General features: G+C 27.5%; 1 protein-coding gene and 2 long non-coding RNA genes across 3 annotated transcripts; 1 reads left to right on the top strand and 2 right to left on the bottom strand.

The window, feature by feature from the left end:
• Window positions 1-39,393: 39,393 nt before the first annotated feature.
• Window positions 39,394-44,825, bottom strand: LOC136086632 (uncharacterized). The gene is made up of 4 exons (XR_010641482.1): window positions 44,690-44,825; window positions 44,552-44,615; window positions 43,944-44,010; window positions 39,394-39,645 (listed from the first exon to the last, which is right to left on the bottom strand). It is a non-coding gene; the product is annotated as an uncharacterized LOC136086632 (long non-coding RNA).
• Window positions 44,826-47,713: 2,888 nt separating this feature from the next.
• Window positions 47,714-48,334, bottom strand: LOC136086407 (uncharacterized). The gene has a single exon (XM_065808705.1). The coding sequence runs from the start codon at window positions 48,332-48,334 to the stop codon at window positions 47,714-47,716; it is 621 nt and encodes a 206-aa protein (XP_065664777.1).
• A 2,881-nt stretch (window positions 48,335-51,215) lies between these two features.
• LOC136086631 (uncharacterized) lies at window positions 51,216-56,647 on the top strand. The gene is made up of 4 exons (XR_010641481.1): window positions 51,216-51,351; window positions 51,426-51,489; window positions 52,031-52,097; window positions 56,396-56,647. It is a non-coding gene; the product is annotated as an uncharacterized LOC136086631 (long non-coding RNA).
• The last annotated feature ends 15,442 nt before the right edge of the window (window positions 56,648-72,089 follow it).

Genomic DNA, 72,089 nt, shown 5'->3' with positions numbered 1-72,089 from the left:
TCAAGGTTGCAATCAATGGTCTCATTCAAAACATGATTCACAATCTGGTCAAAGTTATATTTGTATTAACCTGCAAAATGGAAATTGAAGACTAACATTAAGTGTTTAGTTATTATTTTGTCATAAATTAACAAGTTTTGTTTAAAAATGTGTTACAAAAGTTGTGCTTAGTTTTAAGATTGAAATTTTTTTTGCTTTTATTTTAGTCTCAAGCTTATTAGTTTTCATATTCATATCTAATAATAATTTGTTAAAATTGAAAGTATATATTTACTTTATAAGGAAGCTATGTTTTGGTTTTATAACAGAGTTAATAGTTGTCACAGAAATGCATTCATTTATTTATTGCTCAACTTACCCGATGCAATTCCTCAACTTATCCCGCTGGGGTAGGTTGAGCAGCCTAATAAGCTTTAGACTATATTTTCTAGAACAAATCGAAAAATGTTTTTTTTGTCCCAACCATATTTTAGCAGATCAAATTATCTTTCTAATAGTGAAAAAATTATATTAAGCCGATGTACAGTTCAAGAGATTTGTTAGATTTAGTAAAAATTGCCCAGCTAGCTCCATATATATATATATATATATATATATATATATATATATATATATATATATATATATATATATATATATATATATATATATATATATATATATATATATATATATATATATATATATATATATATATATAAATATATATATTATATATATATACATATATATATTATATATATATATATATATATATATGTATATATATATATATATATATATATATATGTTTATATATATATATATATATATATATATATATATATATATATGTATATATGTATACATATATATATTTATATATATATATATATATATATATATATATATATATATATATATATATATATATATATATATATATATATATATATACATATATATTAGGGATATGACTTTTTAATTTTTTTTCAAATAAAATGTTTCCTGTATCATAAATCGATGAACTTTTACCTAAAATCATGAAAAAAGGCCCAAATAGCTTTCTGCAACAAAAAAAGGTCACCCCAAAATAAAAATTTGATTTACCATTTTTATACCTTTCATTTTTGACCGATGTTTTAATCTTAAGCTTAATTCTCAGCTTAATTCTATTTATTTCATTATTTTGTTATGAATTTATAAATATAACGCCACACGTTACCATGGCAACGAAACGGCCGTGTGCCGGCAAATACTTGGAATTGTTATGTGATGATGTCATTGTGTTACCACGGTGATATAGACGACTGTAACAGACTGTAGAAGATTATAGAACTTAGTAGAACATTCTGGAAGCTCTAAATAATTATATAAGCGAGCTGCTGTCAGAGCTCAGTGTTGATAATGTGAATAGTTCTATGAAGTACTCTGCGTGTAACTGAGCTAATAAGGAACTACTGTAGCGAACTAAAGACGCTGTAAGTGTACGAAGTATAAGTAGTTGTAGCATTATCGTTAGGATACGGACTGGATTATCGAACTGTTATCAACATTGACTGGATTATCGAACTATAATTGGATTACTATACAGTTAAAGTATTTTATTAATTAAACGACTTTATTAAACGGATATTTACGCTCAGCTATCCGTAAAGTCGTAACAATATTATATGATGTCTCACAAGAAAAGTCATACCACAGTAACAAAGAACAAGAAGACTTGGACTAAAAATTTGGTGAGATTTCAAGAGTCACACAGAAGAAGAGGAAGCGTGGCTGTAGAAGAACATTCACTCCATGAAAAATCCAGAATACCACTTCAATTGCAGATCGTAGGACGATACCAGTTTCTCGGAGCATATGTTAAAGGAAGAAAAGAACGAATAGACCAAATTTCTAAGGAAATTACAAAATTGTGGGACAATAAACTGAATTTTCCACGTGTGTCTGATCAAGTGATAAGAGCAAAGCTTATGAAGGTGCTGAAGGTCTATGATGAATGTGTCAAGCGTGGAAAATATGATGTTCTCAATGCATTATTTGACATCACGAAAGTGAATGGCCAGTGGTTATCCTCGGAAGATAAACGTCTATACCACCTACAAAAAGAAAGTAAAGGACAGGTGGGGTACTCAACAGGACAAGTGGCAAGTAAAGAAACCATTCACCCTTCCAAGAGAAGGAAAGTCCAGTCTGGAACAGCAATACCTTCCACATCACAAGTCCTGTCTACCACAGACAGTGGTACTGAATCTGAAAACTGCAAAAGTAAGAGTGAAGATGATGAAGACGACGACGGTGATAAAGACGATGATGAGGACACTCAGAAAAAAACTAGAAAGCACTACAAAAGTAAAGTTGCAACGTATGTTTAAATTAAAGGGTGTCACAATACCACAATTTATCGGTTGTCAGCATCACGTACTAGACAGGATTCTCCGTCTGGTGATGGACGAAGAACTTGGGGGTGATACCAAATCTCCAAACATTGAATACCCATTTGTGTCTGAACTGTTGAATAAGTATGATGAACTGAAGGATAAGTTTGTGAATGGAACTGTAGAAATTCTTGATAAATCAGGGTGTAGAGACGATATGAAGTTTTTGTACCATTTAACAAGAGTGTTTAGGTTCTATGAAGAACAAAGAAACTTCCCTCTGATTCACTTTCAGAACATTCCTAATATGAGCAATGCCAGATGGAACTCAAGAGCCATTCTCGCCATTCTGGCGTTCATTCTTATGCCTGAAGCGAGAAAGAATTTGGAGAAGGTTTGCAGGTTCATTTCATATGAGTGGGCAGAACATTGGTTTAGTAGTCAAAAGTACAATGACAATGACTTCAAGAATTTATCTGATGTATTGAAGCCTTACAAAAAGGCATTGCAGTCATTCAAAAATCACTGGAAGAAAGAGCCATCCGTCATCGACATACCACGAAGTAATTAGATAGCTGAACGTGCAATCAAGGTGATGCAAGACCTGTATGCTTCCTGCAGAAAGAAAGACAAACTGCAACTTCGATTCATTCTAAGTAATAAGCGCTAGACTCTTTATGAGACGTGAGCATCATGTGACCCATGTACTAAACACAGTAGGCCTATAGACACAGACAGTTATGTATATTGTTGTACTAGACGCTTTGATACTGTTAATTTTGTAATACTTGTATAATTATATATCACATAATGTTTTTTGTTATATCACAGTACATGTTGCATAAATAAATAAAATAACAACAGGAGTATGACTCTTACAACATCTTCAGCCTTTAATATTCATTTACTGTACAAAAGTGTACCTATTGAAAATTCGATTTTTTGGTTTTGGGGTGACCTTTTTTCAAAATATGTCAAAATGAAACATCTATTCGTTCTTTTTACATAAAAGTTCATTGAATTACGATACAGGCCTAGTAGGTTGCAAAAAAGTCATATCCCTAATATACATATATATATATATATATATATATATATATATATATATATATATATATATATATATATATATATATATATATATATATATATATATATATATATATATATATATATATATATATGTATATATATATATACGTTTGTATATATATATATACGATTAAGTGAATGATGTGAATTTTCCATATAATAAAGGATACGAAGGAAGTTCATTCTACAAAGACTAATTGTATATATATATATATATATATATATATGTATATATATATATATATATATATATATATATATATATATATATATATATATATATATATATATATATATATATATATATATATATATATATATATATATATGTATATATATATATATATATACGAATAAAAACGTATTTTTAATCAATCAAAAATCGAATCGTTTAAAAACCAACTTTCACTACTTCATTGGGAACATTTAAACATTAATAATAACGCTAATAATCTTTATGAAATTGCTTTAAAACATTTATTATGGTTTACGATGCTAACTTTGCTATTGTTTCTCATACATAAAAAACTAAAAACATAAATAATCCTTGGGTTACTATGGGTTACTATGGGTTTCAAAAAATCATCAAAAACTAAGAAAAAGTTGTGTAGAAAACATCTAAAAACAAAAACTTTAGCAAGCGAAAAAATATTTTTTGCCACACAGGCTTAAAATCGATAACAAAATTTTATACGAAACACAACTTATAGCTTATGAGTTCAATAAATATTTTGTTGAAATTAGTCCAACCCTATCAGTTAAAATTCCAATTACCGAAACTTCTTTTTATGATTTTTAATACCTCTTGATAAAGGCATTTGCTCTGATGAACTATTGCCCGAATTATCCTTTGAAGAATTTGAGAAGGCTTTTAAACCCTTAAAAAAATAATAAAGCAACTGGACCTGATAAAATAAACGCAAATGTAGTTATAGATTGCTGTGAACAAATTAAAAATATTCTTTTTAAAATCTATAAAGCAACCATTCATAAAATAAACGGAAATATAGTTATAGATTGCTGTGAACAAATTAAAACATTCTTTTTAAAATCTATAAAGCATCCATTCATCAAGAAAGTTTGCCTGAGCGTATAAAAATTGCTCAAAATATTCCAATTCATAAAGAAGGTGACCGATCCAATATCAATAATTATCGCCCTATATCTATCCTCTTTATATTTTGAAAAATAATAGAAAGAATTATGTTTAACAGAGTTAATAAATATCTTAATAACAATAACCTATACAACAATCAATTTGGTTTCAAAAACGGTGGTTCAACTGAGCATGCCATTATTCAATTTGTATGCAGCATTATAGTATGATACAGTAATAATATAGTTTTTATAGTATTTATTGTACTACTTTGTTTTTAAAATTGTAAAGGTTTTGATGATAAGATCATTTGATCTTCTTTCAGAAGCCTTGTTTGTTTGTTCTTGTAAAATAAAGTATTTATTTTACGATAAATGTAAACAGAAAATGTAAAAAAAAAATATATATATATTTATGTATATATATCGCTTTTCACGTGTTTAACTGAATAATAATTAAGCTTAATTAATAACTTCAAGTTACTTTATAATTTTAAATAAATAGATTTTTTGTTGTTGTTATTGTTGTTGTTGTATGCAAGTTAACATTACCTGAACTTTAAATAGAGAGATTATGTTGAATTAAATAGAGAGATAATGTTGTTATGAGATTATGTTGAATTAAAAAAAAAACTCATCATAAAATAATGCGTGACATTCGTCACGCATTATTTTATAATGCTTTATGACACATTTCTTCATGGTCTCTAAAAAGTAGTTACAATTCACCAACTTTACTAAAGAACAATCATAGAGTCACAGCATTCGCTAAAGGGATCGTCCAAGTTATGCAACGCTAAATCTATTTTTTATTAAATTATAAATTAATTTTTTTTATACAGCTATATTCATAAAACTTAACGACTATTTTTACTTTTCAACCATGGAAGTATAAACAGATGGAAGTTCATCAAGCCCCAAACATCAGAGTAATTTCAAGTCGTCTCGGGAGTATGTTTGTAACCGTCGTATATAAAAAAAGACAACTTTCATTTAATAAAAAATAACAAAATTCATTGAAATGATTTTTATTAAAACAGTAAAAAAAGAATTATTCTAAGAATACGCTACATAGTTTTAACCATTAGTAATTATAATTATTCAACGAAGAGTTTATTAAAACTCGGTAATTAAATAGAACCACTTAATTTTAAAGCATATGTTTGTTTAAACTTTTTTTCTTGCTTCAAATCATAACATGACATTTGACTAAAAAGACAACTAAAACAATTTTTAAAAAATCAAAAAAATTGTTTTCTAAATTACTGAAGCTTAAAGTTTTATTAGCTGGTATCAAAATTCCGTTCATTCTCATAATACTCCATTCATTTAATATGAAGTTTAGAAGTTGTTGTTTGCGGTTTCGTTGCGCCGATTGAAATTTTCAATCAAAAGAAAAACTGTAAAATTTGAAATAATTTTAAAGAATTTACATAACTTGAAGTTTATACGTTAGATATTTACATTGACTTTCGTTCACATAGATAAAATACGAATCATTACGGATTGTGGTTTCAAAAAAATCTCTAATAGCTTTGTAAAACAAAAGATATTTTTATTTACACATTAATCAACAAATTAACAAAAGATAACAATTTTGAATGGTTTTCAATTGTATGTCTCTATCGAACAAACACCTTATCTGATTAATCTAAAAAAAGTATTCCAATAAAAAAAAAATGAAAAAATACACCACATGTATTAACTGGACTATATTTATACATAACAACAAAACGAAATATATAAAGAAAAGTATTTTTACAAAAAAAAATTAACTGAATCTGCATTATCAATTGGTTGATTAACCAACTACAAAAAAACTAATTATAGATGCAGCATATTTTTTTTCCCCCACTTTTCTTCCTTTTACTTTCACCAGTACCCGCTATCTATATTTAAAAAAAAAAGGAGGGGGGGTAGAAAGCTTTTGCCCTAAAATTAGGCCCACACCTTTTGAGATGTGGGCCCTTATTTGTTCTGCAATATGCTAAAAAAGCATTTTAAGATATCTAAATTAAAAAAAAAAAAATTATCGCATGATAGAAAAAGTAAAAACATATTAACACTACAAATCAATATATTTGATATTTTTTCCAGAGCTGTTAAAAAAGTCAAAATCTGAAAGGAAAGGCATTTATTTTATTGCAAAATCAATTACACAAAATAACAAAAATATAAAAGCTATCAGTGCAAAAAATTTTGTAATTTGACCAGAAAATCAAATTATTTTTACCTTGATTGCAACAAACTAATTTCTTTTTAAACTATTAGCTAATGATCAACATAGTGAAGTTTAAATAATTAAAGTTTAATATGTTCCCAGTGGGCACGGTACCCAGTGGGCACAAGATATAAAAAAGACGTCTTTTGAACGTCTTTTGAACGTTTTGGGCGTCTTTTGAACGTTCAAAAGACGTCTTATTTAGGTCCTGTGCCCACTGCATACGTTCTTAAAACGTTCATTGAACGTTTTAATTAGGTTTAGACCTAATAAAAGCGTCTAAAGAACGTTTAAAAAACGTACCTTGCCTACTGGGTTAAAACCATATTTTAATAGTAGATAAAGTAAACTTATGATTGTTGGTAGAGCACCAAATAAAACCAAAGAAATAAAATAACAACTAAATTTAAAATATTTCCAGTTAAACATAAAAAATAACTCTACCATGATGAAAAAAAACATAACATAACATAAAAAATAACTCTAACCTCATGAAAAATACAAAACATAACATAAAAAATAACTCCACTATAATGATAAAATAAAGGTAAAAGTATAAAAACAAACAACAACAACAACAGAAAAGAATGTTTCTTTTTATTAAAAATAAGAGGCTTTTATTTAAAAGAATTAACGGATAAGGACACATCGATGAACAGATAAGAACATATCGATTAAGAACATGCACAGTGGAAAAGTGCTTTTTAAGTTCTTTCACAAATTAATTGAAAGTAATTATTAGATACTCCCTAATTCAGTGATTGTTGATTATTATAAAAATTATTAACCTCAATTTCAAGTATTCACAAAATCTAAACTGACAATAAAATATTATTCTGACATGGAGAATCATAAACACTGTCACAGCAGAAAGTTGTTTCATTATTTTGCATTTTCTGCTGACTAAAATTTTGACAGCGTTTAGTGAAAAACAGAATGAATATCCTTTCAACTAAATCTTTATAAACATAACTTAATATTGTAAAAAGTTTAACAAAATTGATATTTGTTTACAAACAAAATTTAACAAAAAAGGTTAATAAAAATATGCATATGTAACTAAAAACTATCAACTACATCTTCATTTTTTTGTAGTAGTTAAGTGTGCTCGTGAGGTCTTCGTGTAGTTAAGTGTGCTCGTGTAGTCTTCGTGTAGTTAAGTGTGCTCGTGTAGTCTTCGTGTAGTTAAGTGTGCTCGTGTAGTCTTCGTGTAGTTAAGTGTGCTCGTGTAGTCTTCCTGTAGTTAAGTGTGCACGTGTAGTCTTCGTGTAGTTAAGTGTGCTCGTGTAGTCTTCCTGTAGTTAAGTGTGCTCGTGTAGTCTTCGTGTAGTTAAGTGTGCTCGTGTAGTCTTCGTGTAGTTAAGTGTGCTCGTGTAGTCTTCGTGTAGTTAAGTGTGCTCGTGTAGTCTTCGTGTAGTTAAGTGTGTTCGTATAGTCTTAGTGCAGTTAAGTATTTTTTCCTGCTAACTTTAACTCCACCTACTTTTGGCAAGAGTAATCTCTTAAATAAATAGTATGTATTTTTTATTCTGCTTTTAAAGTTACTAAACTTTAATTTTTTTATGTTTTACTTAATAAAACATAAAAATAATTAAATCTTTCCTCTTGTTCTAGGCCCACACCCTATGTGTACTATAGGATGCGGGCCCTAATTAACATCCTAATAGCGTACCAACGCTTTGTAAGATTAACCTAAAAATAAAAAAAAGTAACAATTGAAAAGGCTTAATGATATTTTAGTTTCATACCTAATCTAAATCTTGCTGAGATTGTTACAAATTAAAATTAAAATAAATATCAAAAAAATACAGGTAATCAAATTAAAAATTAAATACAAATTAGAGCAATCAAACCATTTGTAAAATATCTCACAAAATTGAATAACACAATCATATTAGAAAAAGTTCTAAATCAGTTTTAAAGATGAAGATAAATTAGTAACTAAAATCTACAATATGTTATGAGCACTACAATAAAAAACAAAATATTGAAGTTTAATTTAAGCAAAAAATTATTTAAAACCAAGAAAAATTAAAAAAAATTTACTTATATTTAAAATATGGTTGTCTTTAGCTTGTCTAAAATTAACAGCCTGTCAAGAATCAACACAACACCTACAAAACTAAATGTTTTAGTAAGTAAAAAATAAAAAAGTTAAAGTTTACTAATTTTAAAAACAGATTAAAAAATACATACTACTTATTTAAGTATATTCATTAGTTATATTATTTATGAAAATTATAATAGAATGTAATTTCAAAAAAATACAAAAAACTTATCTTGTACATATCTTTTTTTTTTTTTTTTTTTTTTTTAATTTTGTTATTCACCTCCTCAAGGCCATGAAGGCCACTACAGATGAGGAGGCTACTCAATAGCGGTTATAACCCTCTCTCAACTCTATAACTCCGAAACACGAACCTCGACGAACAAGGCCGCTGCGCGGAGAAACAAGTTGCCTTGTGCAGTTGCGCACTCGGAAACTCGCACACTTTAGAATGTTTACCGGGGGCGTGATAAAAGAGGTATTTAAAGTGTAACACTTTAAATTTTTTCATTACTTCAATATTCGAAATTTTCGAATTTTTCATTACTTCAATATTCGAAAGGATTTGAAGCTGGGCAATCTACTTCAGGATGAAGACAAGCTAAAATATAATCTCCTAACTTATATTCAGAGGTAATGCATTTTCTCAATGAAGCACGCACGATTCTATGAACAAAACACTTACTGGTAGAAATGGGTAGTTGCCATGTTCTGATTAAAATGTTACGTTATCAAGAGCATTAACTAGGTGATGGCTATGGTCCGTATTGCAAATCGAAATTTATAACTTGATGTCATCGGCATAAAGCTTTAAAGTGCAGTCAAGATTGTTAACAATAACGGTTATATCGTTGATATATATTAGAAAAAATGTTGGGCCTAACACGCTACCCTGAGGAACTCCGCCAACAATGTGATTTGGGTTTGATAACAACATTACAACCTTAATTAGCTGACATCTATTGTTAGGAAATGCAGCAATCCAATTTTTAAAAATACCTCTTATGTTAAATAGAAGTTTAGCTAATAATTTATGATGAGATACAGAATCAAATGCCTTTTCAAAGTCAATATATACATTAGTAACCAGACTAGTCTATGGATAGACTTACAACACAGACATAGACAATTCTGTATGTTGTAATGGACACAACAAATGTTTAATTTCTTGTCCTTGTTGTGTCTATCAAATTTTTGATGGTGTCCTAAGATTGCTCAGTTAAAAAATAATTTTCACTTCATAAGTCTACAAAGCATAATTTTTTGTCTATTTAGTGTCTATGATTTTGTCTAAATTTACTTGATTTCATAAAACCAGAAATATTGATTTGACAAAAAATTAAAAAATGAACTTCTGTTAGAAAAATTGTATTTTTAATTTTGCGCTTGTTTTCAGTTTTTGAAACGATGCTGCAGTGAAAATTTAATTACTCGTTATAAGTCCAAATTATATATTAAATAGATCTTCTATACCTCATTAAAAAATCGAGATTGTTCATTTAGTGTCCGTTTTTAAAATGATTGCCTAGAAAGACAAACATTTTTTATAGACAATTCAATTTTGATAGTTGTAATTAAAATTGTTGCAATTAGTGCTTTGTCGAAGTCTATTTTTGTCCTTTTATAATAAGGCCATTAGAGATTGTCTGGTTGCTAATATACATCTGTTGTTAGATGTTTGTCTAGTGCAACACTCCAATCATTTATTGATTCTAAGAGATTAGTGCATGTGGAGCGTTTCTTGACGTTACCATGTTAATTATTGGCTATTAAGTTATGGAGAGTTAAGTAATTAATAATATCCGAGTTAATAATTCTTTCCATTGCACGAGTGAGTCTTTAAGAGTAAAATTAACTCAACCAATTTTGAAAAATTATGTCGGCGTTGACTGCATATCTTATTTGTTATTTGTATATAAATTATTTATTCAATGCTGGACGCTGTTACATAACTTATTTTGGGGCACGCTGTTAGTGACCATCAATATGGACCTGCGTGTCCTTTAGAACATGTATTATTTGTTCTAATAAATGCAATCTAATCTAGTATATAAAATAGTTTACTTAGTGTTTAAAATAGTCGACGAAAATATCGAAATAGTCGTCGATTCCTTAATAACTTAATTAATATCAAAATTTAATAATAATAATAATTTTATATATATATATATATATATATAAATATATATATATATATATATATATATATATATATATATATATATATATATATATATATATATATATATATATATATATATATATATATATATATATATATAGTTATTAAGAAATCGTCGACTATTTCAATACTTTCGTCGAGTATTTTTATTTTTGTAAAGACTAACCTTTATTTTCCGCGTATTTTGAATTCTAATTAAGTTTTATTACAGATTTGTCAATGCAACATTTCACGCAATAAAAGTTTTTATTTATATTTTCGGTGCAAAAAATTTAATGAGATACTTTAACAAAAACTTTCATAAAAAGTCTATGTATTGAAAATATTAAAACACGTATATCTTTGGAACTAAATAAGCCACAGAAGTGGTTGAAACCATTTTTAAAAAGAAATATCTTAATGCATTTTAAATTCAAATCTAATGCATTTTAAATTTAAAAAAATTACATTTGACATAAAAATTGACTAAACTCCCTAATTGTTCTTCTGAATTTTGATCGACCAACTTCCATTTATCTTTTCCAGTTCAATCTAAAAAAAAATGTATTTTTTCATTTGATAATATACTCAGATACTTCTAATATTTTGAAAACTCTTATTTAACTTGAATTTTGTTACTTTTTATTTTAATTTTTACTTTATTTTATTGTATGTTATACTTGTCTTTATTTTGATTACTTGTATTTAAGGTTTATTTACATAAGGTTCTGACAACAAGATCTTGTGATCTTCTTTCAGATCCTAGCTTATGTTTAATTGTTAGCAGTTTATATATGCGCGCATCTATACATTTGTAAGTGTATATATGCTTATATTTATATATGTGTGTGCTTTTCTTATTTTAATTATGCTGACATTGGAATTTTTTTAATTGCAACACCATATATACGGCATATAATTGTACTGTGGCATTTTAATGTAAAAAAAAAAAAAAAAAAAATACTCAGTTGCTTAATAGTAATGCTGAACTTAATAGTAGTAAGGCCCTTTCGATATATATATATATGTATATATATATATATATATATATATATATATATATATATATATATATATATATATATATATATATATATATATATATATATATATATAGTATATATATATATATATATATATATATATATATATATATATATATATACATATATATATATATATATATATATATATATATATATATATATATATATATATATATATATATATATATATATATATATATACATTCATTATGACTGATATGGGTTGTAATCTATTTTATTTGACAAAAAAGTGTTTAAAAATCTTATGTTATGGTTTACATGTTTTAATATTCTTTTAATTAAGTATACTTTATAGATGCCAAAAAAGCGTTGTTTATATAATAACAATAAAAGCTTTGAAAAAATACCACTTTATCGTTTTCCTAAAGATAAAAAACAAAGAGATATTTGGATAAGAAGTATTACAAATTCTTTTAGTTTCAGATGAAACTTTTGCCAATTACATTGGACAACAGTTTTCGAAAAAGTTACTGTTCAAGGAAAACAAAGACCGAAAATGCCACCATATGTATGGCCAGGAATACCTTCAAGTCAAATACCTATTCCATTACCACGTTATCGCACAACACAGAAATCTTTAAGCTGTGTTAGAAATGTTAGAACTGATGAACTTAGCACTTTTTTATTGGCTGATACAGCAACATATATTGATTTTAAAAATGTTTTATTAAATGATCTTAGGGTTTTTCAGTTTCAGCAATAACATATATGACTGAAAAAACAAATAACTTTCAATCTATTACGTTTTATGATGGTATTCCTTTATTTTTTGTTAAAATTTTTGAGAACTTACATTTTGAAACATTTCATTGTGGAATAAAATGTTTTATAAAAAGTTTGTGTACAAATCTTATAAATATTGTCGATTCATGGTCAAAGTTTGAGGAAATACTACATTTTTTAAATGTCATGGAAATAGGTCATAAGAAAAACATTATTCAGCAACAAATATCAGTTATGTCTGCAAAGCCTATTGGAAAAAACAAATATGAATCAGATACAATTGAACGTAGTATTGAATATTTTTCAACATCTCGTGCTTTATACAATGAACTAAGATACGATTTTCAATTGCCATCAGTTAGTACTTTGACACGAATAACATCAAAAGTTTTCAAAATTGATGATGCTAGTTTCTTAGACTCAGTTTTCAAAAACATTGAAGGAAAACAAAAATTTTGTATAAATATTCATGATGAAGTATATGTCAAAAAAATGATGCTTTATCATGGTGGAACATTGTTCGGTAAATCTTTAGATGATCCATTATTATTGGGTAAAACTGTGTTGGGAATTATGATAATATGTCTCAAAGGTGGTCCTAAATTTCTGTATAAAATGATTCCAATTTCAAAATTAAGTTCAAATTTTTTGTTTAAACAAATAAACTCCAGCATAAAACTTATAAAATCATCATCAGGCGATGTAAAAGTTGTTATCTGTGATGGTAAATCATGTAAACCAAGCATTTTTTAAATTATATCAAACTATTCCAGAGAAATCTTGGAAAATGTCAGATGGGATGTATTTACTGTTTGACTACTGTTCTGTACAAAAACAAATCTATTTTAATTTTTCAAATATTTGTTCAAACAAATTTAAATGATAAATAAATTTCATAGTTATATTCATCTTTTGAAAAAAATTAGGAATCTATGGCTTATAAAAAAAACTGGGGAGCTCGTGTACAGTGATAATGGTATTCAAAGAGAAGCTAAATGGGGGCACCTTACATGATTATATCAATTAGAATCAGAAAAGTTAGTCAAATTGTCAGACTTGAATGAAATTGAAATAGCTCCCAAGCCAATGGAAAGGCAAAATGTATCTACTTGCCTTAAAGTTTATTTAGATAAGACATATCATGCCTTGCTAATCTATTCTCAAATAATTTCAAATTCTAAGGATACTGCAATGTTTATAAATAAATTAATAACCTGGTGAAAAATTTTGAACGTGAAAGGTCGTGGAGCTGATGTAAGACACAATGATCCACTAGAAGCTTCTTTTTTTTAGTCCTGATGATTGCAGTCTTAATACTCTGCTTCAGTTTGGTGATATGGCTCTTGAAATGTGTTGTAAAAATGGCGAAAGAGTATAGCAGTTATCTAATGATACTGCAAAATCAATTCACCATACTTGCTATGGTATTGTTGAGCTATGTAAATATTCATTAGCAACAAGTCATGATTATGTTCTTCTTGGTATGTTTACAAGTGACCATTTAGAAAAAGAATTTGGGAAATTGAGACGAGGGGTGTCTACTTTATAAATGTTCAACAAATTATAAAAAAATTGCATAAAAACCACACATTACTGTTGTTATCTTTAAATATTGACATAGACTCTTTTGATTTTAGTTCAGGTCATGAGTGTGCTGCTTGTACATATGTTTAATGTGAAGCAGGTAGTGAAATAATTGACAATTTAGAAAAACTAGAGTCATCGATTTTTAATACTACTTGATTTATATTGCTGGTTATGTAAGTAGAAATGAATATAATGAAAACATTTTGTTCAATCAAACATTACTTTCTTATGAAAAGTTTGGTGAGTACCTCAAGTCTATAGATCGTGGTGGTCTTAAAAATCCACCAGACAATGTTTGCCAATGGGTTTTTTTTTGCTTTGTCTTATTCGATTTGATAAAAGATAAAGTTTGTCATAAGTCCTTAAGTGACATCTTTTTGCTGGTTTCTGAATTTTACTTTTTTGAAACTAATCAAAAACATTGCAACACACTTGCAAATATATTTTTTAACAATTTTTGTGCACAAATTACACCAAGATCTAATATAGAACCTGCATTAAAAGTATTAAAGTTATCGTAAATTTGTTTAGAATAGAATGATTTGTATCAGTTGTTGTTAAAGTATATGCAAATTTTTTCTTTGCTTTAATTTATTTTTTTTAACATAAAGTTTAACTTTTTATTACATTTTAATATAAATATTTCTAAATAAACTAATTAAACTCATTAAGAGTCATATTTTGACTTAAAAATATAATTTTATAGAAGAGTTGCTAATAATCCGTAAAAATAATAGGCCCCAATCATGGCTTACGGTTGCGCAAAAAATAGGCCTTTGGTTTAGATCGCCTTGGTGTGGGATCATGATGGTTCTCTTGCTATATTGATGTTTTAATCTTTTGTGGGTAAATGAATTTTGAATTACAACAAATGTAGTAATTTTTAATTGAAATCACGTGACCATTGAATTAAGTTACTATTCTCAAACCATTCTTTAAGCGAACATCAAATAATAAAATATTTTCACATTTTCTATTTTTTATCAAATCATGTTACATACTGATCGTTTAAATGCCTCATACCCTATGAGTCTGTACAAAAACAAATTTATTTTAATTTTTCAAATCATTATTCAAACAAATTTAAACGATAAATGAATAATATATATATAAGATATATATATAGAGAGATGTTGTTCCGTTGCGAAATTTGCTGGAACGTTACGGAATTAATAATTTTAATAGTTGTTTGTAACAACCCAAAATCAGCTAGCTAATTGTAATAAAAACGATTTTAAAAACTCTCTTCTTATTAGGAAAATATTTGTGAATACTCCTTAAATTGCTTAAATGTACATAAATAGGCTCCTAAAAAAAATTTTTTTTTTAAAAAAGATGGTAAAATTTAAGTTTGAATTTGTATTAAAATTGTAATTGAACAACATTTTGAAGAATGCCAAGGTTAAGGAACGAAATTCGGAATCACTTTGATGAAAAGGTCAGTTCTACACCTGATGAAAAGCAACTTGGTACTGCAAAATGCAAGTATCGTTTAGCACATCTGGCATGAGATCACATTTGATCAGGAAGCATCCTATTCAGTTTACAGCCCTGGAAAAAAGCGCCATGTTGCTTTTGATGACTTAGAACAGGTGCAATAAAGTTTAGAAATGTTTTTACTTTTTTAATTTAAATATTAACTTTTATTTTCATGTGTTAGTTATTATTACTATTACATACCATAATTTAACGACATTTAACGATAAATATCAATAACTTTCAACAAATGCTGATAAATGTTTCAATATTAGGTATTTTAATGGGTTTCATATTAATTTTTAGACCTACAATGAAGACGAGTCTTTTGAGCAGGTCCGAGATGATAAGATGCCATTAGTGTTGGGCAGTAAAGTTAAATAAGGAAGACTTTCCGGACGATCAGCAGAAATGGTCCGAAATCTAAAGCATTGGGTCAAATACAAGCCACAAGACCATGAAAAGCTTATAGGAGACAATGAAATTGTCAAGTTTTTGGCCCGTTTAAATTTGCCATTCTCTTTGATTGAAAATGAAGCTTTTAAAGATTTTGTTCACTTCTGGAATCTAAAAAAGAATGTGAAGGCTGCAACAACATATTCCCTGTTAAAGTATGCAAAATATTAATTGTTTTAAGTAAATTTTATTTTGGTATGGGAAGTCAATTCAATGTGAGTTCCAAGAGAACTAAATTTTTTAAAAAGCTACTTTTTTAAGACTAATCTACACCAATTCAAGTAAATAACAGAGTAAAAAAAATCTTTTTTGCTCTGTTATTTACTTGCTTATCCCTTGTACTAGGGAAGAGCTATGAAAAAACTCGGTGGATTTGATGAAGCCTATGAGGCACTGATTACTCAATCCAATGCTTATCAGGAATGGATTGCTGCAAAAAGGTTACTTAATGAACGGTTACATGCTGAAATCCAAGGTCATGTTTCAGAAGATGATCCTTTTTATAATGCTGGACTGGAAGAAGCTCCTGCAATCATGACTTCCTATTCTGGTCCACCTCCAAAGTCGGAAATTGTCACTGAATGGGAAATATTGCAAAAACTCCCAAGTGTTTTTGATGTGGACGTGCTGGAATTTTGGAGAGCAAATAAATACAAATTTCCTCTCTTCGCTCAAGCTACTAAAAAATGGCTATGTGTACCTGCTTCCTCAGCATCTTCAGAAAGAGCCTTCAGTGCCGGTGGTGCAATTATCTCATATAAATGATGAAAATTGCAGCCTGGACAAGTTGAATATTTATTGTACATTCAGCAAAACCACCCTTAGGTCTAGATAAAAAAATCGCTTCTAACTAGTCACGATGAAAAAGAAGAAGATTTGTTTGAAGAGGCTTCTGCCAATGACTCTCAGAATTAAGCTGCTTTAAGTCAGGGACCTCCTACTTTAATTCTTACATCAGCAGTTGAAATGAATGACTAATTTAAATTGGCTCATTACTTTAGTGGCTTCATTGACCAACTTCACTGCTTAGAGTTTATAAAATTTGCCGTATAGTGATTTAGTGATTTCAATAAACCTTGTCTTTGAGATGAAATTTTATTCTTTTTCTTAAAATAAGTCACAAGCACAAACCTTAACATGTTAAACATGTTAAGTAAAAAATTTATCAAGTAAAACATTTTTATTTTGTGTTTTTAGCTCTTTTTTGATTCAGCTTAAGTCTTGAATAAATCAAAAAAATCATAATTACAAATAAAGCTTTTTACTTCTTTTTTCAAAATAAATAGTGCATTTGTCAGTAATTGTATAACAGTTTTTTAGGTTTTTAAAAAAATTACTTTTTTAGTTGGAAAAAGTAAAAAATATCAATAAGTATCGTTATCGTTTTTACGATATGATTTACGATGTTTATCGTAAAAAATCGATAAATATCGAAACTTTATTGTGCAAATTTTTTTGGTACGATATTATCGTATTATAAAAAAACTTACGATACGCACATTCCGATATCTTATCATATCGTAAAAGATATCGTACGCAGATGCTTAATTATTATAAAGAGATAAACGACCTATTTGCGTCAACGAATGAATATTAAGCGTTTAAGTTCAGTCTTAATATCGATTTCTTTTTACGTATTCTATTTATTTATCGTTTAAATTTGTTTGAATAATGATTTGAAAAATTAAAATAGATTTGTTTTTGTACAGACTCATAGGGTATGAGGCATTTAAACGATCAGTATGTAACATGATTTGATAAAAAATAGAAAATGTGAAAATATTTTATTATTTGATGTTCGCTTAAAGAATGGTTTGAGAATAGTAACTTAATTCAATGGTCACGTGATTTCAATTAAAAATTACTACATTTGTTGTAATTCAAAATTCATTTACCCACAAAAGATTAAAACATCAATATAGCAAGAGAACCATCATGATCCCACACCAAGGCGATCTAAACCGAAGGCCTATTTTTTGCGCAACCGTAAGCCATGATTGGGGCCTATTATTTTTACGGATTATTAGCAACTCTTCTATAAAATTATATTTTTAAGTCAAAATATGACTCTTAATGAGTTTAATTAGTTTATTTAGAAATATTTATATTAAAATGTAATAAAAAGTTAAACTTTATGTTAAAAAAAATAAATTAAAGCAAAGAAAAAATTTGCATATACTTTAACAACAACTGATACAAATCATTCTATTCTAAACAAATTTACGATAACTTTAATACTTTTAATGCAGGTTCTATATTAGATCTTGGTGTAATTTGTGCACAAAAATTGTTAAAAAATATATTTGCAAGTGTGTTGCAATGTTTTTGATTAGTTTCAAAAAAGTAAAATTCAGAAACCAGCAAAAAGATGTCACTTAAGGACTTATGACAAACTTTATCTTTTATCAAATCGAATAAGACAAAGCAAAAAAAAACCCATTGGCAAACATTGTCTGGTGGATTTTTAAGACCACCACGATCTATAGACTTGAGGTACTCACCAAACTTTTCATAAGAAAGTAATGTTTGATTGAACAAAATGTTTTCATTATATTCATTTCTACTTACATAACCAGCAATATAAATCAAGTAGTATTAAAAATCGATGACTCTAGTTTTTCTAAATTGTCAATTATTTCACTACCTGCTTCACATTAAACATATGTACAAGCAGCACACTCATGACCTGAACTAAAATCAAAAGAGTCTATGTCAATATTTAAAGATAACAACAGTAATGTGTGGTTTTTATGCAATTTTTTTATAATTTGTTGAACATTTATAAAGTAGACACCCCTCGTCTCAATTTCCCAAATTCTTTTTCTAAATGGTCACTTGTAAACATACCAAGAAGAACATAATCATGACTTGTTGCTAATGAATATTTACATAGCTCAACAATACCATAGCAAGTATGGTGAATTGATTTTGCAGTATCATTAGATAACTGCTATACTCTTTCGCCATTTTTACAACACATTTCAAGAGCCATATCACCAAACTGAAGCAGAGTATTAAGACTGCAATCATCAGGACTAAAAAAAAGAAGCTTCTAGTGGATCATTGTGTCTTACATCAGCTCCACGACCTTTCACGTTCAAAATTTTTCACCAGGTTATTAATTTATTTATAAACATTGCAGTATCCTTAGAATTTGAAATTATTTGAGAATAGATTAGCAAGGCATGATATGTCTTATCTAAATAAACTTTAAGGCAAGTAGATACATTTTGCCTTTCCATTGGCTTGGGAGCTATTTCAATTTCATTCAAGTCTGACAATTTGACTAACTTTTCTGATTCTAATTGATATAATCATGTAAGGTGCCCCCATTTAGCTTCTCTTTGAATACCATTATCACTGTACACGAGCTCCCCAGTTTTTTTTATAAGCCATAGATTCCTAATTTTTTTCAAAAGATGAATATAACTATGAAATTTATTTATCATTTAAATTTGTTTGAACAAATATTTGAAAAATTAAAATAGATTTGTTTTTGTACAGAACAGTAGTCAAACAGTAAATACATCCCATCTGACATTTTCCAAGATTTCTCTGGAATAGTTTGATATAATTTAAAAAATGCTTGGTTTACATGATTTACCATCACAGATAACAACTTTTACATCGCCTGATGATGATTTTATAAGTTTTATGCTGGAGTTTATTTGTTTAAACAAAAAATTTGAACTTAATTTTGAAATTGGAATCATTTTATACAGAAATTTAGGACCACCTTTGAGACATATTATCATAATTCCCAACACAGTTTTACCCAATAATAATGGATCATCTAAAGATTTACCGAACAATGTTCCACCATGATAAAGCATCATTTTTTTGACATATACTTCATCATGAATATTTATACAAAATTTTTGTTTTCCTTCAATGTTTTTGAAAACTGAGTCTAAGAAACTAGCATCATCAATTTTGAAAACTTTTGATGTTATTCGTGTCAAAGTACTAACTGATGGCAATTGAAAATCGTATCTTAGTTCATTGTATAAAGCACGAGATGTTGAAAAATATTCAATACTACGTTCAATTGTATCTGATTCATATTTGTTTTTTCCAATAGGCTTTGCAGACATAACTGATATTTGTTGCTGAATAATGTTTTTCTTATGACCTATTTCCATGACATTTAAAAAATGTAGTATTTCCTCAAACTTTGACCATGAATCGACAATATTTATAAGATTTGTACACAAACTTTTTATAAAACATTTTATTCCACAATGAAATGTTTCAAAATGTAAGTTCTCAAAAATTTTAACAAAAAATAAAGGAATACCATCATAAAACGTAATAGATTGAAAGTTATTTGTTTTTTCAGTCATATATGTTATTGCTGAAACTGAAAAACCCTAAGATCATTTAATAAAACATTTTTAAAATCAATATATGTTGCTGTATCAGCCAATAAAAAAGTGCTAAGTTCATCAGTTCTAACATTTCTAACACAGCTTAAAGATTTCTGTGTTGTGCGATAACGTGGTAATGGAATAGGTATTTGACTTGAAGGTATTCCTGGCCATACATATGGTGGCATTTTCGGTCTTTGTTTTCCTTGAACAGTAACTTTTTCGAAAACTGTTGTCCAATGTAATTGGCAAAAGTTTCATCTGAAACTAAAAGAATTTGTAATACTTCTTATCCAAATATCTCTTTGTTTTTTATCTTTAGGAAAACGATAAAGTGGTATTTTTTCAAAGCTTTTATTGTTATTATATAAACAACGCTTTTTTGGCATCTATAAAGTATACTTAATTAAAAGAATATTAAAACATGTAAACCATAACATAAGATTTTTAAACACTTTTTTGTCAAATAAAATAGATTACAACCCATATCAGTCATAATGAATGTATATATATATATATATATATATATATATATATATATATATATATATATATATATATATATATATATATATATATATATATGTATATATATATATATATATATATATATATATATATATATATATATACATATATATATATATATATATATATATATATATATATATATATATATATATATATATATATATATATATATATATATATATATATACATATATATATATATCGAAAGGGCCTTACTACTATTAAGTTCAGCATTAATATTAAGCAACTGAGTATTTTTTTTTTTTTTTTTTTACATTAAAATGCCACAGTACAATTATATGCCGTATATATGGTGTTGCAATTAAAAAAATTCCAATGTCAGCATAATTAAAATAAGAAAAGCACACACATATATAAATATAAGCATATATACACTTACAAATGTATAGATGCGCGCATATATAAACTGCTAACAATTAAACATAAGCTAGGATCTGAAAGAAGATCACAAGATCTTGTTGTCAGAACCTTATGTAAATAAACCTTAAATACAAGTAATCAAAATAAAGACAAGTATAACATACAATAAAATAAAGTAAAAATTAAAATAAAAAGTAACAAAATTCAAGTTAAATAAGAGTTTTCAAAATATTAGAAGTATCTGAGTATATTATCAAATGAAAAAATACATTTTTTTTTAGATTGAACTGGAAAAGATAAATGGAAGTTGGTCGATCAAAATTCAGAAGAACAATTAGGGAGTTTAGTCAATTTTTATGTCAAATGTAATTTTTTTAAATTTAAAATGCATTAGATTTGAATTTAAAATGCATTAAGATATTTCTTTTTAAAAATGGTTTCAACCACTTCTGTGGCTTATTTAGTTCCAAAGATATACGTGTTTTAATATTTTCAATACATAGACTTTTTATGAAAGTTTTTGTTAAAGTATCTCATTAAATTTTTTGCACCGAAAATATAAATAAAAACTTTTATTGCGTGAAATGTTGCATTGACAAATCTGTAATAAAACTTAATTAGAATTCAAAATACGCGGAAAATAAAGGTTAGTCTTTACAAAAATAAAAATACTCGACGAAAGTATTGAAATAGTCGACGATTTCTTAATAACTATATATATATATATATATATATATATATATATATATATATATATATATATATATATATATATATATATATATATATATATATATATATATATATATATATTTATATATATATATATATATATATAAAATTATTATTATTATTAAATTTTGATATTAATTAAGTTATTAAGGAATCGACGACTATTTCGATATTTTCGTCGACTATTTTAAACACTAAGTAAACTATTTTATATACTAGATTAGATTGCATTTATTAGAACAAATAATACATGTTCTAAAGGACACGCAGGTCCATATTGATGGTCACTAACAGCGTGCCCCAAAATAAGTTATGTAACAGCGTCCAGCATTGAATAAATAATTTATATACAAATAACAAATAAGATATGCAGTCAACGCCGACATAATTTTTCAAAATTGGTTGAGTTAATTTTACTCTTAAAGACTCACTCGTGCAATGGAAAGAATTATTAACTCGGATATTATTAATTACTTAACTCTCCATAACTTAATAGCCAATAATTAACATGGTAACGTCAAGAAACGCTCCACATGCACTAATCTCTTAGAATCAATAAATGATTGGAGTGTTGCACTAGACAAACATCTAACAACAGATGTATATTAGCAACCAGACAATCTCTAATGGCCTTATTATAAAAGGACAAAAATAGACTTCGACAAAGCACTAATTGCAACAATTTTAATTACAACTATCAAAATTGAATTGTCTATAAAAAATGTTTGTCTTTCTAGGCAATCATTTTAAAAACGGACACTAAATGAACAATCTCGATTTTTTAATGAGGTATAGAAGATCTATTTAATATATAATTTGGACTTATAACGAGTAATTAAATTTTCACTGCAGCATCGTTTCAAAAACTGAAAACAAGCGCAAAATTAAAAATACAATTTTTCTAACAGAAGTTCATTTTTTAATTTTTTGTCAAATCAATATTTCTGGTTTTATGAAATCAAGTAAATTTAGACAAAATCATAGACACTAAATAGACAAAAAATTATGCTTTGTAGACTTATGAAGTGAAAATTATTTTTTAACTGAGCAATCTTAGGACACCATCAAAAATTTGATAGACACAACAAGGACAAGAAATTAAACATTTGTTGTGTCCATTACAACATACAGAATTGTCTATGTCTGTGTTGTAAGTCTATCCATAGACTAGTCTGGTTACTAATGTATATATTGACTTTGAAAAGGCATTTGATTCTGTATCTCATCATAAATTATTAGCTAAACTTCTATTTAACATAAGAGGTATTTTTAAAAATTGGATTGCTGCATTTCCTAACAATAGATGTCAGCTAATTAAGGTTGTAATGTTGTTATCAAACCCAAATCACATTGTTGGCGGAGTTCCTCAGGGTAGCGTGTTAGGCCCAACATTTTTTCTAATATATATCAACGATATAACCGTTATTGTTAACAATCTTGACTGCACTTTAAAGCTTTATGCCGATGACATCAAGTTATAAATTTCGATTTGCAATACGGACCATAGCCATCACCTAGTTAATGCTCTTGATAACGTAACATTTTAATCAGAACATGGCAACTACCCATTTCTACCAGTAAGTGTTTTGTTCATAGAATCGTGCGTGCTTCATTGAGAAAATGCATTACCTCTGAATATAAGTTAGGAGATTATATTTTAGCTTGTCTTCATCCTGAAGTAGATTGCCCAGCTTCAAATCCTTTCGAATATTGAAGTAATGAAAAATTCGAAAATTTCGAATATTGAAGTAATGAAAAAATTTAAAGTGTTACACTTTAAATACCTCTTTTATCACGCCCCCGGTAAACATTCTAAAGTGTGCGAGTTTCCGAGTGCGCAACTGCACAAGGCAACTTGTTTCTCCGCGCAGCGGCCTTGTTCGTCGAGGTTCGTGTTTCGGAGTTATAGAGTTGAGAGAGGGTTATAACCGCTATTGAGTAGCCTCCTCATCTGTAGTGGCCTTCATGGCCTTGAGGAGGTGAATAACAAAATTAAAAAAAAAAAAAAAAAAAAAAAAAGATATGTACAAGATAAGTTTTTTGTATTTTTTTGAAATTACATTCTATTATAATTTTCATAAATAATATAACTAATGAATATACTTAAATAAGTAGTATGTATTTTTTAATCTGTTTTTAAAATTAGTAAACTTTAACTTTTTTATTTTTTACTTACTAAAACATTTAGTTTTGTAGGTGTTGTGTTGATTCTTGACAGGCTGTTAATTTTAGACAAGCTAAAGACAACCATATTTTAAATATAAGTAAATTTTTTTTAATTTTTCTTGGTTTTAAATAATTTTTTGCTTAAATTAAACTTCAATATTTTGTTTTTTATTGTAGTGCTCATAACATATTGTAGATTTTAGTTACTAATTTATCTTCATCTTTAAAACTGATTTAGAACTTTTTCTAATATGATTGTGTTATTCAATTTTGTGAGATATTTTACAAATGGTTTGATTGCTCTAATTTGTATTTAATTTTTAATTTGATTACCTGTATTTTTTTGATATTTATTTTAATTTTAATTTGTAACAATCTCAGCAAGATTTAGATTAGGTATGAAACTAAAATATCATTAAGCCTTTTCAATTGTTACTTTTTTTTATTTTTAGGTTAATCTTACAAAGCGTTGGTACGCTATTAGGATGTTAATTAGGGCCCGCATCCTATAGTACACATAGGGTGTGGGCCTAGAACAAGAGGAAAGATTTAATTATTTTTATGTTTTATTAAGTAAAACATAAAAAAATTAAAGTTTAGTAACTTTAAAAGCAGAATAAAAAATACATACTATTTATTTAAGAGATTACTCTTGCCAAAAGTAGGTGGAGTTAAAGTTAGCAGGAAAAAATACTTAACTGCACTAAGACTATACGAACACACTTAACTACACGAAGACTACACGAGCACACTTAACTACACGAAGACTACACGAGCACACTTAACTACACGAAGACTACACGAGCACACTTAACTACACGAAGACTACACGAGCACACTTAACTACAGGAAGACTACACGAGCACACTTAACTACACGAAGACTACACGTGCACACTTAACTACAGGAAGACTACACGAGCACACTTAACTACACGAAGACTACACGAGCACACTTAACTACACGAAGACTACACGAGCACACTTAACTACACGAAGACTACACGAGCACACTTAACTACACGAAGACCTCACGAGCACACTTAACTACTACAAAAAAATGAAGATGTAGTTGATAGTTTTTAGTTACATATGCATATTTTTATTAACCTTTTTTGTTAAATTTTGTTTGTAAACAAATATCAATTTTGTTAAACTTTTTACAATATTAAGTTATGTTTATAAAGATTTAGTTGAAAGGATATTCATTCTGTTTTTCACTAAACGCTGTCAAAATTTTAGTCAGCAGAAAATGCAAAATAATGAAACAACTTTCTGCTGTGACAGTGTTTATGATTCTCCATGTCAGAATAATATTTTATTGTCAGTTTAGATTTTGTGAATACTTGAAATTGAGGTTAATAATTTTTATAATAATCAACAATCACTGAATTAGGGAGTATCTAATAATTACTTTCAATTAATTTGTGAAAGAACTTAAAAAGCACTTTTCCACTGTGCATGTTCTTAATCGATATGTTCTTATCTGTTCATCGATGTGTCCTTATCCGTTAATTCTTTTAAATAAAAGCCTCTTATTTTTAATAAAAAGAAACATTCTTTTCTGTTGTTGTTGTTGTTTGTTTTTATACTTTTACCTTTATTTTATCATTATAGTGGAGTTATTTTTTATGTTATGTTTTGTATTTTTCATGAGGTTAGAGTTATTTTTTATGTTATGTTATGTTTTTTTTCATCATGGTAGAGTTATTTTTTATGTTTAACTGGAAATATTTTAAATTTAGTTGTTATTTTATTTCTTTGGTTTTATTTGGTGCTCTACCAACAATCATAAGTTTACTTTATCTACTATTAAAATATGGTTTTAACCCAGTAGGCAAGGTACGTTTTTTAAACGTTCTTTAGACGCTTTTATTAGGTCTAAACCTAATTAAAACGTTCAATGAACGTTTTAAGAACGTATGCAGTGGGCACAGGACCTAAATAAGACGTCTTTTGAACGTTCAAAAGACGCCCAAAACGTTCAAAAGACGTTCAAAAGACGTCTTTTTTATATCTTGTGCCCACTGGGTACCGTGCCCACTGGGAACATATTAAACTTTAATTATTTAAACTTCACTATGTTGATCATTAGCTAATAGTTTAAAAAGAAATTAGTTTGTTGCAATCAAGGTAAAAATAATTTGATTTTCTGGTCAAATTACAAAATTTTTTGCACTGATAGCTTTTATATTTTTGTTATTTTGTGTAATTGATTTTGCAATAAAATAAATGCCTTTCCTTTCAGATTTTGACTTTTTTAACAGCTCTGGAAAAAATATCAAATATATTGATTTGTAGTGTTAATATGTTTTTACTTTTTCTATCATGCGATAATTTTTTTTTTTTTAATTTAGATATCTTAAAATGCTTTTTTAGCATATTGCAGAACAAATAAGGGCCCACATCTCAAAAGGTGTGGGCCTAATTTTAGGGCAAAAGCTTTCTACCCCCCCCTCCTTTTTTTTTTAAATATAGATAGCGGATACTGTAGAAAGTAAAAGGAAGAAAAGTGGGGGAAAAAAAATATGCTGCATCTATAATTAGTTTTTTTGTAGTTGGTTAATCAACCAATTGATAATGCAGATTCAGTTAATTTTTTTTTGTAAAAATACTTTTCTTTATATATTTCGTTTTGTTGTTATGTATAAATATAGTCCAGTTAATACATGTGGTGTATTTTTTCATTTTTTTTTTATTGGAATACTTTTTTTAGATTAATCAGATAAGGTGTTTGTTCGATAGAGACATACAATTGAAAACCATTCAAAATTGTTATCTTTTGTTAATTTGTTGATTAATGTGTAAATAAAAATATCTTTTGTTTTACAAAGCTATTAGAGATTTTTTTGAAACCACAATCCGTAATGATTCGTATTTTATCTATGTGAACGAAAGTCAATGTAAATATCTAACGTATAAACTTCAAGTTATGTAAATTCTTTAAAATTATTTCAAATTTTACAGTTTTTCTTTTGATTGAAAATTTCAATCGGCGCAACGAAACCGCAAACAACAACTTCTAAACTTCATATTAAATGAATGGAGTATTATGAGAATGAACGGAATTTTGATACCAGCTAATAAAACTTTAAGCTTCAGTAATTTAGAAAACAATTTTTTTGATTTTTTAAAAATTGTTTTAGTTGTCTTTTTAGTCAAATGTCATGTTATGATTTGAAGCAAGAAAAAAAGTTTAAACAAACATATGCTTTAAAATTAAGTGGTTCTATTTAATTACCGAGTTTTAATAAACTCTTCGTTGAATAATTATAATTACTAATGGTTAAAACTATGTAGCGTATTCTTAGAATAATTCTTTTTTTACTGTTTTAATAAAAATCATTTCAATGAATTTTGTTATTTTTTATTGTTATAAGCATAATTGTATCAGCGTATTACGTCCAAACAAGCACTTATGTTATGTTTTTTTTTGCTTTAGTTTTTTTTAATTTTTAAAAAAACTTTTCTTTTTTTATATATAATTTTCAAAACATTTTTACTACCCCTAATAGTGACTCTAAAGAACATTTTTGCTCCTCTGCGTTAACATGAACTTAATTAAAGTCTCTATAGATCCTAGTTCTAATTGGTTCTGACGTATATTAACTATATATAGTTCTCAAAATACAATATTTCTAAAAGTTTTCACAAAAAATACGAGAATTCTGACCAATCAAGAGCTTATAATCAAGAAAAGTTGCCTATAAACAAACAGAACGCATCATATTATTGAACTATTATGTTCATTTCACCAAAAAATGTGTTTATTTAAAATCTTATTCAAATTTTGACATGCGATTGTGATTTTAGGAAGATTTTTTTTTTTTTACAAAAGAATCTTAGGTCTGGGTTTTTTCAGTGTAAACATTTATATTTTATGATACTGGAAAATTTATCATTTTAACTTTTTTTGTCTTTTCATAATTCGCAGACCTGATCATTAAACGAAAGTATGTACACTACTGTCAGATAAATTGTGGAAACCCTTGAATTTTGTCAAAATGGTAACTTATCACACAATATTGAACACAAAACACAGTAATAATACAGTTAAGTAAAGTCCATATATAAAAAAACATCAATTAGTAGTCTATTGAATAGCCTTTGGCCCTGATAACAGCTTTAAGCCTATCAGTTATTGACGATGTTAATTTTTTTTAAAATTAAGTGATAGTTCATGGTTCCAAACTTTAATAATACTGGCTTTGAGTTCAGTGGTATTCCTAAAAGTGCGTGTCCAAACCTTCCTTTTTAATACTGACCAGATATTTTCAAATGGGGTTCAAGTCAGCAGACTGAGGGGGCCAATCCAAAAGTCTGCCAACCTTTACCCTTAATAAAGTCTTGAACCACCTTAGCTCTATGGCAGGGTGCACCATCATCTTGAAGCCAAAACTCCTGGTTAGCCCCAAAAATAAGTCTGGCTGACCTACTGATTTAACCTTCTAACACTATCAAGTACCAACTTGCATTGCAAGTCTCATCAGGCTCCATAAAACGAATATATTCAGCCCCTCCAGGAGCTTGATATGTTCGTTTTCTGGAGCCTGATGAGACCTGCAATGCAAGGTGGTACTTGAAGGTGTTAGTACTTGAAAAATACAAAGGTGGTAATTGAAAATGCTCCCCACATCATTGCAGCAGCAGGATGCTTTACAGTGGCCATCACAAATTTAAACCTTTCTCCAGACTTTCTCATTAACCTAATTTTCCCACTGTCATTCCTAATGCAGATTCTGGTCTTGTCTGTGAATAAAACGTTTCTCCAAAAGTCTTTATTCTTCCCCATGAACTTCTTTGAAAAAGCCAGTCGTAGCATCCGGTGTCTGTCAGTCAGCAGGAGCTTTCTGGGGGCTATACGTGACACCAATCTTATGTTGATTAAATTTTCACGGATAGTTGAGGCGGTTGAATTGATTCCCCTGCTCCGAAGTTCCTGTTGTAAGCATTTGCTTGACTTTGTGGGAAATCTTCGTATCGTAAGCTCCAACACTCGCAAATCTCGTTATGACAAGATACGTCCCATTGTTTCTCCTGGAGGAATCTAATGAGCCATCTTCCTTGTATTTCTAAAACAGAAATCAAAGCAGAATCATAATTTTAAAATAATCATAAATTTGCATTCTGCTACCAAAGTTTTTGAAAATGTCAAAATGTTTCTCCACCCGTCCCCTTCCTTCCAAAAAAGTTTCACATATACGTACATTTATAATTAATCCAACAGCACCATGAGAAATCCTCAACATTGATGAAATCTTTCTATATGAGAACCCCATATAATGCTGCTTTACAACTGCTAATTTCAAATTATTAGATATATCTTCTCTACATCTTAGATTAATCAAAACATTTCTAAAAATATTAAAAATGTAACGTTAAACAACAGCAATAAAAATAAAAAACCATAAGAATACTCTAAAAAATTAAACAACACATACGGAGCAAATGTAATTTCACTTATTACAAAAAAAGAACTGAAAAATATCTATAATATGCTTTGTAAAATATCGCACATAGCCGCTAATCCCAGTTAGGGTTTTTATACAAACTTTACTATAGATAACATTTAAAAAATATTTTATACCACCACAAAAATTTTCGTACAAATTTTTAAAAAACCAAGGCAGCAGTATACATAAACAATGCAAGAACACGTAATGTGATTGTTTTGGTTGAGTTTCTTTTTGGCGCAAAGTGATGAGAAACATAATTTTTCTTAGTATCCACAATTTTTCCGACAGTAGTGTCGTAGTCAACAAAATATACAGACGAAATAATGCTTAAAATTGCAAATTAACAACTTTTTAATGCTGCTTATTTTTAAAACGAAAACATAGGTTAGTGCATATATAGGTTAATATATATTAGTGCATACAAAGCATATATAATATATATTAGTGCATATATAGGTTAATATATTAGTGCATACATAGGCTAATATATATTTTAAAAAAGTTTTCTCTATTTTATTTGTTTATCAAAATTCCAACGATAATGTTACCCCCCATGATATAACTTTAAAATTTACAGCATAAAACATACAACTGTCACTGTAACCTAATATATGGGTAACATTGATAGTTGAACCCAAAAAAGAAGAATAACTATTGCCCATAATAAACAGACAAGTTAGGATGCACATATTTAGGACCATAAAAAAATTGTATTCATAACACCGACAGTACCAATACATCAAATGTCAACAGATCTAAAGATATATTGATAATCTTAATTTTATTACATGTAAAAATTCGTCATTTAAGATCCTTCATCCAAACATTACTTCTCTCACAAAAAACTTTAATCTTTTTGAAAATTTACTATTATTTACATAAATTTAATATTATATAATCCAACCCCTTCTACCAACATCTCTCATATTGAGTTTTGCTATGAGCAAATGCCAACTGAATCCCATAATAGATGTGCATTATTGTATATCAATAAAAGATTTGCATATTAACCAAGAAATGATCTGAATACATATAAAGCAAAGAATCCCTTTGTATTGAAATAGTAAATCCAAAAAAAAACTAATGTCATCGTTGGCTGTGTGTAGGCATCCAACCATGTCGTTGGATGACTTAAATGCATTCTATATCAATCCTTAACATATAAAACTGTCTGAAGAAAACAAAATTATATTTATTCTTGGAGACATTAACTTTACTACTTTATAAAAATTTAATTTAAAAAATCCTGGTCTGCAATACAGATTGACGTATGGAGTTGCATCTATTTGCGACCAATTGCTTTAACTCATCCATAATGTTATATTTTAATAAGAATATCACATTCTGGAAACCCGTACAAAACATACACATGTAAGGAAACATTAAACTTTTATTATAACCCATTATAGTACATTTGTTTTTTTATTTATTTAAGATGAACTTCCTTAAATTAGATGGAGATGATTACAAACAACAGCAACTTATCAACTAACAATCTTAATACAGCTAATGGCTAAAAGAGTATGTTTGTTATAGTCAAGGTAAGGAAAGAAACAAAGGTCATTATAGGTAAGGCACAACTTTTCTATTCTACATCCCATTTCCTTTTAATAAACAAGTATTTTAGTAAAAGCCTATTATTTTACAATAATAGTACGTGAAATACGTTGTATTCGTTCAATTTGAAATCGCTACTGACAAAAGTATTAAAGAAAGAATTGGCAGCTTTCTTGCCACGGCCATTGATAGAGATGACGGAAGAAATTATCAAATCATGACTGACCATTAACCAGATTTGAGTTACGAAATAAGTATCAGCAAAATAATGAAAGTCAATGCCCACTATCTGATAGTAAGAGTATAATGCTGTAGTTTATAAACATATATACATATTTTTTGTGCCTGTATTTAAATAGCCTTGATTCGATTTTGTTATATTTTGGTTTTGGAGCACTCTATATCTTTTTTTTTTCATTTGTATCTGTTTCATATAACTTAAAATGAATTTAATGATTTAAAAAAAAAAAAATTCTTAAAACGTTCTATGATCATTGTAGTCTCCTATGCCAGTTTAACTCAAAAGAATAATGCAACCTGGTACTATATTATCCTTTAAACAAGAAAGACTGTTATAAATTTCAATTCTTAAAAGTTTATCAAGACAATATTGTTTTTTATTAATTTTTAATAAAAAAGTTGTTAACGGAAAATAATCTATATTGGCTTAATATAATTTACAATATTAGCAACTATATTACGGCAATATTGGCCAGTATTTTATCCCCAAAATTGGCGCGATATCATTTACAATGACTCAATATTGTAAACATTATCGCACCAATATTGCAATGTGAACATTTTGCCAATATTGGTCAATATAATATTGGTCAATATAATATTGGTCAATATAATATTGGTCAATATAATATTGGCGCAAATATTGTACCGCCAATATTTTCCAATATTGACTTGACATTATTGGCGCAATATTGTACTGGCAATATTAGCAAAATGTTCATACGGAAATATTGGCGCAATGATGTAAACAATATTGCGTCATTATCGCCATGTGAACAGTTTTTTAAAAACTAATTTAAAGTGCTGCAATTACCGAACCTTGTGGTACACCACTAAAAATCTTAACCCAGTCAGAAATGATTTCACCTTAAACAACTCTTTGTCTTCTGTTTTCTAAGAAAGCTGCGATCCATTTAAGTATCAGACCATCAAAGCCATATGCTTTCAGTTTGGCTAACAGTCTCCTGTGCGGAACTGTGTCGAAGGCTTTAGCAAAATCTAACAAAATTGCATCAACAAAATTACATCAACAACCATTATCTAAACTTGACGAAATGTGGTCGATGCTTTTTAAAAGATTCGTGGTGCATGATTTTTTTTTAAGGAAACCATGATGCTCTTTTGCTAGTAAATTATTTTTATACAGGTACTCTTCCATTTTAGCTCTTATTATACTTTCCATAATTTTATATGGAACAGAAGACAATGAAACTGGACGATAGTTGGAGGGAAAAGTCTTATCACCTTTTTTGAATAGTGGCGTTACGTTCGCTAATTTAATTTAAACTGGAAGCTGACTATTATTTAAAGATGCCCTAATAATTAATGTTAGAGGAATAGCAAATGCTTCAGCACAGTTTTGAGTGATTTTCATTAAATTCAACTGTAAAATGTGGAAGTTCCACTTTTTCATTTACGAAAACATCGTGGAAACATTTATTGAGTAGCTATCTCTCTAGGTTCTTAAGTTAGATCACTTTTTAAGGTTTTGATTGATTCTTTGACTAGTTGTTGGCTGTTTAGGTATTTATACAGAAGTTTCGGATTCAATTTGGATCTTTTAACTAAAACATTTTTATATGCAAGACGAGCTATTTTAATTTGTTTTTTAACTAACTTGCAAGTCAGTTTGTACTCTTTACACATAGCAAGATCATTCCATTTACAAGTACAGTTCAGCTATCTAAAATTTTCCATTTTTTAATTAAAGTTTTAAAATCATTTCGTATCCATGAAGCAAATTGTTTTTTTTATTTGAGATACATCAAGCACTGGAATGAATTAATTATATGCTACATTTGAAAAGGATGACCATATTGCCTTTATTTATGTAACCGAGGACAGATCTTGGATTAATAGTGCAGATGCTTCCCGGCTGAGTTGTGAAGACTAAATCAAGAGTGTTAGTGAGATAATTATTTGATATTTGAAAAGTTGGAACATTTACATGCTGATACAGAAATGTTTTGCTAAGAGTTTCACTAAAGTTATGTTCGATGTCATTTTCATTTTGAAAGTTTGTGATGTATCCATTTTACCATACGATCAATGGGAAAGTAAAGTACTCCGTAATTAGTAAGTTTTTGTATCCTTTCTATCAACATAGTCATTTGTCTTTTTGAAAACCAAATCAAAATTGTTTATGTCGATAAAATCGTTTCGTCTGCAGATGCAACCAACTACACACTTGGTGTTTTCAAAATATACTGTAGCCCAAACTTATTCCATTTTACTTAAGTTAAAAACAGCATCACTTGGCTCTAATGGTTTAATAGTTTCAGTAATATATAGACACACACCACCTCCTCTGCGCCCGTCATTTCTGTCTCTTCTATACAGACTATAGCCATTTAAATTTACAACCGAGATGCTTTTGAACCATGTCTCACTAACAGCTATAACTTATGGACTAATAGATGTGTTTACTAATACCTAAAATTCATCAAATTTATTTTCTAAAGATATTGCATTTAAATAACTACATTTCAAAGCGTTTAGTCCGTTTAAAGATAGTGGGTGAAATAAATTGTTGATGAATCGATGATAACATGTTGAGAATAGTCACTAGAATATCACCAAACACTGAAGAAGAGAAAAGAACCTTAAACAGTTGAACTACAACCACCATAGTGAGCATCATTAAACACCTTGCTTCAACTACAATGTCATAAAAACAATAGCTAGGTCTACAAAACTCAAAACAATCAACATGCAATTTGAAAGTTAGTAAAAGAACATGACCAACAGAAAAAGGAACATTCCATATGTGTGATTGAAATGTATCTATGGGTATGGCAAGGACATTTAGAGCAGATTTCAGACAACTTATCAGAAGAATATTTAGTGGTTAAATTCAAAAAAAAGAATAAAATTTAAAGATAAAATACATAACATTTTATTGAATTTGCAGCGACATCATTTTCGCTCATCCACATTAACGTCTAAATACATCAATCTCAAGAATATCTAGAATAAAGGTTTATTAGACAAAACTAAAATTCCTGAACAAAAGATGATTGAGTGTAGCAAGGGTACTAAAATTGTAAACTGTAATGCTTTAAAAAATATATAATTTTAAAAATTAGAAATACAAAAAATCAAAACAGCACCAATGATTCTTTGATAAATTTTGGACTAATAATAGGAGAACCAGAAAAAGAAAATTCAACTCAGATACAAAAAATAATCAGGTCAAAGAGCCTAAGTATGGACCAAACAACCAGTACTCCCATTTATGTAAAGTTTCAACAAAACCTTATGTTCAACCTAATAAGGAAATTAATTCAACAATAAAGAGAGTTCTTAAAAGATATCAACCGTAACCACTTTTTTTAGTAAACTCTATCAAATGACACCAATAACACAACAAAATCAAATACAGATATAGCAAATTTTAGTAATAAAGAGATATCGGCAATAAATATATAAATAAAATCATATGTTACAAGTATACAAATGTATTAAATTTTAATTAGGTTCACGAATTTAGTTAAACAAACACTTCAAGATATCTTTATAATTATACTGATATATCTCCTTCAAAACTGTTATAACAGACGCTTCGGTTGTTCATAATAGTTTGCATTATTTACGAATTCTTTGTTTAAATAAATTAAATAATAATAAATAAAGAAAAAACGACTAAGAAAACAAACAAAAACAATAGATTAGAAAAATGTTTATAGAAAATAAAAATCACTCACAACAAAGAAAAACATGATTAGAAAAGCGAAAAGACGAAAAGAAATATAATGAGTAAAGAAAAGAAGAAAAAACATGAAAAGTCTGAAAAAAAAAAGAAAAAAAAAAAAGAAAGAATATTGCAATAAATAACAATAAGTTTTATAGAACATTATTAAAAGAAAAAGATAACTAAAGTTTAAAGTTTTTATACATTATCGTTCATTTGTAAATATTTTTGTAACTTTTTTGTAACTTTTATTCATTTTATTTGCCTGTTTTTAACTTCTCAATTAGTTTATTTATAAATTTCAGCTTATTTTTAGTTTAATTCTTTCATAAATACTGTTCTCTGTAAATTTTGGGATGGATTTTTTCTATTTGTTTTTTATTTGTGATTACTATTCATTTGGACATTTTTTTTTTACTTTCTTCTTTGAGTTTCTTGTATTGTTTTTATCTCTGTTTACATAACTTTTTAGTTCTTTTTTTTAGTTACTCTTAGTGTAGTTTTTGTTTTAGTTAGTTAATTTTCTATAAGTTTATTTATTGTTTAGTATTTTTTTGTGGTTTTTTGTTTTCATTTTGCTAATATTTTTTGTTATTCGTTTTAGGTGATATTATATTATTATATCACTTATAGTTTTCATTTTGAGTATAAATGTTATAAATATTAGTTATTCATTGTCAGTTTCCTTGTAATAACTGCTTTTTATCTCACAGTAGGTTGCTACTTTATGTCAGTTTTTAACTGTTTATAACTTTTCTTATCTGTGTATATAATATTCAGTTTTTATTTAAAAGTCTAATAATGATTTGTTTTTATAACAATTTATTATTTTTATTATCGGTTTCATAATTTTTTATTATTAACATTATTATTATTACCACCTGCCTACCCCCCCCCCTCTGGTTGCTACGGGCCTGATTTTCATCAGGTTTTTACTTTAAAGTAGACTTTAATCAGAAATATATGATTGATTGATTGATTGAAAATACCAATAAAAAAAAAGTTCTTCGGTTTGCTAGTAACGGGAGAGTGGAAACTCACGTTTAGCATTGAGTAGTAAATTTATTTCAACGTCTTTTTTATTAAGAATGTTTTCTAAGGATAATATTTTTTTTTCTAATTATTTTTTAAATTTAAACAGAGAATACAGTTTGATGTTCCAATATTTAAATTTAAGCTTGAAACAATCTTAAATAAGGAAAACACCAGAATGTATGTTTGGTAAAGGCGCTAAGAAACAATTAAAGCAGAAACATTAACAATACATAAAAGGTGACACATAAAGGTTTGCAAAAAGTAGTTTACACACAGTCAAATGGCTGTGACAAAAATCAGCGACAACAAATTAATATGTTGTATTTTGGAAGAAATCAGAGATAAAAATCTTCAACTTTATCTACACTAGATACAAACTGAAGGCAGTTTTTGGTTCCACTTTCAGAAAATGATTTGATCAGAATTGGTTTTGAACCTGTTTCACCTCGGAATGATGCTTTACTGCATGTAGATTTTAAAATGTTATGGCAATACGAGCAATCTCAATGCTTAGTTGCAGCACAAACATTCTAGACACATGTACATCTTCCCTACATTTATAGAATGTCTCAACTTGTTGTTGTTGCTCTAATTTCCTTTCTTCATAAGCTTGCCCTTTTTTGGCTTTGTCTTCATTGACTGATAAAACTGTTTTTTACATTTAACTCTAACATTTACCTTGTTTCTTTTAGGTGTTACTTTGGTTACAACACCTAAAATAAACAGGTAACTCTAACATTTACCTTGTTTATTTTAGGTGTTACTTTGGTTACAAAAATTTCTTCAAGTGATATTGATTTATCAGGTATCATTTGATAAACTTCCATGGCACTTTCCTACTTTTTACCTGCATTCATAATTGTTAATTTTGATGTCTATTCAAGCTATAACTCTGAAAGTTTATTCATGAAAAATTTTCTGTAAATCGTCAAAAACGTAATTTCAATTGTATATTTAGCACTTCTGTACTCAGAGTGCAATTTCTAATTGATTTGATCAAGGTGCCCGGTACGCCAGTTTTGTCATTTGTCCTTCTTAGAAATTTCAAAAAATCACAGTCAAATCTTAAAGAATGACTTTTAGATAAGACAAAAACAGGCCGTTTTACATTGTTTTTTTCTAAAAAGCAATCAAACATTTGATATGCAATTAAAAGTGCACTGTGATCTTAGCTGCCACTGTCATTTTTTTGAAATTAAAAGATTTAGAATTTGTTTAACTGAGGACGCTAATCCTTTTTTTTTAAATTGTGTGGAACATTGCTATATCTTCTCCAAAAGTAACAAAAAGACGTATAGTTATATTTCTTATTTTCTCTAATCACCTTTTGATAATTTTCTCCTCTCCAAGCATAAACTAAATTGTTTGGAGTACCATCAACTCCATAAATTTCAAACTGTGGTATTGCAAAAAGTTTGTAAAATCAAATGGTATTAATATATCCCTGCCATACACCTGTTTCTACTTGATTTGCATCAATGAAAACATTATTTTTTATAATCTCTTTAGCCAACTCATTAAGATGGTTACACGCCTTTTCTTTTGAACAGTTATGGGCACAATTTATAGATAAAGTTTCCTGTTTCTTTTTTGTGATGTTCTTTTGATGTGATTTTGCATTCAAACGCCACAAAAATGACTTGGTAAGCTTATTTGTTTGTAGTTCTCATTATGCATTTGGTGAAAACTTAGTGATCTGACGTCCACGGAGATTTCTACACTTGTGCGTTCTTACTCCCCAAACATTAAATATTGTTTTTGTTAACTCTAATTTATATAAACCTTTGAGGTATCTAAATAAATTATTGAAATTGAAATACCAAATAACTCAGCACTACATTTAGTTCATAATGCAAAAATCAGAAAATAAAAAATACTATCCTTTTTGATTTAAACAGTTTATAGGAAATTAGATTTATTTCTCAATCATGCGTATAACCTATCCTTGTTTTTTACATAAAAGAATAGCAACTCTTCTGCATCTTTGGTAAAAATTGAAAACATTTTTTTTCCTTTTCAATTTTAATGACACCAAGTTATTCGTTAACTGTTCTTAGATCTTTAATTAGTGGAAATTTTCTTGAATTAATCGCGGCCCATCAATGTTTATTGCTAATTCGACACCACTCAGCTGCTTCTTTTAACTGTTTATTTTTCATCTCTATAATATCTATTAGAACATTGTATCTTATTTTTTTAATTTGGTTTAACTTTAAGATTTAAAAACTTTTTGATTTTATATCTATTCACAACTAAAATGGAAATCGAAACACACTTTCGTACTCGCATTTTACTTTAGTAAACACATTAATTTTTTATACAAACTAAGAAAACTGACTAAAGCGTATTTTATAGGAGGTTTTATAGTAGAACTCTACAGAAATATAGAAGTAGCATAGAAGTACTTCAAGTATACTCTAGGTAAAATATTCATTTAATAACGTCAAGAAGAAATTGAAAAAATAAAAATAACTTATAATTTTATAAAAATTAAGTTTCACTCGTCTAGCATTCTGAGGTTTCTTAACCAAACCTAACGTAGCATTTTGAAGTGGAATATAAAAAATAGAAAGAGTAAACCAAGAATTTAAAAATATACTCAGCGTGGAAAGTATTTTGCTTTTATTCATTATTTTTTCACTATTTATGATTTTCTAACCAAAATTGGGGTATTACAATTTATTATTCAACCTGACATTCTGTGGTCCCTATTTAAAAAAGTAAATCTTAAACTATTATCTAAAGATATATGAAAATGGTGCCCCTAAAAAATTTAACTTTATTGGCATTTTACATCTATACCTAGCATTCTGAGATCCTCTTACCTATAAACAATTATTATAAGAATCTAAGTTCTCAATTTTCAAAGTTTTTTTATTTAAATATGTAAATAAAATTAATGTGAGGATACAGTTTTTGTCTTTTACATTTTAAAAGTGAAAAGATTATATCATATTTTCATAACTTTAATTTCTTTGTCAACATTGTTTAAACAAAAAAAATATTTTGTCTGAACATAAATCACATTAGCTGACCGAAATAAAATTCGAGACAAATATAAAAAAATTCCGTAAATAAGAGCAGTATCAAAAACACAAGTTTTGTTGTTTCGTTAATTTTTTTTCGTTAACTTTTGTTTTGCAGATTCTTTTTTACCAGGAGTACAATAACCATTCAAGTAGCATCTTCTTGGGGGGAGTAACTCCTATAACAATAAAAAATAAATAATTTTTACTTTATACAACAGAGGAAATAGAATTAACCTCATCTTGGACTAATATTTTGTAAAAAAAATTTTTAATATTTTCTCTGTAAACAAATTTGTACGATACATATTTTCCATTTACAAATTTTTAATTATTGTTAAAAACAACAGTTTTTTAGATTATAGTATGGCATAATTGAATTGCGGTACATTTGATAAAAGCATAAAATGTATATTACTTGAGCTGTAACAAATACAATTAGCCTAAATAATAATTATTTTCAGTTTACTTGTATATTTTGATTGTTTACTTGTATATTTTACTTATATACTTTGATCTAGAAACAGGACCGCTGCAACCGGGTGGGCAGCAGGGGCATTTTCCCCCTCAATAATTTTTCAAATAAATATTTTTGAAGAAATCAACTGAAAAAATGACTTAAAAAAAAAAAGATTCTTGAAACTACTTCAGGGTAGTACTGCCCCCAATATAATTTTTGTTCCTACGGCCCTGAGTAATACACATTTATGACCTAATTTTTTTTATTGTTTGTAAGTTAAACAAATACTGTGAAATTAGTGCTCATTAAGTTTTCAACATTTGGTTTTTGATACTTGAATGCAAAATGGGGTGTGCTCAAAATTTAACGAATGAAGAAATAGCTGTAATCAAAGCATACAAAGATACAGGTTTATTTTATCTGGAATTTGCAAAGAAAATTAAAAGATCTCCAAAAGTAATTAACAATTAATTTAAGACGGACGTTAATTATGGAGCTTTTAAGGAAGCTGGTAACAAACATAAAATCGATTATTGTACTAAACAAACTATTGCATGTCGTGCAGCTAATCAGCACATGACTGCGTCTCGAATTCATGCTAATTTATAATTACCTGTAACTGTTCAACATGTGCAACAAATCTTTTATGAAGATCCAAACGTAGTTTGGAAAAAGCGTAAATAAAAACCAAAACTTATTGTTCGTCCAAATGAAGCTAGATTACAAGTTGCAAAAGAACACTTGTCTTGGCAGGAGGAGTGGCATCAAGTTCTATTTAGTGATGAAATAAATTTAAATCTAGATGGTCCTGATGGACCATCTAGATGATTATAGAACTTCCACTGGCATGTATGAAATACATGCCAGTGGAAGTTCTAGTTTTCATGATGACCATCATCATGAAAACTAGAACTTCCACTGGCATGTATTTCAACACATTGACTTTAAAATAAAGTTTGATTGAAGATGTTGAAGAATTGATGGGTGAAGATTTCACTTTTCAACAAGACAATGCTGCTATCCATAATTCAAAATGGTCGAAAATCCATGGGGAATACTTTTTTGAATGGTTTTTTAAAATGATAAACAAATTGAATCCACATTCGAGTTGCAAACTCGATTAAGGGAATCTTGGAATGAAATGTCTTCAGAAACCTTGTAAAATCTTGTTGCTGGTATGTCAAGTTGCATATTTGAAGTCATTAAGAATTCAGGAAGCATTACTAAATATTAAACTTAACATTATAACTTTTAGTAGTTGATAAGTGCTTTAAATTAAAACTTCATGAATGTTATAAAGATACCATTGCAAGAAAAAACTTGAAGATAAATTTTAACTAAAAGATTTTTTCGGAAAGAAATCATTGAATATGAAGTTGAATTAAGCATGAACACATTTTAAATTTATTAACATTTAATGTAATTGACATACTTTAATTTTTTTTTTAATTTATGAAAATAAAACTTATGTAAAAATTAATTTCAAACTACTATCTTTCAATGCGATGAAAAGTTGCACACCACCTTCAAGGTTGTTATATGAACACCGCCTCCAAGGTTATTTTATGAACATAACCTCGAAGGTTATATTATGAACGCCACTTCGTTATTTTCTTAAACAAAATGAGAATGCTATTAGGAGTGTTTGCTGACAAATGCTCCAAATCTGTTTATCAAAACATGTTTAAAACTCTGAATCTAAATTGTGTCTTTGAGAACATTTGAGAAGAGCATAATTAGAATACTCAAAGACTTGAGTTTAATGACATTAATTCATATAAACCAAAAAATAAAAAACATTAAATTTTGTGAGTGCTTGATCCATAAGCCTGTACGAATTTCTTTTTGAAGCACATTCTTGTCATCAGGGGCAAGGAGAGAGGAGGCAATTTTTAGACCTTAAAAGATCGTTTTGATTCATTGAACCAAAACGATCTAGTAAGGTAAAAAAGAGCAATTTTTTGATATGGTAAAGCCAGACTAGGCTAGCGATTTTCAGGTTTAATGTTTTGTGAGCAGGCAAGCTTAATCATAGAAATTTTTTAATTATTTATTTTTAGAATATTAGTCCTACGCTTCAATTTTTTTTGCACCACGCAATATTATTAAAATTTCTTATCAATTTTAAACAATCTCCCTAATTTTATCTTTTTTAAACATAAAGTTTTGTCAATAATTCTTTCCAAAATATCAATTTTTTTTAAAAAATATAATATTATAATATTCCACAAAAATATTGTAAAAAAATTAGAGTTTACAAATTTGCCCCAAGTCCCTGAAAAGATTTCTATTCAGGATGTACACCATACAATTCGTTCACTTTAAAGAACAGTTTGTTTATTAGTCGTTAACATTATGTAATTGAAATTTATGAAGTAATCAAATTTTCATGCTACACGTACTTTATTTAACAAGTGAATCTACCGATATTTGCGAACAAAATTCTCCACTTGTTAAATAACTCGAAACTTTTCCTCAAACACGACCGCATTTATAAAAAGTAGTTTTTTAGATTAAATCAGTCAAACCCAAACCAAACCATCAGTCAATATATAACACTTGCTGTCTTTATAACTAAATATGACACTTGCTGTCTTCATAGCTAAATATGACACTTGCTGTCTTTATAGCTAAATATGACACTTACTGTCTTAATAGCTAAATATGACGCTTGATGCCTTTATAGCTAAATATGACACTTATTGTCTTTATTGCTAAATATGACACTTGCTGTCTTTATAGCTAAATAAGACACTTGTTGTCTTTATAGCTAAATATGACACTTGTTGCCTTTATTGCTAAATATGACACTTGCTGTCTTTATAGCTAAATAAGACACTTGTTGTCTTTATAGCTAAATACGACACTTGTTGTCTTTATAGCTAAATATGACGCTTAATGTCTTTATTGCTAAATATGACACTTGCTGTCTTTATAGCTAAATAAGACACTTGTTGTCTTTATTGCTAAATATGACACTTGCTGTCTTTATAGCTAAATATGACACTTGTTGTCTTTATTGCTAAATATGACACTTGCTGTCTTTATAGCTAAATATGAAACTTGTTGTCTTTATAGCTAAATATGACGCTTATTGTCTTTATTGCTAAATATGACACTTGCTGTCTTTATAGCTAAATATGACACTTGTTGTCTTTATTGCTAAATATGACACTTGCTGTCTTTATAGCTAAATATGAAACTTGTTGTCTTTATAGCTAAATATGACACTTGTTGTCTTTATAGCTAAATATGACACTTGTTGTCTTTATTGCTAAATATGACACTTGCTGTGTTTATAGCTAAATATGACACTTGCTGTCTTTATAGCTAAATATGACACTTGCTGTCTTTATAAATAAATCAGTTTATACACAGTCTTATACTACAATTCGTTTATCTCAATAAATATCAGTTTGTCTATCCTTAATATTTTAAGGTTTGCGAACGTATAGAGTACGCTTTTTTGAAATCGGAGTTTTAATAGATAGTCTACCAATATAAAACAATAAAATTCAAACTTTTTTGCAAACTTCAAAACTCGATTTTAAAGACGAAAAATGTTCATTAATTTCATCAAAAGTTCATCAAACTTCAGAACAGGATTCATAACCCTAATCTCCATACAACAACTATAAATTATAGTTTGATAGCCAGGTTTAATCATAACTTTTGCTAAAACAGCAAGTAAACAATTACATTATCAATAACCAATATCATCGTGATTTGCAAAAAGATTAACTTGTACTTCATTTAAACATTCTATATTCAAAGGATTGTTAGTAATGTTTTTTTAATATGAGTTTTAATAAGTTTTAATAAGTATGAAGTATAATAAGTTTTAATAAGTATGAAGTATGATAATTAATAAATGAATATTAAATAAATATGGTGATGAGTTTAATAAGAAGTTAAATTAAAATTTTTACATATTAAAATTAAAAGTTAAAAGTTTTGTCAAACTTTTTTTTATATAACCAAGTTTTAAATAAATAATTAAAAGTTAAACGTATTTACCTTTTTTAAAGGAATACCATTTTTTATACTATTGATCACATGTTGCCTCAATGAAGGATCATTCAACCTATAATGAATAAAAAACTAAAATAATGGATCATTCAAAATATTCCCAGTGGCCAAAGTACGTAAAAAAGACGTCTTTTAAATGTTTTAGATGTTTTTTGAACGTTTAAATGACGTCTTTTTCAGGCTCTGTGCCCACTAGGTTATCAAAAACAAAAAACTAAAATGAAAGACCGTTCAACCTATTATCAAAAACAAAAAACTAAAATTACTTTTACTTATTAATAAAACTTTTGTATTTAAAAAAAAAAATTGTAAACAAATATTTTTTCTGAGTAAAAAAAAAACCCAACGGAATAGCCAAAGAACCCTTCTCTCGATAATCTTCTTAAAATTATAATATAACATTCATAAACGATTTAAAATTTAACAAACAATTACAATATAATATTGTTATTATTTGTAAAATTTTGAATCGTTTATAGTTCGAAGTTTATCATTATATATAGTAATATATTTTCATTGTGCGTGAACTTCTTTTTAATTTTCTGGTTATTCTTAAATATTTTTTAACAATAAAGAATTTAAAAATATATCAATACTTGACAAGTTCTAAACTTTTTTAGAGTCTTTCAATCGAGCTGCCTTTGGTCGCGCATCAATAAGCTAAAATCAAAATTTTAAAAAGTGATAAGTAAACAGCAAAAGTTTTAGGTACAAAAATCAAAAAAAATACTTACTGCAAAGAATGCAACACAAAGCAAAAGAATGCAAACTCGTGTCATTTTAGAGAGGTGTTGTTATACAATAAACATGTACCTTCCGTTTCGTTTCTTTTTATAACGTTGCTGATTTGGATTAGCTTTATAGGACTGCCTATTCGGAATATAATTAATAATAAATTCTAATCCAAATTAAACAAAAAAACAACAAGCTGAATGCCAAACTTATTAAATATATTAGATATGTAAAAAATAATAATGCAATTTTTAATAGCGGGATTTTTTTGAAAATATAAAAATAAAACCTTAATTAAAAAAAAAATCTCTTCAACGCGGTATCTGCTTTAGAGATTCTTTTTTTAAATAAGGTTTTCATTTTTGTGAAAGACATAAATCAAGTGCCGGTGTGCAGCGTCTTTGTAAGCTTGACACTGCATAAAGTAAACATAGAACTATTTTTTTTCTGCCTTATATTACTTCCAAATTTCAAAGTACTGTTTTCATGGCGTTACTACTTTGTTCCTAGCTAGACATTGGTATATATACATACAGCCTCCTTGTTGTCACACTGATTAAGTTAATATGACAAGCCAGTAGCAGGTTGAGAAAAATTCTCTTCACGATGAAAAATGTTCTTAATAAAAAATGTTCAAATAAATTACGCAAAGGCCTTGTTTGTAATATAGCAAACGGTCTTGCGTTTACCTTAAGAAACGAGTACATGTAAATAAATAACTAAAGTTTAATGTACATTGTTAAATGTTTTAGCATTTTATTTAGCATTTTTTATTTTCTCTTAAACTAATGAAAGAAAGTTTTTTATATGAAAAAATTCATTATCATAATGAAATGATTGTTAAAGGAAACTCAGAGAAGACGAAATTCGTCTTGTCATTTAGTACATTATAATTAAAGTACCCCTTAATTAAAACGTACACAGGTAAAAGATTTGAACATATAAACAACTTATTCTTTTTTTGATTGGATGTATGAATATTTTGTATTAAATTTAATGTTTTTTTTAATTTGTTTTTTGTTTTATTTATTGCTAGTAGTTCTTTTTTTTATGTTTATAGGTATCTATATACAGGGGCTCCGGAACTAGGGGTAGGGGGGTGGTGGTGGGACAGTTTGACCCGGGCGGCAGATATCCAAGGGACGCCAAACAAAAAGAAGGTATTTATAAAAATAAAAGGAATATATATACCTAAAATATTATGAAGAAAATATTTTGGTTTGTACGCAGCTGCTGATTTATGCTTTATATTTTATAAAAAAATGTATATATATCTAAATATTTAAATAGTTTCAATGTCATATCTTGTTGCACATGAACATATATATATATATATATATATATATATATATATATATATATATATATATATATATATATATATATATATATATATATATATATATATATATATATATATATTTATTTATTTATATCGCAGCAGGGGCGCACCCCCAGCTGCGGCAATTGTAGGGGGCCCTGCACCGCCTGGATTTGGGGGGGCCTTTGATCCTCTTTCAGAGGAGATGAAAACCGAAGGATTTTTTTTATTCCCTATTTATAATAGGTTGAGTGATTTATAAAAGGAAGTTCATTAATAATACATATATAGAAAAGTTCTTCGGAACTTTAATTATTTGATCTTCTAAAAGAAGAATAGTAAACTAATGGAAAGTTAATTGGCTCATGACCAGAATATAAGGGTTCAATTCCTTTCTCTTTATTTTTAAATTAAATATTTAAATTATAAAATAGAATAATCAATAAGAATAATATATAATAATATTGTTATAATCTTTACATAAATGATTAAGCTTAAAATGAACCAAAACGTAATTATAAATTAATATTATGAAAGTAAAGGCGATTAAAATCGTAATTTTTTTTTGATTTTACAAAATTAAATTATTGATTATATCTATAGAACTTATGCATATATATATATATATATATATATATATATATATATATATATATATATATATATATATATATATATATATATATATTTATATATATATTTATATATATATATATATATATATATATATATATATATATATATATATATATATATATATATAAATTTATATATATTTATATATATATTTTTATATATATATATATATATAAATTTATATATATTTATATTTTTATATATATAAATATATATATATATATATATATATATATGCCTTTATATATATATATATATATATATATATATATATATATATATATATATATATATATATATATATATATATATATATATATATATATATATATATTCTAATATTGTTATAATCTTTTCATAAATGATTAAGCTTGAAATGAATTGAAACATTTTAGTAATTATAAAATAATATTATGAAAGTTAAAGGCGATTGTAATCATTATTTTTTCTTTGAATTTACAAAGTTAAATAATTGATTATATCTACAGAACTATCAAAAATACATGTATATATATATATATATATATATATATATATATATATATATATATATATATATATATATTGATGTTGTTTTGTTGTACCAAGTTATGATACAAAGTCTCTTGTTCCATTTGAGAGTGATCAATATTAAGTAAATTATTTACAAAATAGATCAGTATTAATATATAATATATAAAGAGTTTAAAGAATTTAAAGAATAAAATATGGCTAATAATTACCGAAGGCAACCATAAGCCATATTTTAATTCTAAATTCTTTAATACAACAATTAAGTTCCATCACAAAGTTGTATTTTTTCAAATTATCAAACTCTTTATATATATATATATATATATATATATATATATATATATATATATATATATATATATTTGATATATGAGATCTTGTATGTGTGTATATTATATATTATTTTAAAACATCAAGAAATACAGTTTCTCTCAATACAAATAATATTATTTTATAAGAAATTTTCGCTGGGTTATAGATACCAGCATCATCAGCTTGTAAAATGTTACAATAATTTTTAATCGTTATAGTTTATATAAAATTGTTACTATTGACGTCAGCGGTTGAATGGCTTCTTTTGATTTTTAAATTTTAAAAATGGCGTCCAAAACATAGTTTTTACATATTGGCCTTCATCAAGGTTAATTCCGCCGTTTCGCGCAGAGCACATGTTGTTTTGTATTTCTAACGCCTCTCTAATTTTTCTTTCAAACTTTTTATTTTCTACTTTTAACGTTCTTGTTTTTTCCCAAATAATATTTTCTTTGCAAAAGGTTTTATGATATGCTAATGCAGATTGATTAGGCTTGTTTTCATTAATGCTCTTCTGATGTTGATGCATCCGCGTACTTACCAGGATTTTTGTTTCACCTATGTAGACTTTGGAGCAGTTGCATTTTATTATATACGTTCCAGGTTGGCTGTTACTTGGTAGTTTTGTTTTGTTTTTTGATGTTAATAAAGATCTTAAATTTGGGTTTGATTTAAATACTGCTCTGTACCCTGCTTTTCGGAATATTTTTCGAAGTTTTGGTGAAAGGCCTGGTACCCAAGGTAAAGACACTACAGGAGGATTGTTGCATTCTGATGGAATTTTGTTTTTATTTTGTCTTTTTTGATGGAATTGGTGTGTAATATTCCTCAATAGCTTTTCATCGTACCCATTTTCAATAAACATGTCAATTAAAAAATTTATTTCGTTTTGCAAATGATGTTTACTACAGATGGAGTAAGCTCTGTGGAGAAAACCTTTAAATATAGCTGTTAAAATATTTGGATCGTGATTTGAATGCGGTTTAATTTGAATGTTAGTGATTGCCTCTTTTCGATATACTTTGTACTCATATTTTCCTAGTGTGTTATTTGTAATGGTTATGTCAAGAAAGTTAAGCGTTTTTGTTTCGTTTTCAACTTCAATTGTGTATTGTATTGCAGGATGTTGTTGATTTAAAATATCTTGGAACTATTTTGCTTGTTTGATGTTAGGAAATCTTGCATGACTATCGTCAACGTATCTTAAAAATGATTTTAGATTAAGTGCCGGATTTTGTGTCAAAGCCATTTTAATTGCATTATTTTCTTGGAATTGTAGAAAAGATTCCGCGAGAACAACCATGAAAGAAAGTCCGATTGGTCCTGAGTTTTCCATTACGTGAATCTCATTGTTCCAATGAAAATAACATTGATATAAGCAAAGTTCTATGAGTTGCTTTATTTCAGGTATACTTAGTTTTGTTAAGTTTTTATATGATAAATGTTTTGGACGCCATTTTAAAAATTTAAAAATCAAAAGAAGCCATTCAACCGCTGACGTCAATAGTAACAATTTTATATAAACTATAACGATTAAAAATTATTGTAACATTTTACAAGCTGATGATGCTGGTATCTATAACCCAGCGAAAATTTCTTATAAAATAATATTATTTGTATTGAGAGAAACTGTATTTCTTGATGTTTTAAAATAATATATATATATATATATATATATATATATATATATATATATATATATATATATATATATATATATATATATATATATATATATATATATATATATATATATATATATATATATATATATATATATATATATATATATATATATATATATATATATATATATATATATATAATATATATATATATATATATATATATATGTATATATATATATATATATATATATATATACAGTGTTTTAATTGCTTGGAAAAGTCGACACTTTTTTTTTAATTTATTTGTACGAATAAATTATATCATACCATAGATTTTTACTAGTCTATATTATAAAATCAATCAAGCGTAACTTGTTTATCTTAACTTTGCATGAAAACCGTTGACTTTAGTTTCAAATTATCAAACTTTAAATCATTAAATTTAAGTTAAGTCGACTTCTCCATAAATTATATTAACGTTAAGTATAGAAAAGTGTTTATGTTATTAAACGTTTATATAAATAAAAAATACATAGCATTAAAATCTTTTAAGATAAAATAAGTAAATATTGATTTCTTTAAGAAAAAAAAACTTTAATGAACACATAAAAAATCGCTAATAATATTTTCTAACTTGATAAATATATGCTTTAAAACTTTAATTCTTTAGTTTGTGAGAATTATTTATTAGTTTAATACAATCTAACCAATTGATTATATTTTATAAACATATTAATTATATTTATTAAACGATGCTATTCCATGGTATGTTTTGTAAAGAAATATAAAAAAAAAGCATTTAAAATTTAAGTCGACGCAATTTTTTCACCTTTTATTCGTCGTCTTATTCAGCTTTTTGCTACATAAACTGTTGACTTGAAAGGCACTCATGAATTTACATACATATATATATATATATATATATATATATATATATATATATATATATATATATATATATATATATATATATATATATATATATATATATATATATATATATATATATATATATATATATATATATATATATATATAGAGTTTAATAATTTGAAAAAATACAACTTTGTGATGAAACTTCATTGTTGTACCCTAACCCTAACCCTGCGGGCGTCCCTTGGATATCTGCCGCCCGGGTCAAACTGTCCCACCACCACCCCCCTACCCCTAGTTCCGGAGCCCCTGTATATAGATACCTATAAACATAAAAAAAAGAACTACTAGCAATAAATAAAACAAAAAACAAATTAAAAAAAACATTAAATTTAATACAAAATATTCATACATCCAATCAAAAAAAGAATAAGTTGTTTATATGTTCAAATCTTTTACCTGTGTACGTTTTAATTAAGGGGTACTTTAATTATAATGTACTAAATGACAAGACGAATTTCGTCTTCTCTGAGTTTCCTTTAACAATCATTTCATTATGATAATGAATTTTTTCATATAAAAAACTTTCTTTCATTAGTTTAAGAGAAAATAAAAAATGCTAAATAAAATGCTAAAACATTTAACAATGTACATTAAACTTTAGTTATTTATTTACATGTACTCGTTTCTTAAGGTAAACGCAAGACCGTTTGCTATATTACAAACAAGGCCTTTGCGTAATTTATTTGAACATTTTTTATTAAGAACATTTTTCATCGTGAAGAGAATTTTTCTCAACCTGCTACTGGCTTGTCATATTAACTTAATCAGTGTGACAACAAGGAGGCTGTATGTATATATACCAATGTCTAGCTAGGAACAAAGTAGTAACGCCATGAAAACAGTACTTTGAAATTTGGAAGTAATATAAGGCAGAAAAAAAATAGTTCTATGTTTACTTTATGCAGTGTCAAGCTTACAAAGACGCTGCACACCGGCACTTGATTTATGTCTTTCACAAAAATGAAAACCTTATTTAAAAAAAGAATCTCTAAAGCAGATACCGCGTTGAAGAGATTTTTTTTTTAATTAAGGTTTTATTTTTATATTTTCAAAAAAATCCCGCTATTAAAAATTGCATTATTATTTTTTACATATCTAATATATTTAATAAGTTTGGCATTCAGCTTGTTGTTTTTTTGTTTAATTTGGATTAGAATTTATTATTAATTATATTCCGAATAGGCAGTCCTATAAAGCTAATCCAAATCAGCAACGTTATAAAAAGAAACGAAACGGAAGGTACATGTTTATTGTATAACAACACCTCTCTAAAATGACACGAGTTTGCATTCTTTTGCTTTGTGTTGCATTCTTTGCAGTAAGTATTTTTTTTGATTTTTGTACCTAAAACTTTTGCTGTTTACTTATCACTTTTTAAAATTTTGATTTTAGCTTATTGATGCGCGACCAAAGGCAGCTCGATTGAAAGACTCTAAAAAAGTTTAGAACTTGTCAAGTATTGATATATTTTTAAATTCTTTATTGTTAAAAAATATTTAAGAATAACCAGAAAATTAAAAAGAAGTTCACGCACAATGAAAATATATTACTATATATAATGATAAACTTCGAACTATAAACGATTCAAAATTTTACAAATAATAACAATATTATATTGTAATTGTTTGTTAAATTTTAAATCGTTTATGAATGTTATATTATAATTTTAAGAAGATTATCGAGAGAAGGGTTCTTTGGCTATTCCGTTGGGTTTTTTTTTTACTCAGAAAAAATATTTGTTTACAATTTTTTTTTTTAAATACAAAAGTTTTATTAATAAGTAAAAGTAATTTTAGTTTTTTGTTTTTGATAATAGGTTGAACGGTCTTTCATTTTAGTTTTTTGTTTTTGATAACCTAGTGGGCACAGAGCCTGAAAAAGACGTCATTTAAACGTTCAAAAAACATCTAAAACATTTAAAAGACGTCTTTTTTACGTACTTTGGCCACTGGGAATATTTTGAATGATCCATTATTTTAGTTTTTTATTCATTATAGGTTGAATGATCCTTCATTGAGGCAACATGTGATCAATAGTATAAAAAATGGTATTCCTTTAAAAAAGGTAAATACGTTTAACTTTTAATTATTTATTTAAAACTTGGTTATATAAAAAAAAGTTTGACAAAACTTTTAACTTTTAATTTTAATATGTAAAAATTTTAATTTAACTTCTTATTAAACTCATCACCATATTTATTTAATATTCATTTATTAATTATCATACTTCATACTTATTAAAACTTATTATACTTCATACTTATTAAAACTTATTAAAACTCATATTAAAAAAACATTACTAACAATCCTTTGAATATAGAATGTTTAAATGAAGTACAAGTTAATCTTTTTGCAAATCACGATGATATTGGTTATTGATAATGTAATTGTTTACTTGCTGTTTTAGCAAAAGTTATGATTAAACCTGGCTATCAAACTATAATTTATAGTTGTTGTATGGAGATTAGGGTTATGAATCCTGTTCTGAAGTTTGATGAACTTTTGATGAAATTAATGAACATTTTTCGTCTTTAAAATCGAGTTTTGAAGTTTGCAAAAAAGTTTGAATTTTATTGTTTTATATTGGTAGACTATCTATTAAAACTCCGATTTCAAAAAAGCGTACTCTATACGTTCGCAAACCTTAAAATATTAAGGATAGACAAACTGATATTTATTGAGATAAACGAATTGTAGTATAAGACTGTGTATAAACTGATTTATTTATAAAGACAGCAAGTGTCATATTTAGCTATAAAGACAGCAAGTGTCATATTTAGCTATAAACACAGCAAGTGTCATATTTAGCAATAAAGACAACAAGTGTCATATTTAGCTATAAAGACAACAAGTGTCATATTTAGCTATAAAGACAACAAGTTTCATATTTAGCTATAAAGACAGCAAGTGTCATATTTAGCAATAAAGACAACAAGTGTCATATTTAGCTATAAAGACAGCAAGTGTCATATTTAGCAATAAAGACAATAAGCGTCATATTTAGCTATAAAGACAACAAGTTTCATATTTAGCTATAAAGACAGCAAGTGTCATATTTAGCAATAAAGACAACAAGTGTCATATTTAGCTATAAAGACAGCAAGTGTCATATTTAGCAATAAAGACAACAAGTGTCTTATTTAGCTATAAAGACAGCAAGTGTCATATTTAGCAATAAAGACATTAAGCGTCATATTTAGCTATAAAGACAACAAGTGTCGTATTTAGCTATAAAGACAACAAGTGTCTTATTTAGCTATAAAGACAGCAAGTGTCATATTTAGCAATAAAGGCAACAAGTGTCATATTTAGCTATAAAGACAACAAGTGTCTTATTTAGCTATAAAGACAGCAAGTGTCATATTTAGCAATAAAGACAATAAGTGTCATATTTAGCTATAAAGGCATCAAGCGTCATATTTAGCTATTAAGACAGTAAGTGTCATATTTAGCTATAAAGACAGCAAGTGTCATATTTAGCTATGAAGACAGCAAGTGTCATATTTAGTTATAAAGACAGCAAGTGTTATATATTGACTGATGGTTTGGTTTGGGTTTGACTGATTTAATCTAAAAAACTACTTTTTATAAATGCGGTCGTGTTTGAGGAAAAGTTTCGAGTTATTTAACAAGTGGAGAATTTTGTTCGCAAATATCGGTAGATTCACTTGTTAAATAAAGTACGTGTAGCATGAAAATTTGATTACTTCATAAATTTCAATTACATAATGTTAACGACTAATAAACAAACTGTTCTTTAAAGTGAACGAATTGTATGGTGTACATCCTGAATAGAAATCTTTTCAGGGACTTGGGGCAAATTTGTAAACTCTAATTTTTTTACAATATTTTTGTGGAATATTATAATATTATATTTTTTAAAAAAAATTGATATTTTGGAAAGAATTATTGACAAAACTTTATGTTTAAAAAAGATAAAATTAGGGAGATTGTTTAAAATTGATAAGAAATTTTAATAATATTGCGTGGTGCAAAAAAAATTGAAGCGTAGGACTAATATTCTAAAAATAAATAATTAAAAAATTTCTATGATTAAGCTTGCCTGCTCACAAAACATTAAACCTGAAAATCGCTAGCCTAGTCTGGCTTTACCATATCAAAAAATTGCTCTTTTTTACCTTACTAGATCGTTTTGGTTCAATGAATCAAAACGATCTTTTAAGGTCTAAAAATTGCCTCCTCTCTCCTTGCCCCTGATGACAAGAATGTGCTTCAAAAAGAAATTCGTACAGGCTTATGGATCAAGCACTCACAAAATTTAATGTTTTTTATTTTTTGGTTTATATGAATTAATGTCATTAAACTCAAGTCTTTGAGTATTCTAATTATGCTCTTCTCAAATGTTCTCAAAGACACAATTTAGATTCAGAGTTTTAAACATGTTTTGATAAACAGATTTGGAGCATTTGTCAGCAAACACTCCTAATAGCATTCTCATTTTGTTTAAGAAAATAACGAAGTGGCGTTCATAATATAACCTTCGAGGTTATGTTCATAAAATAACCTTGGAGGCGGTGTTCATATAACAACCTTGAAGGTGGTGTGCAACTTTTCATCGCATTGAAAGATAGTAGTTTGAAATTAATTTTTACATAAGTTTTATTTTCATAAATTAAAAAAAAAATTAAAGTATGTCAATTACATTAAATGTTAATAAATTTAAAATGTGTTCATGCTTAATTCAACTTCATATTCAATGATTTCTTTCCGAAAAAATCTTTTAGTTAAAATTTATCTTCAAGTTTTTTCTTGCAATGGTATCTTTATAACATTCATGAAGTTTTAATTTAAAGCACTTATCAACTACTAAAAGTTATAATGTTAAGTTTAATATTTAGTAATGCTTCCTGAATTCTTAATGACTTCAAATATGCAACTTGACATACCAGCAACAAGATTTTACAAGGTTTCTGAAGACATTTCATTCCAAGATTCCCTTAATCGAGTTTGCAACTCGAATGTGGATTCAATTTGTTTATCATTTTAAAAAACCATTCAAAAAAGTATTCCCCATGGATTTTCGACCATTTTGAATTATGGATAGCAGCATTGTCTTGTTGAAAAGTGAAATCTTCACCCATCAATTCTTCAACATCTTCAATCAAACTTTATTTTAAAGTCAATGTGTTGAAATACATGCCAGTGGAAGTTCTAGTTTTCATGATGATGGTCATCATGAAAACTAGAACTTCCACTGGCATGTATTTCATACATGCCAGTGGAAGTTCTATAATCATCTAGATGGTCCATCAGGACCATCTAGATTTAAATTTATTTCATCACTAAATAGAACTTGATGCCACTCCTCCTGCCAAGACAAGTGTTCTTTTGCAACTTGTAATCTAGCTTCATTTGGACGAACAATAAGTTTTGGTTTTTATTTACGCTTTTTCCAAACTACGTTTGGATCTTCATAAAAGATTTGTTGCACATGTTGAACAGTTACAGGTAATTATAAATTAGCATGAATTCGAGACGCAGTCATGTGCTGATTAGCTGCACGACATGCAATAGTTTGTTTAGTACAATAATCGATTTTATGTTTGTTACCAGCTTCCTTAAAAGCTCCATAATTAACGTCCGTCTTAAATTAATTGTTAATTACTTTTGGAGATCTTTTAATTTTCTTTGCAAATTCCAGATAAAATAAACCTGTATCTTTGTATGCTTTGATTACAGCTATTTCTTCATTCGTTAAATTTTGAGCACACCCCATTTTGCATTCAAGTATCAAAAACCAAATGTTGAAAACTTAATGAGCACTAATTTCACAGTATTTGTTTAACTTACAAACAATAAAAAAAATTAGGTCATAAATGTGTATTACTCAGGGCCGTAGGAACAAAAATTATATTGGGGGCAGTACTACCCTGAAGTAGTTTCAAGAATCTTTTTTTTTTTAAGTCATTTTTTCAGTTGATTTCTTCAAAAATATTTATTTGAAAAATTATTGAGGGGGAAAATGCCCCTGCTGCCCACCCGGTTGCAGCGGTCCTGTTTCTAGATCAAAGTATATAAGTAAAATATACAAGTAAACAATCAAAATATACAAGTAAACTGAAAATAATTATTATTTAGGCTAATTGTATTTGTTACAGCTCAAGTAATATACATTTTATGCTTTTATCAAATGTACCGCAATTCAATTATGCCATACTATAATCTAAAAAACTGTTGTTTTTAACAATAATTAAAAATTTGTAAATGGAAAATATGTATCGTACAAATTTGTTTACAGAGAAAATATTAAAAATTTTTTTTACAAAATATTAGTCCAAGATGAGGTTAATTCTATTTCCTCTGTTGTATAAAGTAAAAATTATTTATTTTTTATTGTTATAGGAGTTACTCCCCCCAAGAAGATGCTACTTGAATGGTTATTGTACTCCTGGTAAAAAAGAATCTGCAAAACAAAAGTTAACGAAAAAAAATTAACGAAACAACAAAACTTGTGTTTTTGATACTGCTCTTATTTACGGAATTTTTTTATATTTGTCTCGAATTTTATTTCGGTCAGCTAATGTGATTTATGTTCAGACAAAATATTTTTTTTGTTTAAACAATGTTGACAAAGAAATTAAAGTTATGAAAATATGATATAATCTTTTCACTTTTAAAATGTAAAAGACAAAAACTGTATCCTCACATTAATTTTATTTACATATTTAAATAAAAAAACTTTGAAAATTGAGAACTTAGATTCTTATAATAATTGTTTATAGGTAAGAGGATCTCAGAATGCTAGGTATAGATGTAAAATGCCAATAAAGTTAAATTTTTTAGGGGCACCATTTTCATATATCTTTAGATAATAGTTTAAGATTTACTTTTTTAAATAGGGACCACAGAATGTCAGGTTGAATAATAAATTGTAATACCCCAATTTTGGTTAGAAAATCATAAATAGTGAAAAAATAATGAATAAAAGCAAAATACTTTCCACGCTGAGTATATTTTTAAATTCTTGGTTTACTCTTTCTATTTTTTATATTCCACTTCAAAATGCTACGTTAGGTTTGGTTAAGAAACCTCAGAATGCTAGACGAGTGAAACTTAATTTTTATAAAATTATAAGTTATTTTTATTTTTTCAATTTCTTCTTGACGTTATTAAATGAATATTTTACCTAGAGTATACTTGAAGTACTTCTATGCTACTTCTATATTTCTGTAGAGTTCTACTATAAAACCTCCTATAAAATACGCTTTAGTCAGTTTTCTTAGTTTGTATAAAAAATTAATGTGTTTACTAAAGTAAAATGCGAGTACGAAAGTGTGTTTCGATTTCCATTTTAGTTGTGAATAGATATAAAATCAAAAAGTTTTTAAATCTTAAAGTTAAACCAAATTAAAAAAATAAGATACAATGTTCTAATAGATATTATAGAGATGAAAAATAAACAGTTAAAAGAAGCAGCTGAGTGGTGTCGAATTAGCAATAAACATTGATGGGCCGCGATTAATTCAAGAAAATTTCCACTAATTAAAGATCTAAGAACAGTTAACGAATAACTTGGTGTCATTAAAATTGAAAAGGAAAAAAAATGTTTTCAATTTTTACCAAAGATGCAGAAGAGTTGCTATTCTTTTATGTAAAAAACAAGGATAGGTTATACGCATGATTGAGAAATAAATCTAATTTCCTATAAACTGTTTAAATCAAAAAGGATAGTATTTTTTATTTTCTGATTTTTGCATTATGAACTAAATGTAGTGCTGAGTTATTTGGTATTTCAATTTCAATAATTTATTTAGATACCTCAAAGGTTTATATAAATTAGAGTTAACAAAAACAATATTTAATGTTTGGGGAGTAAGAACGCACAAGTGTAGAAATCTCCGTGGACGTCAGATCACTAAGTTTTCACCAAATGCATAATGAGAACTACAAACAAATAAGCTTACCAAGTCATTTTTGTGGCGTTTGAATGCAAAATCACATCAAAAGAACATCACAAAAAAGAAACAGGAAACTTTATCTATAAATTGTGCCCATAACTGTTCAAAAGAAAAGGCGTGTAACCATCTTAATGAGTTGGCTAAAGAGATTATAAAAAATAATGTTTTCATTGATGCAAATCAAGTAGAAACAGGTGTATGGCAGGGATATATTAATACCATTTGATTTTACAAACTTTTTGCAATACCACAGTTTGAAATTTATGGAGTTGATGGTACTCCAAACAATTTAGTTTATGCTTGGAGAGGAGAAAATTATCAAAAGGTGATTAGAGAAAATAAGAAATATAACTATACGTCTTTTTGTTACTTTTGGAGAAGATATAGCAATGTTCCACACAATTTAAAAAAAAAGGATTAGCGTCCTCAGTTAAACAAATTCTAAATCTTTTAATTTCAAAAAAATGACAGTGGCAGCTAAGATCACAGTGCACTTTTAATTGCATATCAAATGTTTGATTGCTTTTTAGAAAAAAACAATGTAAAACGGCCTGTTTTTGTCTTATCTAAAAGTCATTCTTTAAGATTTGACTGTGATTTTTTGAAATTTCTAAGAAGGACAAATGACAAAACTGGCGTACCGGGCACCTTGATCAAATCAATTAGAAATTGCACTCTGAGTACAGAAGTGCTAAATATACAATTGAAATTACGTTTTTGACGATTTACAGAAAATTTTTCATGAATAAACTTTCAGAGTTATAGCTTGAATAGACATCAAAATTAACAATTATGAATGCAGGTAAAAAGTAGGAAAGTGCCATGGAAGTTTATCAAATGATACCTGATAAATCAATATCACTTGAAGAAATTTTTGTAACCAAAGTAACACCTAAAATAAACAAGGTAAATGTTAGAGTTACCTGTTTATTTTAGGTGTTGTAACCAAAGTAACACCTAAAAGAAACAAGGTAAATGTTAGAGTTAAATGTAAAAAACAGTTTTATCAGTCAATGAAGACAAAGCCAAAAAAGGGCAAGCTTATGAAGAAAGGAAATTAGAGCAACAACAACAAGTTGAGACATTCTATAAATGTAGGGAAGATGTACATGTGTCTAGAATGTTTGTGCTGCAACTAAGCATTGAGATTGCTCGTATTGCCATAACATTTTAAAATCTACATGCAGTAAAGCATCATTCCGAGGTGAAACAGGTTCAAAACCAATTCTGATCAAATCATTTTCTGAAAGTGGAACCAAAAACTGCCTTCAGTTTGTATCTAGTGTAGATAAAGTTGAAGATTTTTATCTCTGATTTCTTCCAAAATACAACATATTAATTTGTTGTCGCTGATTTTTGTCACAGCCATTTGACTGTGTGTAAACTACTTTTTGCAAACCTTTATGTGTCACCTTTTATGTATTGTTAATGTTTCTGCTTTAATTGTTTCTTAGCGCCTTTACCAAACATACATTCTGGTGTTTTCCTTATTTAAGATTGTTTCAAGCTTAAATTTAAATATTGGAACATCAAACTGTATTCTCTGTTTAAATTTAAAAAATAATTAGAAAAAAAAATATTATCCTTAGAAAACATTCTTAATAAAAAAGACGTTGAAATAAATTTACTACTCAATGCTAAACGTGAGTTTCCACTCTCCCGTTACTAGCAAACCGAAGAACTTTTTTTTTATTGGTATTTTCAATCAATCAATCAATCATATATTTCTGATTAAAGTCTACTTTAAAGTAAAAACCTGATGAAAATCAGGCCCGTAGCAACCAGAGGGGGGGGGGTAGGCAGGTGGTAATAATAATAATGTTAATAATAAAAAATTATGAAACCGATAATAAAAATAATAAATTGTTATAAAAACAAATCATTATTAGACTTTTAAATAAAAACTGAATATTATATACACAGATAAGAAAAGTTATAAACAGTTAAAAACTGACATAAAGTAGCAACCTACTGTGAGATAAAAAGCAGTTATTACAAGGAAACTGACAATGAATAACTAATATTTATAACATTTATACTCAAAATGAAAACTATAAGTGATATAATAATATAATATCACCTAAAACGAATAACAAAAAATATTAGCAAAATGAAAACAAAAAACCACAAAAAAATACTAAACAATAAATAAACTTATAGAAAATTAACTAACTAAAACAAAAACTACACTAAGAGTAACTAAAAAAAAGAACTAAAAAGTTATGTAAACAGAGATAAAAACAATACAAGAAACTCAAAGAAGAAAGTAAAAAAAAAATGTCCAAATGAATAGTAATCACAAATAAAAAACAAATAGAAAAAATCCATCCCAAAATTTACAGAGAACAGTATTTATGAAAGAATTAAACTAAAAATAAGCTGAAATTTATAAATAAACTAATTGAGAAGTTAAAAACAGGCAAATAAAATGAATAAAAGTTACAAAAAAGTTACAAAAATATTTACAAATGAACGATAATGTATAAAAACTTTAAACTTTAGTTATCTTTTTCTTTTAATAATGTTCTATAAAACTTATTGTTATTTATTGCAATATTCTTTCTTTTTTTTTTTTCTTTTTTTTTTCAGACTTTTCATGTTTTTTCTTCTTTTCTTTACTCATTATATTTCTTTTCGTCTTTTCGCTTTTCTAATCATGTTTTTCTTTGTTGTGAGTGATTTTTATTTTCTATAAACATTTTTCTAATCTATTGTTTTTGTTTGTTTTCTTAGTCGTTTTTTCTTTATTTATTATTATTTAATTTATTTAAACAAAGAATTCGTAAATAATGCAAACTATTATGAACAACCGAAGCGTCTGTTATAACAGTTTTGAAGGAGATATATCAGTATAATTATAAAGATATCTTGAAGTGTTTGTTTAACTAAATTCGTGAACCTAATTAAAATTTAATACATTTGTATACTTGTAACATATGATTTTATTTATATATTTATTGCCGATATCTCTTTATTACTAAAATTTGCTATATCTGTATTTGATTTTGTTGTGTTATTGGTGTCATTTGATAGAGTTTACTAAAAAAAGTGGTTACGGTTGATATCTTTTAAGAACTCTCTTTATTGTTGAATTAATTTCCTTATTAGGTTGAACATAAGGTTTTGTTGAAACTTTACATAAATGGGAGTACTGGTTGTTTGGTCCATACTTAGGCTCTTTGACCTGATTATTTTTTGTATCTGAGTTGAATTTTCTTTTTCTGGTTCTCCTATTATTAGTCCAAAATTTATCAAAGAATCATTGGTGCTGTTTTGATTTTTTGTATTTCTAATTTTTAAAATTATATATTTTTTAAAGCATTACAGTTTACAATTTTAGTACCCTTGCTACACTCAATCATCTTTTGTTCAGGAATTTTAGTTTTGTCTAATAAACCTTTATTCTAGATATTCTTGAGATTGATGTATTTAGACGTTAATGTGGATGAGCGAAAATGATGTCGCTGCAAATTCAATAAAATGTTATGTATTTTATCTTTAAATTTTATTCTTTTTTTTGAATTTAACCACTAAATATTCTTCTGATAAGTTGTCTGAAATCTGCTCTAAATGTCCTTGCCATACCCATAGATACATTTCAATCACACATATGGAATGTTCCTTTTTCTGTTGGTCATGTTCTTTTACTAACTTTCAAATTGCATGTTGATTGTTTTGAGTTTTGTAGACCTAGCTATTGTTTTTATGACATTGTAGTTGAAGCAAGGTGTTTAATGATGCTCACTATGGTGGTTGTAGTTCAACTGTTTAAGGTTCTTTTCTCTTCTTCAGTGTTTGGTGATATTCTAGTGACTATTCTCAACATGTTATCATCGATTCATCAACAATTTATTTCACCCACTATCTTTAAACGGACTAAACGCTTTGAAATGTAGTTATTTAAATGCAATATCTTTAGAAAATAAATTTGATGAATTTTAGGTATTAGTAAACACATCTATTAGTCCATAAGTTATAGCTGTTAGTGAGACATGGTTCAAAAGCATCTCGGTTGTAAATTTAAATGGCTATAGTCTGTATAGAAGAGACAGAAATGACGGGCGCAGAGGAGGTGGTGTGTGTCTATATATTACTGAAACTATTAAACCATTAGAGCCAAGTGATGCTGTTTTTAACTTAAGTAAAATGGAATAAGTTTGGGCTACAGTATATTTTGAAAACACCAAGTGTGTAGTTGGTTGCATCTGCAGACGAAACGATTTTATCGACATAAACAATTTTGATTTGGTTTTCAAAAAGACAAATGACTATGTTGATAGAAAGGATACAAAAACTTACTAATTACGGAGTACTTTACTTTCCCATTGATCGTATGGTAAAATGGATACATCACAAACTTTCAAAATGAAAATGACATCGAACATAACTTTAGTGAAACTCTTAGCAAAACATTTCTGTATCAGCATGTAAATGTTCCAACTTTTCAAATATCAAATAATTATCTCACTAACACTCTTGATTTAGTCTTCACAACTCAGCCGGGAAGCATCTGCACTATTAATCCAAGATCTGTCCTCGGTTACATAAATAAAGGCAATATGGTCATCCTTTTCAAATGTAGCATATAATTAATTCATTCCAGTGCTTGATGTATCTCAAATAAAAAAAACAATTTGCTTCATGGATACGAAATGATTTTAAAACTTTAATTAAAAAATGGAAAATTTTAGATAGCTGAACTGTACTTGTAAATGGAATGATCTTGCTATGTGTAAAGAGTACAAACTGACTTGCAAGTTAGTTAAAAAACAAATTAAAATAGCTCGTCTTGCATATAAAAATGTTTTAGTTAAAAGATCCAAATTGAATCCGAAACTTCTGTATAAATACCTAAACAGCCAACAACTAGTCAAAGAATCAATCAAAACCTTAAAAAGTGATCTAACTTAAGAACCTAGAGAGATAGCTACTCAATAAATGTTTCCACGATGTTTTCGTAAATGAAAAAGTGGAACTTCCACATTTTACAGTTGAATTTAATGAAAATCACTCAAAACTGTGCTGAAGCATTTGCTATTCCTCTAACATTAATTATTAGGGCATCTTTAAATAATAGTCAGCTTCCAGTTTAAATTAAATTAGCGAACGTAACGCCACTATTCAAAAAAGGTGATAAGACTTTTCCCTCCAACTATCGTCCAGTTTCATTGTCTTCTGTTCCATATAAAATTATGGAAAGTATAATAAGAGCTAAAATGGAAGAGTACCTGTATAAAAATAATTTACTAGCAAAAGAGCATCATGGTTTCCTTAAAAAAAAATCATGCACCACGAATCTTTTAAAAAGCATCGACCACATTTCGTCAAGTTTAGATAATGGTTGTTGATGTAATTTTGTTGATGCAATTTTGTTAGATTTTGCTAAAGCCTTCGACACAGTTCCGCACAGGAGACTGTTAGCCAAACTGAAAGCATATGGCTTTGATGGTCTGATACTTAAATGGATCGCAGCTTTCTTAGAAAACAGAAGACAAAGAGTTGTTTAAGGTGAAATCATTTCTGACTGGGTTAAGATTTTTAGTGGTGTACCACAAGGTTCGGTAATTGCAGCACTTTAAATTAGTTTTTAAAAAACTGTTCACATGGCGATAATGACGCAATATTGTTTACATCATTGCGCCAATATTTCCGTATGAACATTTTGCTAATATTGCCAGTACAATATTGCGCCAATAATGTCAAGTCAATATTGGAAAATATTGGCGGTACAATATTTGCGCCAATATTATATTGACCAATATTATATTGACCAATATTATATTGACCAATATTGGCAAAATGTTCACATTGCAATATTGGTGCGATAATGTTTACAATATTGAGTCATTGTAAATGATATCGCGCCAATTTTGGGGATAAAATACTGGCCAATATTGCCGTAATATAGTTGCTAATATTGTAAATTATATTAAGCCAATATAGATTATTTTCCGTTAACAACTTTTTTATTAAAAATTAATAAAAAACAATATTGTCTTGATAAACTTTTAAGAATTGAAATTTATAACAGTCTTTCTTGTTTAAAGGATAATATAGTACCAGGTTGCATTATTCTTTTGAGTTAAACAGGCTATGGCGTAAGAGACTACAATGATCATGGAACGTTTTAAGAATATTTTTTATAGCAAGAGGCAGAATAATTTACAACTCTGGTTCAAAAGTTTGGTTAATTATACAGACCAAAGAAAATAAATAATTATTTAAATCTAGTTTTTAGGTTAATATATCTATAAAAATAATTGGTTGCTACGCGCATCACTAAGTAAACTTTTTTTACTCTTATCAACTTAAACAATTTTTTTATTTTTGAACCCATATCATGTTATATATCGTTGAAAAGTCAATTAAATTTCACATAAAGTTGGCTAATAAACTAAAAAACACATTTTTTCACAAAAATTGCTATTTTTTTTACCTGATTAAGTACCACCTTTAAGTATAATATAGTACCAGGTTGCATTATTCTTTTGAGTTAAACAGGCTATGGCATAGGAGACTACAATGATCATAGAATGTTTTAAGAAAATTTTTTTTTTTAAATCATAAAATTCATTTAAAGTTATATGAAACAGATACAAATGAAAAAAAAAAAGATATAGAGTGCTCCGAAACCAAAATATAACAAAATAAAATCAAGGCTATTTAAATACAGGCACAAAAAATATGTATATATGTTTATAAACTACAGCATTATACTCTCACTATCAGGTAGTAAACATTGACTTTCATTATTTTACTGATACTTATTTCGTAACTCAAATCTGGGCAATGGTCAGTCATGGTTTGATAATTTCTTCCGTCATTTCTATCAATGGCCGTGGCCAGAAAGCTGCCAATTCTTTCTTTAATACTTTTGTCAGTAACGATTTCAAATTGAACGAATACAACGTATTTCACGTACTATTATTGTAAAATAATAGGCTTTTACTAAAATATTTGTTTATTAAAAGGAAATGGGATGTAGAATACAAAATTTGTGCCTTACCTATAATGACCTTTGTTTCTTTCCATACATTGAGTATAACAAACATACTCTTTTAGCCATTAGCTGTATTAAGATTGTTAGTTGATAAGTTGCTGTTGTTTGTAATCATCTCCATCCAATTCAAGGAAGTTCATCTAAAAAAAAATAAAAAAACAAATGTACTATAATTGGTTAAAATAAAAGTTTAATGGTTCCTCACATGTGTATGTTCTAGACGGGTTTCCATAATGTGATATTCTTATTAAAATATGACATTATGGAAGAGTTAAAGCAATTGGTCGCAAATAGATGCAACTCCATAGGTCATCTGTATTGCAGACCAGTATTTTTTTATTAAAACTTTTTTAAAGTAATAAAGTTAAAGTCTCCAAGGATAAATATAATTTTGTTTTCTTCAGACAGTTTTATTAGTTAAGGATTGATATAGAATGCATTTAAGTCATCCAACGACATGGTTGGATGCCTATACACAGTCAATGAGGGCATTAGTTTTTTTTGGATTTACTATTTCAATACAAAGGGATTCTAGTTCTTTTGCTTTATATATATTCAGATCATTTCTTGGTTAATATGCAAATTTTTTGTTGATGTACAATAATGCACATCTAATATGGGATTCAGTTGGCATTTGCTCATAGCAAAAATCAATATGAGAGATGTTGGTAGAAGGGGTTGGATTATTTAATAGTTTAGATTCGAATACTTTAATTACATCATATTCAATTTTTTTAGATAATAGTAAATTTTCAAAAAGATTAAAGTTTTTTGTGAGAGAAGTAATGTTTGGATGAAGGATCTTAAATGACGATTTGTCACTTGTCATACAATTAAGATTATCAATATATCTTTAGATCTGTTGACATTTGATGTATTAGTACTGTCGGTTTTATGAATACAATTTTTTTATGGTCCTAAATATGTGCCTCCTAACTTGTTTGTTTATTATGGGCAATAATTATTATTCTTTTTGGGGTTCAACTATCAATGTTACCCATATATTAGGTTACAGTGACAGTTGTATGTTTTATGCTGTAAATGTTAAAGTTATATCATGGGGGGTAACATTATCGTTGGAATTTTGATAAACAAATAAAATAGAGAAAACTTTTTTAATATATATATATTAGCCTATGTATGCACTAATATATTAACCTATATATGCACTAACCTATGTTTTCGTTTTAAAAATAAGCAGCATTAAAAAGTTGTAAAACTGCAATAAAAATGTAATGTAATTAAAGCAATTTTTAAACATTATTGCTTCTTTATATTTTGTTGACTACTACACTACTGTCGGAAAAATTGTGGACACTAAGAAAAATGTTTCTCATCCCTTTGTGCCAAAAAAAACTCAACCAAAACAATCACGTTACGTGTTCTTGCAATGTTTATGTATACTACTGCCTTGATTTTTTAAAAATTTGTGCGAAAATTTTTTGCGGTGGTATAAAATATTTTTTAAATGTTATCTATAGTAAAGTTTGCGTAAAAACCCTAACTGGGATTAGCAGCTATGTGCAATACTTTACAATGCATATTATAGAAATTTTTTTATTCTTTCTTTGTAATAAGTGAAATTACATTTGCTCCGTATGTGTTGTTTAGTTTTTTTGAGTATTCTTCTGGTTTTTTATTGTTGTTGTTGTTGTTTAACATTACATTTTCATTATTTTTAGAAACTTTTTTGATTAATAACAGATTATTATGCCTCCAAGATGTAGAGAAGATATATCTAATGATTTGAAATTAGCAGTTATAAAGCAGCATGGTATAGGGTACTCATACAGAAAGATTTCATCAATGTTGGGGATTTCTCATGGTGCTGTTGGATCAATTATAAAGGTACGTATATGTGAAATATTTTTTGGAAGGAAGGGGAGGGGGTGGATAAACATTTTGACATTTTAAAAAACTTTGGTAGCAGAATGGAAGTGTTCAATTATGATTCTGCTTTGGTTTCTGTTTTAGAAATATATAGAAGATGGCTCATTAGATTCCTCTAGGAGAAACAATGGGACGTATCTTGTTAAAATGAGATTTGCGAGTGTTAGAGCTTACGGTACGAAGATCTCCTACAAAGTCAAGCAAATGCTTACAACAGGAACTTTGGAGCAGGGGAATCAATTCAGCCGCCTCAACTATCCGTGAAAATTTGATCAACATAGGATTGGTGTCACGTATAGCCCCCAGAAAGCCCCTGCTGACTGACAGACACCGGATGCTACGACTGGCTTTTCCAAAGAAGTTTATGGGGAAGAATGCAGACTTTTGGAGAAACGTATTATTCACAGACAAGACCAGAATCTGCATTAGGAATGACAGTGGGAAAATTAGGTTGAGGAGAAAGACTGGAGAAAGGTTTAAATTTGTGATGCCCACTGTAAAGCATCTTGCTGCTGTAATGATGTGGGGAGCATTTTCAAGTACCACTTTTGTATTTGTCAAGTACTAACACTTTCAAGTACCACCTTGCATTGCAAGTCTCATCAGGCTCCAGAAAACAAATATATTCAGCCCCTCCAGGGGCTGGAGACTTGCGATTCAAGGTGGTACTTGATGAGACTTGCAATGCAAGGTGGTACTTGAAAGTGTTAGAGGGTTAGGTCAGTAGATCAGCCAGACTTCTTTTTGGAGCTAATCAGGAGTTTTGGATTCAAGATGATGGTGCACCCTGCCATAGGGCTAAAGTGGCTCAAGACTTTATTAAGGGTAAAGGTTGGCAGACATTTTGATTGGCCCCCTCAGCCTGCTGACTTGAACCCAATTTGAAAATATCTGGTCAGTATTAAAAAGGAAGGTTTGGACACACACTTTTAGGAATACCACTGAACTCAAAGCCAGAATTATTAGAGTTTGGAATCATGAACTATCACTTAATTTTTAAAAAAATTAGCATCGTCAATGACTGATAGGCTTAAAGCTGTTATTAGGTCCAAAGGCTTTTTAATAGACTACTAATTGATGTTTATTTATATATGGACTTTACTTAACTGTTTTATTACTATGTTTTGTGTTCAATATTGTGTGGATTGATTCATGAAATTCTTAGATCAGTTACCATTTTTACAAAATTCAAGGGTGTCCACAATTTTTCCGTCAGTAGTGTACATACTTTCGTTTAATGATCAGGTCTGCGTATTATGAAAAGACGAAAAAAGTTAAAATGATAAATTTTCCAAATTTAAAGTTAAAATAAACTTTCCAAATTTTAAGTTAAAATGATAAATTTTTCCAATTTTCCAAATTTTCCAAATTTTCCATCATAAAATATAAATGTTTACAGTGAAAAAACCCAGACCTAAGACTCTTTTGTAAAAAAAAAAAAATCTTCTTAAAATCACAATCGCTTGTCAAAATTTGAATAAGATTTTAAATGAACACATTTTTCGGTGAAATGAACATAATAGTTCAATAATATGATATGTTCTGATTGCTTGTAAGCAACTTTTCTTAATTATAAGCTCTTTCTTGGTCAGAATTCTCGTATTTTTTGTGAAAATTGATAGAAATATTGTATTTTGAGAACTATATATAGTTAATATACGTCAGAACCTATATATAGGTAATATACAAGAACTATATATAGTTATTATACGTCAGATTATATTATAATATATATAATATTATTAGAATAATTAGAACTAGGATCTATAGAGATTTTAATTAAGTTCATGTTAACGCAGATGAACAAAAGTGATCTCAAGACTTCAAAATGGTGTTTTTTAGATTCACTATTAGGGGTAGTAAAAATGTTTTGAAAATTATATATAAAAAAAGAAAAGTTTCTTTAAAAATTAAAAAAACCTAAAGCAAAAAAAAATATAACATAAGTTCTTGTTTGGACGTAATACGCTGATAAAATCATGCTTATTCCAAATAAAATAATTCAAATAATTTGAAAATCATCTTAACTACACAGAGTAGCTTCAGTTCTGAAAGTGTCTACTTAAAAATATAAATAGTTTGTTAATTTGTTAAATAAAATTTTTTCTCTAAAAATTGTTGTTCTATTAAGATCTACATCACATTAATGGCTCAATATTTGATTACGAAGAAATACTGCAGGGATTTTTTTGTAGGGTTTTAATGTTTTGTTCTTATCAATATTATACAACATCGTTGGGTTGGGATTTGAACTTTTTGCAAGTTTCACATTTTGCCAACTTTTGCTTGATTTTTGATAATCTTGATTACATATATATATATATATATATATATATATATATATATATATATATATATATATATATATATATATATATATATATATATATATATATATATATATATATATATATATATATATATATTTATATATATATATATATATGTATATATATTATTTATATATATATATTATATATATATATATATATATATATATATATATATATATATATATATATATATATATATATATATATATATATATATATATATATATATATATATATATATATATATGTATGTATATATAAAATTGAATTAAAAATTAAAGAAAGTACTCATATAGGATGAAAAAAACCCGATATAAATAAACAAGTAAGTCATGTTAAAATGACTCTTACTAATTAAAATAATTTACTGATTCTTTTGTTATTTGATTTGATAAATGATTTTTAATAATTCTTTTTGTGTATATATAAAGTTTGTCATCAACTTTATGGCTTTTATTATGTTTATTTTTACAATTATACAATACTTTATACAGCTTTTAACAAATATATTGTATATATATATATATAACTGATGATGCCTATATATAGTAGAGACATGGCCTAAAGTTAAAAAATTTGTCTTATTTCTAAAAGAATTTTCACATTGTGTGCTGAAAAGTTTTGGAAATATATATATATATATATATATATATATATATATATATATATATATATATATATATATATATATATATATATATATATATATATATATATATATATATATATATATATATATATATATATGTATATATATATATATATATATATATATATATATATATATATATATATATATATTTATATACATATACAGGGTGTACCAGAAAAAGTGGTACGATTTATTTTTTGAAACTACAATACTTACAAAAAGGTGAATAACAGTAAAAAGCATAATTGTAAGTACTGAGTAATATACGAATAATTACAGTATCCAGAATGTTTTAGTGAAAAATTGTTCAAAATACCCTCGTTGTTGCTTGTTGCATTTTTGCAGTCTTGCACGCCATTGATCAATTCCTTTTGTAATAGTATCTTGTCTCACACGATCCCAACAATATAAAATTCGTTCACGCAAGTGAGCTTCATCCTTTATTTCCATTCCCTTGTACACTTTCTCCTGTAGCATTTTCCAAATCAAATAGTCTAACGGGTTAAGGTCAGGTGAGTTTGAGGGCCATTCATCTGGCGAAATAAGAGAAGAAACTTTACTCCTCAAAAATGTTATTGTGCTTCTTGCACGATGTGATGGAGCAGAATCTTGTCAAAAAGTGTAGCAGTGATTACCAAAAATTCGCTCGCAGTCAGGCAGTAAACATTGCTGAAGAATAGTATAATAGTAATATTGAGCATCAATTTTGGTGCCTGACGATAGGGTTTAATCTTTTATGACATTTAGTGACACAGATTTTCACAAGGCACATCGCATTTTTTGTCTACTTCACAATACACTCTGCTATTTTGAGAATTTTTTGGAGTTTCGATTGTAAAAATTTTTTCATCTATGAAGAAAATGTTCTGAACTTGACGAATAGGAAATCTATCTAATAAATTTTAGTAACGTACTATACGTCGTTCTTTTTGAGCATCAGTCAACTTCTAAACACATTGTCTTTTGAACACCTTTAAATTCAAAAATTTAACAATTCTATGAACAGATGAATGTGATATTCCAGTTCTCTGTATTATCATCCTTGGCGATAAATGTCTCCTAGGTGAACCAACAGGATTAACTATCAAAGGGCTTACAGTGCCTCTGTTTTCTGGTGTATTAACAGTTGGGTGCCTCCCACTACAAATTCGTCTATCGAATACGTTGTAATGCAGGATTTACTGATTGAATGCTCCAATTTTTATTTGCAAAGAATTTACAAATGCGAATTGCACCCCAGTGCTTTTTATGATAAATAGCATAAATTGCAACCAAATCTTGTTTGCTTATTCCCATTTTATTTTGAAATGCAATAAAACATTCAAATATAACAATCTTAAATACAATACCATTATTACCATAGCATGAACATCTGTATGATGGAACACAGTGAGTAAAAATAATATCTAGCAAAAAAGAACAAAACACAACATTTCTTACACTTTTGCAATTTAAAAAAACTTCTAAAAATACCGTACCACTTTTTCTGGCACACCCTGTATATATACATGCATATATATATATATATATATATATATATATATATATATATATATATATATATATATATATATATATATATATATATATATATATATATATATATAAACAGTGCTGTGCAAAAGTCATTTTAACAGTAATATTTTTAAGGTTTTTTTCTATTTTCTTGTAGCCTTACAAATAAAAACGACTGAAAACAATTAATTTGGATTATTTTTTTATTGCAACTGTTCATACAATTTAAAATTACACAGTTTATTAATACTTTGTCTGCCCACCCCTTGATTTGATGACAGACTTGATCCTACGGGGCATAGAGCTAATCAAGTTCTGAACAGTAGCTGGTGAAATATCATTCCATATGTTCTGTAAATGGGCCCAAAGTGCATCCTTATTGCTAGGGTTTGCTCCTTGCAAATGTTTAAACATTATTTCCCACAGGTGCTCTATGGGGTTGAGGTCTGGACTCTGGGCTGGCCAGTTCAGTACCCGTATATCATGATCCTCCAGATATGCAGTCACAAGCCTTGCTTTATGGCAAGGAGCATTGTCCTGTTGGAACAGGAACTCTTCTCCATTGCTAAAAAGCAAATTGGCTGATGGCAGCATACAGTTCTCGAGGACCCTGACATACTGGTGTTGATTAATGGTATCCTCACACCTGTTCCACTTGCCAAACCCCTGCCTAGGACATGCAACCCCAAACCATTATGGAACCTCCCCCGTGCTTAACTGTTGGAACAATGCACTGTCGGATGAACTT

Source organism: Hydra vulgaris, chromosome 10, assembly GCF_038396675.1.
Source record: "Hydra vulgaris chromosome 10, alternate assembly HydraT2T_AEP".
Classification (NCBI taxonomy): Eukaryota; Metazoa; Cnidaria; class Hydrozoa; order Anthoathecata; family Hydridae; genus Hydra; species Hydra vulgaris.
Note: the sequence above shows the minus strand (reverse complement) of the source record. Positions and strands in the feature narration are given on the sequence as shown.

Bases quoted from the DNA above. Each gene is read 5' to 3' on its own strand.
- LOC136086407 (XM_065808705.1), bottom strand. From the start codon at position 48,334: ATGTTTATTGAAAATGGGTACGATGAAAAGCTATTGAGGAATATTACA.